At 44.2% G+C, this 62,231-nt stretch overlaps 3 protein-coding genes and 1 long non-coding RNA gene across 6 annotated transcripts in view; 3 read left to right on the plus strand and 1 right to left on the minus strand.

Annotated features, from left to right (window-relative positions):
- LOC123180120 (uncharacterized) overlaps positions 1–797 on the plus strand; it is a 1,665-nt gene extending 868 nt beyond the window's left edge. Inside the window, exon 3 of the mRNA XM_044592084.1 lies at positions 1–797. This exon is cut by the window's left edge and continues 238 nt beyond it. Within this exon, the coding sequence (XP_044448019.1) occupies positions 1–316 (316 nt within the window). The 3' untranslated portion in view covers positions 317–797.
- Positions 798–4,279: 3,482 nt separating this feature from the next.
- On the plus strand, positions 4,280–5,601 carry LOC123164337 (uncharacterized). Of its 2 annotated transcripts, XM_044581765.1 has the most exons (4): positions 4,280–4,570; positions 4,676–4,831; positions 5,007–5,278; positions 5,394–5,601. In XM_044581765.1, the coding sequence occupies exons 2-4, from the start codon at positions 4,759–4,761 to the stop codon at positions 5,490–5,492; spliced, it is 444 nt and encodes a 147-aa protein (XP_044437700.1). In that variant the 5' UTR covers positions 4,280–4,570; positions 4,676–4,758; the 3' UTR covers positions 5,493–5,601. The 2 variants fall into 2 exon arrangements, with proteins under 2 accessions (XP_044437700.1, XP_044437706.1); XM_044581771.1 differs by lacking the exon at positions 4,280–4,570 and having other exon boundaries at positions 4,584–4,831.
- A 131-nt stretch (positions 5,602–5,732) lies between these two features.
- Positions 5,733–15,752, plus strand: LOC123164347 (uncharacterized). The gene is made up of 3 exons (XR_006482329.1): positions 5,733–5,790; positions 14,752–14,856; positions 15,143–15,752. It is a non-coding gene; the product is annotated as an uncharacterized lncRNA (long non-coding RNA).
- A 30,075-nt stretch (positions 15,753–45,827) lies between these two features.
- LOC123164350 (uncharacterized) lies at positions 45,828–49,307 on the minus strand. Of its 2 annotated transcripts, none has more exons than XM_044581786.1 (5): positions 49,035–49,307; positions 48,736–48,854; positions 46,826–47,689; positions 46,533–46,691; positions 45,828–46,416 (listed from the first exon to the last, which is right to left on the minus strand). In XM_044581786.1, exons 1-5 carry the CDS (start codon positions 49,063–49,065, stop codon positions 46,024–46,026), a joined length of 1,566 nt encoding a protein of 521 aa, XP_044437721.1. In that variant the 5' UTR covers positions 49,066–49,307; the 3' UTR covers positions 45,828–46,023. The 2 variants fall into 2 exon arrangements, with proteins under 2 accessions (XP_044437721.1, XP_044437727.1); XM_044581792.1 differs by having other exon boundaries at positions 45,829–46,416; positions 48,736–48,845.
- Between the last annotated feature and the right edge of the window lie 12,924 nt (positions 49,308–62,231).

A 62,231-nucleotide genomic window follows, 5' to 3' on the forward strand; every position in this document is an offset into this window, starting at 1 on the left:
CTACAACTTGGATGACAGGTCAGTTGTTCTGTTTAAATGTGACTGGTTTAAACTTGATGGCAAGAATACTGGGCTACGAAATGATCGTTTTTTTAAAAGCATCAATGTTGGAAGTTTATGGTACAAGGACGATTCTCTCATTCTGGCTACTCGGGCTACAAAGGTCTTTTATTTGCCAGACATGAAGTATGGGAAAAATTGGCAAGTTGTGCAAACGTTTGATCATAGGCATCTCTTCAATATTAGTGAAAATGAGGGTGCACCTTTTGCTGGTCCTGCATATCAAGAGGAGGAGAGCTGTGATGAGGCGAGGTAGGAGAACGTCGGTTTCTGACCTTACATCTGAGAAGCCTTTGCATAGAGACAATGAGCAAGGCATTATTTTTGAAGCTGATGTAGTTGCACGCTTGATGAAAGAAAAAAGCACAGAAGTGTATGAAGGTGGCAATGAAGACGAAGATGATACAGGTCTGGAGTATTGCAGCGAAGACGAAGGAGGTGGCATGATGGATGTCGACAGCGATGACGAGTAGAACTAACTGATTTTGTGTCAGACTTCGGGGAAACTGACTTGCTGAAACATACAGCATGCCATTTTTATCATCATAGTATGTTGTGTTTTTTTGTACTCTCGTGATTATGGAACAATGTTGTTAGAAGAACTCACAGAGAGATTTTCTGTTGGTCCTCGCTGGATGTTGTTATTCAGGGGCAAGTGTGTGCACTTTTGTGTTACTGAAAGATATTGCTATATTTGCCTACTGATATTTACTCTTGCCTAGTGCTGTTTACTGCAAGATATTGTTATCTTTACCTACTGCTATTTACTCTTGCTATTTTATGCACTACATGATGTTGTCCTGGAGTATATGAGAGTGATTTTGTAGTCCTGGATGATGTACACTTGTTATTCAGTACTGTGATTCAGAGATATCATGAAGTTGTACAGTGTATTTTGGTGTGTGCTATTCTGAACTTTTCAGTTCAGTATTGTTGTAATCAGTTCCAAATTCAGAGATGTCATCAAGCAACCCCAAGCAAGAGAGCAGTTCTGGCCGCGTAACTTAGCAGAATTACACACCTTACTACCCTAGCCATGTGCCCAAAACCTCTGGACAAAATACCCTGTGCAAGGCCATTGCATCAACCATCAAAGTTTGCTGCAGGAACTGATTTTCATCAAAGCAGTGCATCTATCCTTAGCCATTGGTCTCTATCTCGTTTGCATACTCTAATTGAGCACAGAGGCATGCTGTGACACGGTCGGTCTATGAAACAAATACATAGAGAGGGAGAGCGCGTGGTGACCACTGACCAAGCATGCCATAACGGTGCTCTGTGCGTCGGCCCACGGCGCCACGAGCGACCCAGGCCCCGACTCGCCCAACCCTCTCGCCTGTAGACTGCTACCGCCCCCGCTATCTTTCCCAACTTTTGGAGCCGACGGGAGATGCTCCGCCGTGCCGGCCGCTGCCGGAAACCCTAGCCCACGGCCGCAGCTCTGCCTCGAGCTTCCCAAGACCGTCAGCTCCGTGCCCGAGCTCTTCGATCGAGCTCTAGAAGTCCTATACCTCCCTCCGCTCACTATACCGTCACCAACGACGACCGCATCGACGCCGGTGAGCCCAGCACCGCCGCCGTCGTGTTCCGGCCGGTGGCGTATTTGTGAAAGCCGCGATCTACGTGGCCCGTTCCTGTTTTTTTTTTTGGTTTAAAAAGAAAACAGTAAATCTGTTGACCATAATTTGACCGGCTGTAATTTTTTAACCACAAATCCAAATGACCTCATTATTTTTGTAACATTTTAAATTTGAACTCCTCTACAAGATAGTGTAGGTAGCATTTGTTGGCTCTATGGTTATAAAGGAAAAATGCAATTATTCAATTTATTGATAGAAGGAATTGCTTTTCGATGAACTGCACGGAGCCTGTTTGCCCTACTACAACCTCCGAGTCCACTCTCGTCTTCTTGTTCGGCTATTCAGGTTCGCAACATCGATATGGGCTGGCGATCCCAAAACTGTACGTGTCTCCTCATGTGTGGCGACGAACATGTTTGTTGATCATCCCTTTATCGCTCGGCGGGTGGCCCAGTGATAATAGCCTCTCCCTACTACAACATCCGAGTGTGGGAAGCCACGGTCTGCTTGCCACCTTCTCATGCTCCTCCCTTGCATGCCAAGTGTCGTCATACCAATCCGAAGGTGCAAAGGGTAATCAAGTTGACTATCGTCTTCTTGTTTGGGTTTTCAGATTCACAACATCGACATGGGCTGGCGATCCCAAAACTATACGTGTCTCCTCATCTGCGGCGACGAACATGTTTGATGATCATCCCTTTATCGCTCGGCGGGTGGCCCAGTGACAATAACCTTCTCATGCTCCTCCCTTGCATGCCAAGTGTCGTCATACCAATCCGAAGGTGCAAGGGGCAATCAAGTTGACTCTCGTCTTCTTGTTCAGGTATTCAGATTCACAAACGCCCGGGCAGGTCCTCCGGTCACTCACCGTTCATAAAAAACCGACCCAGTCGGAGCACTCAAACATGCCTCAAACGCCCGGGCTAACCGTACCCCTCATATCCCATCCCAAATGTAGGGCGGACATGAGGCGGCCTAGGCATGCCCGGGCGCATCTGCCACGTCAGCCCGGCCCACCGCTGGCCCACCTCGACCCCACAAAATCCCTCGTCCGGAAGAAACTCTAGATCGCTCCGCTCCGCTCCCCGACGCTTCAGAGACGAGAAGGGGCTGATGATCCGTATCGTGCTCGAGCGGTCGCGGCTCGATACATGCGGTGGCTCCGGGTACGGTACGACGCCACCTGCCGCCCGGTCTGCTTACTAAGTTCATTCCAGTAGTACACAGTTCAGCTGGTTTACATCATGATTCGGAAAAAAATCAGCACGTATGTCTTACTCATTCTAGTAATTACTTACAAAAAATAGTGTACAATCAAACATATGCCTTACTAATTCTCTGGAATGTTCTAAATATTGTTTGGCGCCAAGAAAACCCGCTCACATGTACAATTTTCATTCCAACAGCGCCAAGCCAAAAGTCCACAGTCATGAATTGACACTATTATCCATCAAGGTTCCTGACAATTAGACACAACCACTTTACCACCAGTAACAAGAAAAGGGCATGCTAGTAATTTACACGCGAGAAATTCCTAATCCCCTCCGCACACCCGCCCCTAGCCGCAAATCGCCAAATCCCCTTCCCCCTTCCCCTTCCGCCTCCACCGCCGGCCACGGCTTCACCTCATCCACCACCGAGCACGACTCCATTACCTCTCCCACCGGCAAGAACGACTCCCTCCCTCCATCTTCCACGCCCACCGCAACCGCGACCCCACCTCCACCGCTCGCCTCCACCCTCCGCCTCCACCGAACCCTAGATCACCCCGTCACCCCCTCCACTGAACCCTAGATTACCCCGTCACCTCCTTCACCGCTGAGCAAGATTCCCCTCCCTCTTCCGCATCCACCGCAGGTCACAGCCCCACCCCACTGCCGGCCAAGAATCCTCCCCCCTCACCCTCTGCTCCATCGAACCCTAGGACATCTCCAGCAGCACACTGATGGGGAAGAAGATTGCAGCAAAGAGATCCCGAGAACGCAAGATAGCAGGTATATTCCTAACCCAACCCAATACTTGGTTGTCTCCTGTTCGTTCGCATGCATGCATATTTGGGTGGTCAAACAGAGTTTTTCCTTGTTTTGATTTCAATTGCTAGTGCTTCTGGTTTATTAGAGTTGGGTCTTGCGCTTTCAAGTGTAGATCTGGGTCCCTAATAGATGCAAACTCAATCACAAAAAAATAGTAATTTGTTACTAGATACTGTTCTACACATGGTAATTTGTTTTCATGTGTGTTAGAATCACCACTACATCCTATGGATGTGTTGCGCCTCCAAAAGTGCATGAGAACAATGCAAGGCTGCAAGAACTTGGACTTCCTACATTATCATCAATGTTTGCAAACAAAGCTATCATTTCACCTGAAAAAGAAAAGGCCAAGCATAATCGCGATGAATCTGAAGATGAGTACCATCCTAACGAGGACGATACTAGTGAAGGAGACTCGTCTGATGATAATTTAGTAGATGAGAGGGAAGCACTGCAAGAATTAAAGTCCATACCATCTCATAGCTCAAAGTCGAAGGTGCTAAAATCCTCCATCTAGTCATTCCTAGATATGTTGCTTGTTTGTAATTGCAGCACAATTTTTGTTACACTTTGTTGATTAAACCATGCTTTCATTTTTATCAAGGATTGAACGACTGTAAGAAGATAAGTCAGGAAGCTAATAAGAAAAGATCTGCCGCCATGCCTCCTGGTGGAATTAAGCCTCGTCCTCCTAAGAGAGTTCATGCGAACATCCCAATGAATGCGCGAGTTACAAGGTCGAACAAAAGATTATTACTTGATGCTGATGCAATTCCTCAAACCGAAGGGCTGTCAGATCCTAAACAAAAAACACCTGCCACCATAAGCCAACTATTTCTATGCCTGAAGCGGAAGAAACTGTTCCCAACTCCGATGACCACACACTTGGTGTTGAAGGCAAGTTGTACCATCATACTCATCTATTGTCTTATGGGTTGATAGCCCTGCTTATTAGCTTTCATTGCATGATTATTATACTCTGACTGGATGTTTTTTTTAAAGATCGCGACCATGCCCATTGTGATGACGACTACTGGATGACCAATGGAGTTGATCTCATTGCCCATCATGGTGATAGCAACTAGATGGATTGTGAAGCTGGTGGTACTGCCCAACCTTGTCAACAAACACAAACTGAACCTGACAATGATCCTGAAGGCATGTTATAAATCCCAAAGTCTTTCTAGTATAGTACTTGAGTTATAGCAGTGGTACCTTTTGTTAAACTGAACTAACAATTGGTAGAGCTTAAACCAGTACTTTAAAATGAGACTGAAGCATATGAGCTTAATTCGTAGAGCTTAAACCAATCTTGATTTTACCTTCTTTGTAGGGCCACAATCCTATGATGAGACAAGGGAAAGGGGGCCCAATATTGGAAAAGGCCTGGAAAGGATCAGACGACGCTTGGGGGCCAAACTGCCACTTGTCATTCCAGAAGGGAGGTTAAGGCCAGAGGCACCTCTTCTTGCTGCAAAGTTTGCAACTGAATGCAATGTTACAGTCAGAGGCCATGTGCCTGTGTTTAAGCACTGGAAGGATTACAAGGACCCAGAGGGAAATGTTCGAGAAGGGATCTTCAAGAACTTTGTAGGCAAAGTTGGTGTAAGTACATAGTTCAAGCCTTTCTCCCTCAAATGGCTAGCAACCTGTCAATTTTGTGCTATTATTTCAATTATTTGCAATCATGAGTCTTACTCAAGTTCTTCCATCTGACTAGAACAAGTTTGAGATGGACGTAAAAGCGGTGCCGGTTAGGAAGGCTTGTACACAAATGTTGAAACGTGCGATTCGCCAACAACGATACAGGCTCAAGTAGAAGTATTTAGATCCTTTCCCACTCAATTTGGTAACGAGAACATCTTCGGTCGACTCGATGAGTGATGACCAGTGGAATGAGCTTGTGGAAAGCTGGAAGGATCCGAAAAAGATGGTATGTTTCTTCCTGGACACAAATCTATTGCATTCTAGGAGTACCTGCTAATCCACAAAGTGTCTTACGTTTATTCAATCTCTTGATGCAGGGGATATCTAAAATTAACAAAAATAACCGTGATCAAGTCAAGTTTCACCAAACTACTGGTTCACGCAGCTACCCTGTGCAATGTGATATTCTGGTGAGTCAAATATGTATCTATGGATGTGCAACCTGTTTATGTGACAGTAACTGGCAACTATTTGTTGGAAATATGCCCTAGAGGCAATAATAAATTGGTTATTATTATATTTCCTTGTTCATGATAATCGTTTATTATCCATGCTAGAATTGTATTGATAGGAAACTCAGATACATGTGTGGATACATAGACAACACCATGTCCCTAGTAAGCCTCTAGTTGACTAGCTCGTTGATCAATAGATGGTTACGGTTTCCTGACCATGGACATTGGATGTCGTTGATAACGGTATCACATCATTAGGAGAATGATGTGATGGACAAGACCCAATCCTAAGCCTAGCACAAGATCGTGTAGTTCGTTTGCTCAGAGCTTTTCTAATGTCAAGTATCATTTCCTTAGACCATGAGATTGTGCAACTCCCGGATACCGTAGGAATGCTTTGGGTGTACCAAACGTCACAACGTAACTGGGTGGCTATAAAGGTGCACTACAGGTATCTCCGAAAGTGTCTGTTGGGTTGGCACGAATCGAGACTGGGATTTGTCACTCCATGTAAACGGAGAGGTATCTCTGGGCCCACTCGGTAGGACATCATCATAATGTGCACAATGTGACCAAGGAGTTGATCACGGGATGATGTGAGTTACGGAACGAGTAAAGAGACTTGCCGGTAACGAGATTGAACAAGGTATCGGGATACCGACGATCGAATCTCGGGCAAGTAACATACCGATAGACAAAGGGAATTGTATACGGGATTGATTGAATCCTCGACATCGTGGTTCATCCGATGAGATCATCGAGGAGCATGTGAGAGCCAACATGGGTATCCAGATCCCGCTGTTGGTTATTGACCGGAGAGTCGTCTCGGTCATGTCTGCGTGTCTCCCGAACCCGTAGGGTCTACACACTTAAGGTTCGGTGACGCTAGGGTTGTAGAGATATTAGTATGCGGTAACCCGAAAGTTGTTCGGAGTCCCGGATGAGATCCCGGACGTCACGAGGAGTTCCGGAATGGTCCGGAGGTAAAGATTTATATATGGGAAGTCTTGTTTTGGTCGCCGGAAAAGTTTCGCACTTTATCGGTATTGTACCGGGAGTGCCGAAAGGGGTCCGGGGGTCCACCAAGGGGGTCCACCAGCCTCGGGGGGCCACATGGGCTGTAGGGGGTGCGCCTTGGCCTATATGGGCCAAGGGCACCAGCCCCAAGTGGCCCATGCGCCAAGAGATAAGAAAAACGGAGAGTCCTAAAGGGGGAAGGCACCTCCGAGGTGCCTTGGGGAGGAAGGACTCCTCCCTGGCCGCACCCTTCCTTGGAGGAAGGGCCAAGGCTGCGCCCCCCCTCTCCCTTGGCCCTATATATAGTGGGGGGGAGGGAGGGCAGCAATATCCTAGCCCCTGGCGCCTCCCTCTCCCTCCCGTGACACCTCTTCCTCCCGTTAGTGCTTGGCGAAGCCCTACCGGGATCCCCGCTACTTCCACCACCACGCCGTCGTGCTGCTGGATCTCCATCAACCTCTCCTCCCCCCTTGCTGGATCAAGAAGGAGGAGATGTCGCTGCTCCGTACGTGTGTTGAACGCGGAGGTGCCGTCCGTTCGGCGCTAGGATCATCGGTGATTTGGATCACGACGAGTACGACTCCATCAACCCCGTTCTCTTGAACGCTTCCGCTCGCGATCTACAAGGGTATGTAGATGCACTCCCCTTCCCCTCGTTGCTAGATTACTCCATAGATTGATCTTGGTGATGCGTAGAAAATTTTGAATTTCTGCTACGTTCCCCAACAGTGGTATTAGAGCTAGGTCTATGCGTAGTTTCTATGCACGAGTAGAACACAAAGTAGTTGTGGGCGTAGATGTTGCCAATTCTTCTTGCCGCTACTAGTCTTATCTTGTTTCGGCGGCATTGTGGGATGAAGCGGCCCGGACCGACCTTACACGTACGCTTACGTGAGACAGGTTCCACCGACTGACATGCACTAGTTGCATAAGGTGGCTAGCGGGTGTCTGTCTCTCCCACTTTAGTCGGAACGGATTCGATGAAAAGGGTCCTTATGAAGGGTAAATAGAAATTGGCATATCACGTTGTGGTTTTACGTAGGTAAGAAACGTTCTTGCTAGAAACCTATACAAGCCACGTAAAAACTTGCAACAACAATTAGAGGACGTCTAACTTGTTTTTGCAGCATGTGTTATGTGATGTGATATGGCCAGAAGATGTGATGAATGATATATGTGATGTATGAGATTGATCATATTCTTGTAATAGGAATCACGACTTGCATGTCGATGAGTATGACAACCGGCAGGAGCCATAGGAGTTGTCTTTATTTTTTGTATGACCTGCGTGTCATTGAATAACGCCATGTAAATTACTTTACTTTATTGCTAAGCGCGTTAGCCATAGAAGTAGAAGTAATTGTTGGCGTGACAACTTCATGAAGACACAATGATGGAGATCATGATGATGGAGATCATGGTGTCATGCCGGTGACAAAGATGATCATGGTGCCCCGAAGATGGAGATCAAAGGAGCAAAATGATATTGGCCATATCATGTCACTATTTGATTGCATGTGATGTTTATCATGTTATGCATCTTATTTGCTTAGAACGACGGTAGCTTAAATAAGATGACCCCTCACTAAAATTTCAAGAGACGTGTTCCCCCTAACTGTGCACCGTTGCGAAGGTTCGTTGTTTCGAAGCACCACGTGATGATCGGGTGTGATAGATTCTAACGTTCGAATACAACGGGTGTTGACGAGCCTAGCATGTACAGACATGTCCTCGGAACACATGCGAAACACTTAGGTTGACTTGACGAGCCTAGCATGTATAGACATGGCCTCGGAACACAAGAGACAGAAAGGTCGAACATGAGTCGTATAGTAGATACGATCAACATGGAGATGTTCACCGATGATGACTAGTCTGTCTCACGTGATGATCGGACACGGCCTAGTTTGACTCGGATCATGTATCACTTAGATGACTAGAGGGATGTCTATCTGAGTGGGAGTTCAATAATCAGATGAACTTCATTATCATGAACATAGTCAAAAGGTCTTTACAAATTATGTCATACGCTTTAGTTCTACTGTTTAAGATATGTTCCTAGAGAAAATTTAGTTGAAAGTTGGTAGTAGCAATTATGCGGACTGGGTCCGTAAACTGAGGATTGTCCTCATTGCTGCACCGCTCGGTGTGCTGAACCTCAGCGTCGTCTGTAGATGTTACGAAACATCTGACATACACGTTTTGATGACTACGTGATAGTTCAGTGCGTAATGCTAACGGTTTAGAATGGTGGCACCAGAGACGTTTTTGAAACGTCGCAGAACATGTGAGATGTTCCGAAGACTGAAATTGGGATTTCAGACTAGTGCCCACGTCAAGAGGTATGAGACCTCTGACAAGTTTCTTAAGCCTGCAAACTAAGGGAGAAAAGCTCAATCGTTGAGCATGTGCTCAGATTGTCTGAGTACTACAATCGCTTGAATCGAGTGGGAGTTAATCTTCCAGATGAGATAGTGATGGTTCTCCATAATCACTGCCACCAAGCTATTAGAGCTTCGTGATGAACTATAAATATCAAGGATAGATGATGATCCTTGAGCAACTCGCGATGTTTGACACCGCGAAAGTAGAAATCAAGAAGGAGCATCAATTGTTGATGGTTAGTAAAACCACTAGTTTCTACAAGGGCAAAAGGGATACTTCATGAAACAGCAAATCATTTGCTGCTCTAGTGAAGAATCCCAAGGTTGAACCCAAACCCGAGACTAAGTGCTTCTGTAATGAGGGGAACGGTCACTGAAGCGGAACTACCCTAGATACTTGGTAGATGAGAAGGCAGGCAAGGTCGACAGAAGTATATAGGATATACATTATATGAATGTGTACTTTACTAGTACTCCAAGCAGCACCAGGGTATTAGATACCGGTTCGATTGCTAAGTGTTAGTAACTCGAAATAAAAGCTGCGGAATAAACGGAGACTAGCTAAAGGTGAGATGGCGATATGTGTTGGAAGTGTTTCCAAGGTTGATGTGATCAAGCATCGCATGCTCCCTCTACCATCGAGATTTGGTGTTTGCGTTGAGCATGATTGGATTATGTTTATCGCAATACGGTTATTCAATTAAGGAGAATAATGGTTACTCTGTTTATTTGAATAATACCTTCAATGGTCTTGCACCTAAAATGAATCTCGATCGTAGTGATACACATGTTCGTGCCAAAAGATATAAAATAGTAATGATAGTTCCACACACTTGTGGCACTGCCATTTGAGTCATATTGGTATAGAACGCATGAAGAAGATCCATGTAGATGGATCTTTGGACTCAGTCGTTTTTGAAAAGATTGAGGCATGCGAACCATGTCTATTGGTATATATGCATGAAGAAACTCCATGCAGATGGATCGTTTGGACTCACTTGATTTTGAATCACTTGAGACATGCAAATCATACCACATGGGCAAGATGACTGAAAGGCCTCGTTTTCAGTAAGATGGAACAAGAGTGCAACTTATTGGAAGTAATAAATTTTGATGTATGCAGTCCAATGAGTGCTGAGGAATGCAGTGGATATCGTTATGTTCTTACTTCACAGATGGTTTGAGTAGATGCTGAGTGTATTTACTTGATGAAACACAAGTCTGAATTATTGAAAGGTTCAAGTAATTTCAGAGTGAAGTTGAAGATCGTCGTGACAAGAGGATAAAATGTCTGTGATATGATCATAGAGATGGGTATCTGAGTTACGAGTTTGGCACACAATTAAGACATTGTGGAAAGTGTTTCACAATTAATACCGCCTGGAACACCATAGTGTGATGGTGTGTCCGAACATCATAGCTGCACCCTATTGGATATGGTGCATACCATGATGTTTCTTATCGAATTACCACTATCGTTTATGGGTTAGGCATTAGAGACAACCGCATTCACTTTAAATAGGGCACCACGCAATTCCGTTGAGACGACACCGTTTAGAGAAACCTAAGTTGTCGTTTCTTAAAAGTTTGGGGCTGCGATGCTTATGTGAAAAAGTTTCAGGCTGATAAGCTCGAACCCAAAGCGGATAAATGCATCTTCATAGAATACCCAAAACAGTTGGGTATACCTCCTATTTCAGATCTGGAAGCAAAAGTAATTGCTTCTAGAAACAAGTCCTTTCTCGAGGAAAAGTTTCTCTCGAAAGAATTGAGTGGGAGGATGGTGGAGACTTGATAAGGTTATTGAACCGTCACTTCAACTAGTGTGTAGCAGTACACAGGAAGTTGTTCCTGTGGCACCTACACCAATTGAAGTGGAAGCTTATGATAGTGATCATGAAACTTCGGATCAAGTCACTACCAAACCTCGTAGGACGACGAGGATGCGTGCTACTTCAGAGTGGTACGTGATCCTGTCTTAGATATCATATTGTTAGACAATACTGAACCTACGAGCTATGGAGAAGCGATGGTGGGCCCATATTCCGACAAATGGTTAGAAGCCATGAAATCCGAGATAAATGGATCTTTAAGAAGAAGACGGACATGGACGGTAATGTTACCGTCTATGAAGCTCGACTTGTGGCAAAGAGTATTTCCACAAGTTCAAGGAGTTGACTACAATGAGATTTTCTCATCCGTAGCAATGCTTAAGTCCGTCGGAATCATGTTAGCATTAGCTGCATTTATGAAATCTGGCAGATGGATGTCAAAAACAAGTTTCCTTATCAGTTTTCGTAAGGAAAGGTTGTATGTGATACAATCAGAAAGGTTTTGTCGATCCTAAGGATGCTAAAAGGTATGCTAGCTCCAGCGATCCTTCCATGGACTAGACCAACCATCTCGGAGTCGGAATATACGCTTTGATGGAGTGATCAAAGTTTTTGGGTTTATACAAAGTTTGTTAGAAACTTGTATTTACAATAAAGTGAGTGGGAGCGCTACAACATTTCTGATAAGTATATGTGAATGACATATTGTTGATCCGAAATGATGTAAAATTTCTGGAAAGCATAAATCGTTGTTTGAAAGGAGTTTTTCAAAGGAAGACCTGGATAAAGCTGCTTACATATTGGGCATCAAGATCTATAGAGATAGATCAAAACGCCCGATGATACTTTCAAAGAACGCACACCTTGACATGATTTTGAAAGAGTTCAAAATAGATCAGCAAAGAAGGAGTTCTTGGCTGTGTTACAAGGTGTGAATATTGAGTAAGACTCAAGACCTGACCACAGCAGAAGAGAGAGAAAGGATGAAGGTCGTCCCCTATGCTTTAGACGTAGGCTCTACAGTATGCTATGCTGTGTACCACACATGGAGTGTGCCTTGCCATGAGTTGGTCAAGGGGTACAATAGTGATCCGGGAATGGATCACATGACAGCGGTCGAACTTATCCTTAGTATCTAGTGGACTAAGGAATTTTCTCGATTATGGAGGTGAAAAGGAGTTCGTTGTAAAGGGTTACGTCGATGCGAACTTTGACACTAATCCGGATGACTCTGAGTAGTAAACCGGATTCGTATAGTAGAGCAATTATTTGAAATGGCTCCAAATAGCGCGTGGTAGCATCCACAAGATGACATAGATATTCGTAAAGCACACACGGATCTGAAAGGTTCAGACCCGTTGATTAATAACCTCTCTCACAAGCATAACATGATCAAACCAGAACTCATTGAGTGTTAATCACATAGTGATGTGAACTAGATTGTTGACTCTAGTAAACTCTTTGGATGTTGGTCACATGGTGATGTGACATGTCAGTGTTAATCACATGGTGATGTGAACTAGATTATTGACTCTAGTGCAAGTGGGAGACTGTTGGAAATATGCCCTAGAGGCAATAATAAATTGGTTATTATTATATTTCCTTGTTCATGATAATCGTTTATTATCCATGCTAGAATTGTATTGATAGGAAACTCAGATACATGTGTGGATACATAGACAACACCATGTCCCTAGTAAGCCTCTAGTTGACTAGTTCGTTGATCAATAGATGGTTACGGTTTCCTGACCATGGACATTGGATGTCGTTGATAACGGGATCACATCATTAGGAGAATGATGTGATGGACAAGACCCAATCCTAAGCCTAGCACAAGATCGTGTAGTTCGTTTGCTCAGAGCTTTTCTAATGTCAAGTATCATTTCCTTAGACCATGAGATTGTGCAACTCCCGGATACCGTAGGAATGCTTTGGGTGTACCAAACGTCACAACGTAACTGGGTGGCTATAAAGGTGCACTACAGGTATCTCCGAAAGTGTCTGTTGGGTTGGCACGAATCGAGACTGGGATTTTTCACTCCGTGTAAACGGAGAGGTATCTCTGGGCCCACTCGGTAGGACATCATCATAATGTGCACAATGTGACCAAGGAGTTGATCACGGGATGATGTGAGTTACGGAACGAGTAAAGAGACTTGCCGGTAACGAGATTGAACAAGGTATCGGGATACCGACGATCGAATCTCGGGCAAGTAACATACCGATAGACAAAGGGAATTGTATACGGGATTGATTGAATCCTCGACATCGTGGTTCATCCGATGAGATCATCGAGGAGCATGTGGGAGCCAACATGGGTATCCAGATCCCGCTGTTGGTTATTGACCGGAGAGTCGTCTCGGTCATGTCTGCGTGTCTCCCGAACCCGTAGGGTCTACACACTTAAGGTTCGGTGACGCTAGGGTTGTAGAGATATTAGTATGCGGTAACCCGAAAGTTGTTCGGAGTCCCGGATGAGATCCCGGACGTCACCAGGAGTTCCGGAATGGTCCGGAGGTAAAGATTTATATATGGGAAGTCTTGTTTTGGTCGCCGAAAAAGTTTCGCACTTTATCGGTATTGTACCGGGAGTGCCGAAAGGGGTCCGGGGGTCCACCAAGGGGGTCCACCAGCCCCGGGGGGGGGCACATGGGCTGTAGGGGGTGCGCCTTGGCCTATATGGGCCAAGGGCACCAGCCCCAAGAGGCCTATGCGCCAAGAGATAAGAAAAACGGAGAGTCCTAAAGGGGGAAGGCACCTCCGAGGTGCCTTGGGGAGGAAGGACTCCTCCCTGGCCGCACCCTTCCTTGGAGGAAGGGCCAAGGCTGCGCCCCCCTCTCCCTTGGCCCTATATATAGTGGGGGGGAGGGAGGGCAGCAATATCCTAGCCCCTGGCGCCTCCCTCTCCCTCCCGTGACACCTCTCCCCCCCGTTAGTGCTTGGCGAAGCCCTACCGGGATCCCCGCTACTTCCACCACCACGCTGTCGTGCTGCTGGATCTCCATCAACCTCTCCTCCCCCCTTGCTGGATCAACAAGGAGGAGACGTCACTGCTCCGTACGTGTGTTGAACGCGTAGGTGCCGTCCGTTCGGCGCTAGGATCATTGATGATTTGGATCACGACGAGTACGACTCCATCAACCCCGTTCTCTTGAACGCTTCCGCTCGCGATCTACAAGGGTATGTAGATGCACTCCCCTTCCCCTCGTTGCTAGATTACTCCATAGATTGATCTTGGTGATGCGTAGAAAATTTTGAATTTCTGCTACGTTCCCCAACACTATTTTCATGAGATTTTTCTGCGTGATCTTGAGAAATGTTATTGACCATAGGTTCATGAAAACATTACCATGGCGGCTATGGTTGTTGTTGTCTATATTAATTTTTCATTCTAGCATGCTAAGGGTCAGCATTTTCGGCTCGAAATATAGCTGACCTATGATGTTCCTGCTATTGTTCTTGTATACATTAATTTCTGATCCTATACTTTATTATGCACGATTGTTTCTTAGTTTGCTAGCAGTAATGAATATAACTCTATATGATGATCCATGCTCCCTTTGCTTCAACCATTACATGTAATGGTGTATCTCATCCTGAATAACTAAATACAAGTTCAATATTGGTACTATACATGCTGTTTCTTCTCAAATGTAAGCTTGCTGCATATCTGTTGTTTTCAGGGAGAAAAATACAAGGATAAAGAACTCACTGCACTGGATTTATTCAATGAGTGCCACTATAGCAGCAAAAAGAAAGGCTACACCGATGCTGTGCAAGCTGCAATTGTAAGTCAGCTTTCAAAGACTACCAACCATCAAAATTTTAACCTTTTGATATAGATCTAGTAGTAGGTAAATAAGTGAAAAATACTTGCTATCTTTTGTCCTAATGCTAAAATACTTGCCATGTTCCGTCCTTGTGCTATAATACTTGCCACGGTATGTCCTTGTGTTAAAGTACTTGCATGATACATGAAGTGACTAGAGCACAACTACATTTCTAAATCTGTACATGGAAATATGGCAGACATAAAGGGAAATAACCTATTTGTCTCCTCTTGTGCTTTGCTAGACTGAAATGGAAAACAAGGCCTCTCAACCTACAGAAGATGGCCAACAATCAAACTCTTCAACCAAGGCTGTTGCTGAAGTGCTTGCTGAGCACACTAAGAAGCCAATGTTTCTTAAGCATGTGGGGATCCAACACGTGCATGAGAGATCCAGTCGTAGCGAAGGTGAAGCAGAAGTGGACTAGAAGAGGGAAAGTGCTGAGCTTCGGATGCTTGTTCAAACCTTGACCAATCACTTAAAGGAATCAGAAGAAGCAAGGACCAAGCAAGAAGAGGAGAACAGGAAAAAGCAAGCTGAGATGGATGCTAAAATAGAGTTTTTGCTAAAGCAGATGCAATCAAGATCAGCTCAAGGGTAAGTTTGTCCAAACAAAATACTGTTGGAAGCTGTGAAAGTGATATAGCGCTGGAACCTGCCTTTCCCTAGAAGTAATTTTGTAGGGAAAACTGCCTCTGATGTTGGTGGATGCAAAACTGGATGCATTTTGCTGTTTGATGGAAGTTGTGGTGGACGTGTTATGCTGGATGGTTAGTGCATCTGCACGTGGAAGTTTAATTATGTTGGATATGTAATGTTGGATCAGTACTTATCTTATTTTTATCATTTATGCTTTGTGGTATTGTGCTTCTTTTCTGTACATTTCAAGTTGTTCTATACCAAATGAACATATTTCATTATCATGGGACAAAATTGGTTGCTGAAACGAATTAACAATTATGGGAAAAAACACTAATGGGATGGATTGGTAAAAAATAAATGGGCCGACAGAAATCAGCATACTGGACCAGCACAAACAATCTAACAGATAAATCTTTTTAAAAATGGGCTGGACATAAATGACCGGGCCAAACCTGGAGAAATATGCGATAATATGCCTTAAAACAAATTGGGCTTACAGCCTGGCTGGACAAAAAAACTTGGCCAAAACCATATTGGGCCAAAGGCAGATCGGGCTTAAATGATGCCACGTCAGATCCACGTGGACGCAACGGCAGATTCCCTTCATGCGTATCTGTGACGGATCTGCCCGTCACCGAATTCAGGGCCCGGGCCGGTCCTAACGGAGCTTGGGGCCTGATCCATGACGGGCTTAGACCGTCACTAATCTGTGACGGATGAGCTGTTCGTCATTGAACGTACGGCTGAAGAATTATGATGCGCGATACATGACAGATTTTCAGACTGTCACAGACGCCAACGTGTGACGGAATTTTGCAGACCTGTGACAGTTTAGTTCTGTCACAGATTAACAGATTTCTTGTAGTGGAGACGGAAAGCCTTGATCGATGAACATACTTGGACCGGGAATGATACCCTAGAAGTGCAGGCCGTCGAATCACTATATCTTCACCATTTGCCGATGAAAGATTTCACCTCCACAAAGAATCAGACCAACAAAAAAGGCTTGACACAACATAAACTCATCATATCTGAATAATCGAATCTGCGAGGACAGAAAACTCTCTAATCTCCTAGCAACGCCAAAAGAACAAGAGGAGATTTATTCTCACAACACTATTATGATCACTGGACGATGGCGAAGGACACAGAGGTCTTGAAGATCCGAGGTCCCCCCACCTCCCAGCGCCAAGATAGCAGCCGGAGGCGAGGGGACCTAAATTTCTCAGATGACGACGGCGGCGGCACGAGAAACCCTAACAATAGATAGGCCAAACGAGTAATAATGGGCTGGCCCAATAGATAGTAGGACAGTAGAAGCAACTAAGATCCAGTTTAGAGGACCTTCCAGCAGATTCCAGTCTAGTCTTCTTTTATGGATTTTTCGGCTTTCATTTTCTCCTTTTTTTTTCAAATGTATGAAAATTTCAAACTTTGTTAGATTTTTTCAAAAAATATTTGTAAATTTAAAATTTTGTTTGGAAATGGAAAATGTTCGGGATTTAGAAAAACAGTTTTTCCAAAAATGCTTGGAAAATTCAAAAAAAAAATGTACGTGCCGAACTTGGTGCTTGGCTGGGTGTACGTGCAGGACTGTGTGCCCAGCTGGGCTTGCACATCCCGCTCCGAGTAATCCACCTGCCCATCCTCGTTGCAGCCTCCGCCTTCGCCTCTACCTTCGTCATGGATCATCTCCAATATATGTCTGTCTGCGTGAACATACACCGGCTCACCCAGTTGAGACGTACCGGCGTATAGAAAGCGGGTACCGAGTTGTTCCACGTCCGACAGAGGTGACGAGTCAGGGAAATGGAGCGTGACGTGTTGACGTCGACGCAAAACAGCACGTACCTGGCGACGGAGGCCCGGCCGGCTAAGCTACTTGGTGGCGTAGAAGTAGGGCGGCAGATATTGTTCCGGCCAGGACGCCGTGTGCATGGTCGGCTGCTGCAGCGGTGCCATTTGCCCCCGTGCATGCCCGACCCCTGCAACCCATCACCAGCTCCGGTCGCCCCCACCGCCCCTATTGTCAGCATGTTGATCCTTTGCCTTCTTTTTTAGGCAACGAGCTTGTCGTGTCCCCGATTTGATCCTGCAGGCCTCTGCTTTCTGTGGATCCTCCACCTCCACCGGTCCGATAACTCGTGAGTGGGTCCAGTTAGGGAAATGGAGCGCGACGCGTTGACGTCGAGCAAAACAATACGCACCCGGCGACGGAGGCCCGGGACTACTGTTGTCGGCTAAGCTGCTTGGTGGCGTAGAAGTAGGGCGGCATATATTGTCTCGGCCAGGACGCCGTGTGCATGGTCGGCTGCTTCGGCGGTGCCACGTGCCCCCGGGTATGCCCGACCCCTGCACCCCATCACCAGCTCCGGTCGCCCCCACCGCCCTTATTGTCGGCATGTTGATCCTTTGCCTTCCTTTTTAGGCAACGAGCTTATCATGTTCCCAATTTGATCCTCTAGGCCTCTGCTTTCTATGGATCCTCCACCTTCGCCGGCCTGACAACTCGTGAGCGGGTCTAATCAGGGAAATGGAGTGCGCCGCGTTGACGTCGATGCTAAACAGCACGACCCGGCGACGGAGTCCTGGGACTACTGTTATCGGCTAAGCTGCTTGGTGGCGTAGAAGTAGGGCGGCAGATATTGTTCCGGCCAGGACGCTGTGTGCATGGTCGGCTGCTGTGGCGGTGCCACGTGCCCCCGGGCATGCCCAACTGTGACGCCCCCGATTCAACCGTACACTAATCATACACGCAAACGTGTACGATCAAGATCAGGGACTCACGGGAAGATATCACAACACAACTCTAAACACAAATTGAAAAGATCCAAGCTTCATATTACAAGCCAGGGGCCTCGAGGGCTCGAATACATAGCTCGATACATAAGCGAGTCAGCGGAATCAACAATATCTGAGTACAGACATAAGTTAAACAAGTTTTGCCTTAAGAAGGCTAGCACAAACATCAACGATCGAAGAGGCAAGGCCTCCTGCTTGGGACCTCCTAACTACTCCTAGTCGTCGGCGGTCTCCACGTAGTAGTGGGCACCCTCAGGGTGGTAGTAGTAGTCGACTGGGGTGGCATCTGGCTCCTGGGATCCACCATCTGGTTGCGACAACCAGAAAGAAGAAAGAAGGTGATACGTCCATTTTGCATCATGCTTTTATATCGATATTTACTGCATTATGGGCTGTTATTACACATTATGTCACAATATTTATGCCTATTCTCTCTTATTTTAAAAGGTTTACATAAGGAGGGAGAATGCCGGCAGCTGGAATTCTGGGCTGGAAAAGGAGAAATATTAGAGACCTATTCTGCACAGCTCCAAAAGTCCTGAAACTCCACGAAAGTTATTTTTGGAAATAATAAAAAATACTGGAAGAAGAATCTACCCCCTGGGGGCCTCCACCTGTCCACGAGGGTGGGAGGTGCGCCCTACCCCCTGGGCGCGCCCCCTGCCTCGTGGGCCCCCTGTTGGCCCTCCGGTGCCCATCTTCTGCTATATGAAGTCTTTCGTCCGAAGAAAAATCAGAAGCAAGCTTTCGGGACGAGACTCCGCCGCCACGAGGCGGAACCTTGGCGGAACCAATCTAGGGCTCCGGCAGAGCTGTTCTGCCGGGGACACTTCCCTCTGGGAGGGGGAAATCATCGCCATCGTCATCACCAACGCTCCTCTCATCGGGAGAGGGCAATCTCCATCAACATCTTCACCAGCACCATCTCCTCTCAAACCCTAGTTCAACTCTTGTATCAAATTCTTGTCTCTAAGTCTGGGATTGGTACCTGTAGGTTGCTAGTAGTGTTGATTACTCCTTGTAGTTGATGCTAGTTGGTTTATTTGGTGGAAGATCATATGTTCAGATCCTTTATGCATATTAATACTCCTCTTATTATGAACATGAATATGCTTTGTGAGTAGTTACGTTTGTTCCTGAGGACATGGGAGAAGTCTTGCTATTAGTAGTCATGTGAATTTGGTATTCGTTCTATATTTTGATGAGATGTATGTTGTCTCTCCTCTAGTGGTGTTATGTGAACGTCGACTACATGACACTTCACCATTATTTGGGCCTAGAGGAAGGCATTGGGAAGTAATAAGTAGATGATGGGTTGCTAGAGTGATAGAAGCTTAAACCCTAGTTTATGCGTTGCTTCGTAAGGGGCTGATTTGGATCCATATGTTTCATGCTATGGTTAGGTTCACCTTAATACTTCTTTTGTAGTTGCGGATGCTTGCAATAGGGGTTAATCATAAGTGGGATGCTTGTCCAAGTAAGGACAGCACCCAAGCACCGGTCCACCCACATATCAAATTATCAAAGTACCAAACGCGAATCATATGAACGTGATGAAAACTAGCTTGACGATAATTCCCATGTGTCCTCGGGAGCGCTTTTCTCCATATAAGAGTTTGTCCAGGCTTGTCCTTTGCTACAAAAAGGATTGGGCCACCTTGCTGCACTTTATTTACTTTTGTTACTTGTTGCTCATTACCAACTATCCTATCACAAAAATATCTGTTACCTATAATTTCAGTGCTTGCAGAGAATACCTTGCTGAAAACCGCTTATCATTTCCTTCTGCTCCTCGTTGGGTTCGACACTCTTACTTATCGAAAGGACTATGATAGATCCCCTATACTTGTGGGTCATCAAGACTCTTTTCTGGCGCCGTTGCCGGGGAGTGAAGCGCCTTTGGTAGGTGGAATTTGGTAAGGAAAAATTTATATAGTGTGCTGAAATTTACTGTCACTTGTTACTATGGAAAGTAATCCTCTGAGGGGCTTGTTCGGGGTATCTTCACCCCGACCAGTAGAACAAAGAGTTGCTCCACAACCTGCCGAACCTACTTAAAATGAAAATGTCTACTTTTAAATTCCTTCAGGTATGTTAGAAAAACTGCTAGCTAATCCTTTTGCAGGAGATGGAACAATGCATCCTGATGAGCACCTAATCTATGTGGATGAAGTTTGTGGATTATTTAAGCTTGCAGGTATACCCGATGATGTTATTAAGAAGAAGGTCTTCCCTTTATCTTTGAAGGGAGATGCATTGACATGTTATAGGCTATGTGATGATACGGGGTCATGGAACTACAAACGATTGAAATTGGAATTTCATCAGAAGTTTTATCATATGCATCTTGTTCATCATGATCGCAATTATATATAATTTTTGGCCTCGCGAAGGAGAAAGCATCGCTCAAGCTTGGGGGAGGCTTAAATCAATGTTATATTCATGCCCCAATCATGAGCTCCCAAGAGAAGTAATTATTCAAAAAAAATTATGCTCGGCTTTCTGATAACAATCGCACCATGCTCGATACTTCTTGTGCTGGCTCTTTTATGATGAAGACTATTGAATTCAAATGGGATTTATTGGAAAGAACTAAACGCAACTCTGAAGATTGGGATCTCGACGAAGGTAAGGAGTCAGGTATGACACCTAAGTTTGATTGTGTTAAATCTTTTATGGATACCGATGTTTTCCGTAAATTTAGCACTAGATATGGACTTGACTCTGAGATAGTAGCTTCTTTCTGTGAATCTTTTGCTGCTTATGTTGATCTCCCTAAGGAGAAGTGGTTTCAATATCATCCTCCCATAGAAGTAAAAGTAGCTGCACCTATTAAAGTTGAAGAAAAGACTATAACTTATAAGGAGAAGTGGTTTCAATATCATCCTCCCATAGAAGTAAAAGTAGCTGCACCTATTAAAGTTGAAGAAAAGACTATCACTTATAATGATCCTATTGTTCCTACTGCTTATGTTGAAAAACCACCTTTCCCTTTTAGGATAAAGGATCATGCTAAAGCTTCAACTGTGGTTCGTAAAAGCAATATTAGAACTTATACACCTCCTGAGCAAGTTAAAGTTGAACCTAATATTGCTATTGTTAAATATCTCTTGTCTGATAATATTGATGGGCATGTTATTTATTTCTGTGATGAAACTGCTAGAATTGCCAAACCTTGTGCTAAAGATAAACATAGACCTGTGGTAGGCATGCCTGTTATTTCTGTTAAAATAGGAGATCATTGTTATCATGGCTTGTGTGATATGGGTGCTAGTGCTAGTGCAATACCTTTTGACTTATACAAAGAAATTATGCATGATATTGCACCTGCCGAGATAGAAGATATTGATGTTACCATTAAGCTTGCCAATAGAGATACTATTTCACCCATGGGAATTGTTAGAGATGTTGAAGTCTTGTGTGGGAAAACTAAATATCCTGCTGATTTTCTTGTTCTTGGTTCCCCACAAGATAGCTTTTGTCCCATTATATTTGGTAGACCCTTCTTGAACACTGTTAATGCTAAGATAGACTGCGAAAAGGATGTTGTTACTATTGTTTTGGGTGATATGTCTCATGAGTTTAATTTCTCTAAATTTCGTAGACAACACCGTGAAGAGGAATTGCCTAGTAAGGATGAAATTATTGGTCTTGCTTCTATTGCCGTGCCTCCTAGTGATCCTTTAGAACAATATTTGCTAGACCATGAAAATGATATGTTTATGAATGAAAGAAGGGAAATAGATGAAGTATTCTTTAAACAGGAACCCATCCTGAAACACAATTTGCCTGTTGAAATCATAGGGGATCCTCCTCCACCCAAGGGTGATCCCGTGTTTGAGCTTAAACCATTGCCTGATACCCTTAAATATGCTTATCTTGATGAGAAAAAGATATATCCTGTTATTATTAGTGCTAACCTTTCAGAGCATGAAGAAGAGACATTATTGAAAACTCTGAAGAAGCACCGTGCTACTATTGGATATACTCTTGATGATCTTAAGGGCATTACTCCCACTCTATGTCAACATAAAATAAATTTGGAGAAAGATGCCAAACCAGTTCGTGATCACCAACGACGGCTGAACCCTAAGATGAAAGAAGTGGTAAGAAAGGAAATACTAAAGCTCCTTGAGGCAGGTATAATTTATCTCGTTGCTGATAGTGAGTGGGTAAGTCCTGTCCATTGTGTCCCTAAGAAGGGAGGTATTACTGTCGTTCCTAATGATAAAGATGAATTGATTCCGCAAATAATTATTACAGGTTATAGGATGGTAATTGATTTCCGCAAACTAAATAAAGCTACTAAAAAAGATCATTACCCCTTACCTTTTATCGATCAAATGCTAGAAAGATTATCCAAACATACACATTTTTGCTTTCTAGATGGTTATTCTGGTTTCTCTCAAATACCTGTGTCAGTCGATGATCAATCAAAGACCACTTTTACTTGCCCTTTCGGTACTTTTGCTTATAGACGTATGCCTTTTGGTTTATGTAATGCACCTGCTACCTTTCAAAGATGCATCATGGCTATATTCTCTGACTTTTGTGAAAAGATTTGTGAGGTTTTCATGGACGATTTCTCCGTTTATGGATCCTCTTTTGATGATTGCTTGAGCAACCTTGATCGAGTTTTGCAGATATGTGAAGAAACTAATCTTGTCTTGAATTGGGAAAAGTGCCACTTTATGGTTAATGAAGGTATTGTCTTGGGGCATAAAGTTTCTGAAAGAGGTATTGAGGTTGATAAAGCCAAGGTTGATGCTATTGAAAAGATGCCATGTCCCAAGGACATCAAAGGTATAAGAAGTTTCCTTGGTCATGCCGGTTTTTATAGGAGGTTCATTAAGGACTTCTCGAAAATCTCTCGGCCTCTGACTAATTTATTACAAAAAGATATACCATTTGTCTTTGATGATGATTGTGTAGAAGCATTTGAAATACTTAAGAAAGCATTAATTTCTGCACCTATTGTTGAGCCACCTGATTGGAATTTACCTTTTGAAATCATGTGTAATGCTAGTGATTATGCTGTAGGTGCTGTGCTAGGGCAAAGAGTTGATAAGAAATTAAATGTTATTCAATATGCTAGTAAGACTCTAGACAATGCCCAGAGAAATTATGCTACTACTGAAAAAGAATTCTTAGCAGTCGTATTTGCTTGTGATAAGTTTAGACCTTATATTGTTGATTCTAAAGTAACTATTCACACGGATCATGCTGCTATTAAATATCTTATGGAAAAGAAAGATGCTAAACCTAGACTTATTAGATGGGTTCTCTTGCTACAAGAATTTGATTTGCATATTATTGATAGAAAGGGAGCTGAGAACCCCGTTGCAGACAACTTGTCTAGGCTAGAGAATGTTCTTGATGACCCACTACCTATTGATGATAGCTTTCCTGATGAACAATTAAATGTCATAAATGCTTCTCGTACTGCTCCATGGTATGCTGATTATGCTAATTATATTGTTGCTAAATTTATACCACCTAGTTTCACATACCAGCAAAAGAAAAAGTTTTTCTATGATTTGAGACATTACTTTTGGGATGACCCACATCTTTATAAAGAAGGAGTAGATGGTGTTATTAGATGTTGTGTACGTGAGCATGAACAGGAACAGATCCTACGCAAGTGTCACTCCGAGGCTTATGGAGGACACCACGCTGGAGATAGAACTGCACATAAGGTATTGCAATCCGGTTTTTATTGGCCTACTCCAAGGATGCCTGTAAGTTTGTCCTATCTTGTGATGAATGTCAAAGAATTGGTAATATTAGTAGACGTCAAGAAATGCCTATGAACTATTCACTTGTTATTGAACCATTTGATGTTTGGGGCTTTGATTATATGGGACCTTTTCCTGCCTCTAATGGATAGACACATATTTTAGTTACTGTTGATTACATTACTAAGTGGGTAGAAGCTATTCCAACTAGTAGTGCTGATCATAACACATCTATTAAAATTCTTAAAGAAGTTATTTTTCCGAGGTTTGGAGTCCCTAGATATTTAATGACTGATGGTGGTTCACATTTTATTCATGGTGTTTTCTGTAAAATGCTTGCTAAGTATGATGTTAATCATAGAATTGCATCTCCTTATCACCCGCAGTCTAGTGGTCAAGTAGAATTGAGTAATAGAGAGCTCAAATTAATTTTGCAAAAGACTGTTAATAGATCTAGAAAGAATTGGTCCAAGAAACTTGATGACGCATTATGGGCCTATAGAACTGCATATAAAAATCCTATGGGTATGTCTCCGTATAAAATGGTTTATGGAAAAGCATGTCACTTACCTCTAGAACTAGAACATAAGGCATACTGGGCTATTAAATAGCTCAACTATGTTTTCAAACTTGCTGGTGAGAAGAGGTTATTTGACATTAGCTCACTTGATGAATGGAGAACCCAAGCCTATGAAAATGCCAAGTTGTTTAAAGAAAAAGTTAAAAGATGGCATGACAAAAGGATACAAAAGCATGAGTTTAATGTAGGTGATTATGTATTGCTATACAACTCTCGTTCAAGATTTTTTGCAGGAAAACTTCTCTCTAAATGGGAAGGCCCTTACGTTATCGAGGAGGTCTATCGTTCCGGTGCCATAAAAATCAACAACTTCGAAGGCACAAATCTGAAGGTGGTGAACGGTCAAAGAATTAAACATTATATCTCAGGTAATCCTATTAATGTTGAAACTAATGTTATTGAAACCGTAACCCCGGAGGAATACATAAGGGACACTTTCCGGAACGTTTCGGACTCTGAAAAGGAATAGGTATGTGGTACGGTAAGTAAACCGACTCCAAAACAGTTCTAATGGCAATATTTCTCCATTTTGGAATATTTAGAAAAATAGAAAAATAAGAAGCAGTCCGGGAAGGACACGAGGCCTCCACGAGGGTGGAGGGCGCGCCCTACCCCCCTGGGCGCGCCCCCTGGCTCGTGGGCACCTCGTGTGCTCTCCGGACTCCGTTTTCTTGCACGATACGTATTTTGGTCGGTAAAAATTCATTATATATTACCCCGAAGGTTTTGACTCCCGTATCACGCAATTATCCTCTGTTCTTGTTTCGAGCTGTTTTGCTGACAGATCTAGATCATCATGACGTCTCCAAGCGCCCCCAAGGACAAGTTTTTCGAGAAGGTCATCAACCCCTACCTCGCGGAGGTGCTGCAACACCCTCAAACCATTGAGATGCATGATGGGTTGCTGCACATCCGCGATGTTGAGGGACCAAGGAGGACCGAAAGCGTGGAGACAAGGCTTGAAGCAATGGAGCAACAAGGTTTCAAGTGCCAGGAGATGGTGGAGCGTGGACTTGACTCCAATCACATAATGATCACGGAGTTCACCAACAACCACAAGCTGGATGCCAAGGACATTGGGGAGGCCATTGTGACGCCCGGATAATTAAGCTACAGTAATCCCCTGTTAATGGTGCCATATCATCGCAATTAGTTTGCTAAACCTCACTTAATCCAAACCGAGTTCAAATTCAAAAATTTAAAATAAAGTCAAAACAGAATTTCTTCAAATTGCAAAAAACTAAAATGTTGGAGATGTTGAAAATATTCACTAGGGAATTGTCATGTAGAAACCAACAGTCTTAGACTCACAGATAAAATCTTAGGAAAATAATAAATGGTCTAACAACAATTATTTTAGCCTTTTCAAATAAACCAATAATTAAGCCTTTCAAAATAATCTGAAGATTTGTGGGTGGTCCCTAAACGTTGTGCTTGAATTAGGTGCTAAATTCCATTTATTACAAAAGTCATTTGGTACTAAACTAAAATACTAAACAGTGGCAAAATAGAAAACAGAAGATATAAAAGAGAATTAAAGAAAGAAAAGAGAGGTGGACCTAAACTATTGCTCTCTTTGACCCACCTAACTAATGGCCGGCCCAACCGGCCAAGCCCACCCCCACTCCATATCCCCCACTACCCAAACCGAACCCTAGCCACCACTCCCACGTTCCCCACTCCCCCCTTCTCTCCCGATCCCATCTGGATCGGGGCTGCAGAGCCGAACGACGCCACCGCGCCCCGACGCTCGACCCCGCCGCCGGAACCACGTCACCGTCGCCGGAGGCCACCTCGTCGGCCTGCCTCCCCTACGTCGCCTGATCGTCCCCGTCGTCCTCCCCACACCCCGCGCCTCCCTGAGCGTGCTTCCCTTCAACGCTGTGAGCGAGCATCGAAACCCCTCCTCTCTCTATCTCCCTCCATGTCCAGCGTTGTAGATTGTCGTCCCCCGCCGCCACCGCATCGACCTCCTCCCCCACCGTGCGCTCCCCGCCCCGTCCCCTGCTTCGCTTGCCGCACACCGCACGTCGCCGCGCTACCCGCCTCTGCTCCTCATGCCGTCGTGCACACGCGCACCCGTCGCGGGCCCCGACCACGCGCCACCGTGGCCCTGCTACTGCTCCACCGTGCCCTCCCTCACATGCCACCCGCTTCCCCGTTGCTGCCTGCCTCGCACGCCCGCTGCACGCGCCGCGCGCCATCGACCTCCCCTGGCCGCCCGTCCGGTCGTACCCATCGGCCGCGCCCACCACGGCCCCAGTCGCCCCCGCCTCTGCGCGCAGTCCATGACCGCGTCGCCGGCGTCCACGCTCGCCGCGCGCTTCCGTGACCGTGGCCCTCGCGCGCTGGCTGCCGCTTGGGCTACGGCCTTGACCCCGCGCCCGCGCCCGTAAACCCGTCGCCCGCGCGCCCGCTAAGGCCTTCGGCCTATGACATATGGGGCCGCCCCATGAGAACGTTAAAAAAATATAATAGAAAATAAATAAATAAATAAATAAATTAAAGAGTTAATTAACTTAATTAACTTGTGTTAGTTAATCTAATAACCTAATTAGTCTATTTAATCTGTTAGGTTAGTAAAACAGTGTATGACAAGGGGGCCCCACCCCCTGTTGACCAGTCAAAGTTTGACTGGTCAACTGGGACCCCTTGGACCCACATGTCAGCTCCTCTGGCACACTTATGTGTACCCAGAGCTGGGTGCACCTAGCAATTCACATTTATTTCGAATTAAATTAAATTCAGAAAATGAATAAAACTTTGAAAAATAATATAAAATAATCTGTAGCTCGGATGAAAATACTTTGTACATGAAAGTTGCTTAGAACGACGAGACGAATCCGAATACGTAGCCCGTTCGTCCACCACACATCCCTAGCATAGCAAACATGCAACTTTCCCCCTCCGATTCATCTGTCCGAAAACACGAAACACTGGGATACTTTCCCGGATGTTTTCCCCCTTCGCCAGTATCACCTCCTACTGCGTTAGGTCACCCCTAGCACTGCGTATTGCCATGTTATGCTTTGTGTTGCTTTGATTGCTCTGTTATTTATTGTGTTCCCCCTCCCTTACTTCTTTCCGATAGACCCCGAGACCGCTGCCGATACCCCGTGATCGACTACATCGACGACGACCCCTACTTGCCAGAGCAACCAGGCAAGCCCCCCCTTGATCACCAGATATCGCCTATTCTTCTCTATACTGCTTGCATTAGAGTAGTGTAGCATGTTATGCTTTCCGTTAATCCTATTCTGCTGCATAGCCTGTCCTTGCTACTACTGTTGTTACCTTTACCTGCAATCCTACATGCTTAGTATAGGATGCTAGTATTCCATCTGTGGCCCTACATTCTTGTCCGTCTGCCTTGCTATACTATCGGGCCGTGATCACTCGGGAGGTAATCACGGGTATATACTATATACTTTATACATGATACATGTGGTGACTAAAGTCGGGTCGACTCGTTGAGTACCCGCGGTTGATTCACGGATTGGGGGCTGGAAGGACATACTTTCCCGACGGCCCTCCGTGTGGATCTTTGTGGCGGAGCGACAGGGCAGGTTGAGACCGCCTAGGTGAGAGGTGGGCCTGGCCCTGGTCGGTGTCCGCGGTTACATCAATTAACACGCTTAACGAGATCTTGGTATTTGATCTGAGTCTGGCCATTTGGTCTATACGCACTAACCAACCACGTGGGAAAGATATGGGCACTCGACGTCGTGGTATCAGCCGAAGCCTTCGTGACGTCAGCGACTGAGCGGCGCGCGCCGGGTTGGACCGCGTAACGCAACTTCCTTTGAAATGGAGGTTGCTAGGTCTGCTCTCCGGCCGCGTACGCAACGTGCAGGTGTGCAATGGGCGATGGGCCCAGACCCCTGCGCGCATAGGATTTAGACCGGCGTGCTGACCTCTCTGTTGTGCCTAGGTGGGGCTGCGACGTGTTGATCTTTCGAGGCTGGGCATGACCTAGGAAAGTGTGTCCGGCCAAATGGGATCGAGCGTGTTGGGTTATGTGGTGCACCCCTGCCCTAGGTCTTCGTGAGCAAGCAAGTTGGACGCACACCCACTTAGTTTCTTTTGTTCAGCTTTCATATATTTATAGCTCTAGTGCATCCGTTGCATGGCAATCCCTACTCCTTGCATTAACATCAATCGATGGGCATCTCCATAGCTCATTGATTAGCCTCGTTGATGTGAGACTTTCTCCTTTTTTGTCTTCTCCACATAACCCCAATCATCATATTCTATTCCACCCATAGTGCTATATCCATGGCTCACACTCATGTATTGCGTGAAGGATGAAAAAGTTTGAGATTACTAAAGTATGAAACAATTGCTTGGCTTGTCATCAGGGTTGTGCATGATGAGAGCATTCTTGTGTGACGAAAATGGAGCATGACTAAACTATATGATTTTGTAGGGATGAACTTTCTTTGGCCATGTTATTTTGAGAGGACATATTGCTTAGTTAGTATGCTTGAAGTATTATTATTTTTATGAAAATATTGAACTTTTATCTTGAATCTTTCGGATCTGAATATTCATACCACAATTAAGAAGAATTACATTGAAATTATGCCAAGTAGCATTCCACATTAAAAATTCTGTTTTTATCATTTACCTACTCGAGGACGAGCAGGAATTAAGCTTGGGGATGCTTGATATGTCTCCAATGTATCTATATTTTTTGATTGCTCCATGCTATATTATATTCTGTTTTGGACATTATTGGGCTTTATTATTCACTTTGATATTATTTTTGGGACTAACCTATTAACCAGAGGCCCAGCCCAGAATTGCTGTTTTTTTTGCCTATTTCAGAGTTTCGCAGAAAAAGAATATCAAACGGAGTCCAAACAGAATGAAACCTTCGGGAACGTGATTTTCGGAACGAACATGATCCAAAGGACATGGACCCTACGTCAAGAAAGCCACCAGGAAGCCACGAGGTAGGGGGGCGCGCCTACCCCCCCCCCAGGCGCGCCCTCCACCCTCGTGGGCCCCACGTTGCTCCACCGACGTACTCCTTCCTCCTATATATACCTACGTACCCCCAAATGATCAGAGACGGAGCCAAAAACCTAATTCCACCGGCGCAACCTTTTGTACCCGTGAGATCCCATCTTGGGGCCTGTTCCGGAGCTCCGCCGGAGGGGGCATTGATCACGGAGGGCTTCTACATCAACACCATAGCCTCTCCGATGAAGTGTGAGTAGTTTACCTCAGACCTTCGGGTCCATACTTATTAGCTAGATGGCTTCCTCTCTCTTTTTGGATCTCAATACAATGTTCTCCCCCTCTCTTGTGGAGATCTATTCGATGTAATCTTCTTTTGCGGTGTGTTTGTTGAGACCGATGAATTGTAGGTTTATGATCAAGTTTATCTATGAACAATATTTGAATCTTCTTAATTCTTTTATGTATGATTGGTTATCTTTGCAAGTCTCTTCGAATTATCAGTTTGGTTTGGCCTACTAGATTGATCTTTCTTGCAATGGGAGAAGTGCTTAGCTTTGGGTTCAATCTTGCGGTGTCCTTTCCCAGTGATAGTAGGGGCAACAAGGCACGTATTGTATTGTTGCCATCGAAGATAACAAGATGGGGTTTTTATCATATTGCATGAATTTATCCCTCTACATCATGTCATCTTGCTTAAAGCGTTACTCTGTTCTTATGAACTTAATACTCTAGATGCATGCTGGATAGCGGTCGATGTGTGGAGTAATAGTAGTAGATGCAAGCAGGAGTCGGTCTACTTGTCTCGGACGTGATGCCTATATACATGATCATACCTAGATATTCTCATAACTATGCTCAATTCTGTCAATTGCTCAACAGTAATTTTTTCACCCACCGTAAAATACTTATGCTCTTGAGAGAAGCCACTAGTGAAACCTATGGCCCCCGGGTCTATTTTCCATCATATTAATCTTCCAACACTTAGTTATTTCCGTTGCTTTTTATTTTGCTTTTATTTTGCTTTGCATCTTTATCATAAAAATACCAAAAATATTATCTTATCATATCTATCAGATCTCACTCTTGTAAGTGACCATGTAGGGATTGACAACCCCTTATCGCGTTGGTTGCGAGGATTTATTTGTTTGTGTAGGTGCGAGGGACTCGCGCGTAGCCTCCTACTGGATTGATACCTTGGTTCTCAAAAACTGAGGGAAATACTTACGCTACTTTGCTGCATCACCCTTTCCTCTTCAAGGGAAAACCAACGCAGTGCTCAAGAGGTAGCAAGAAGGATTTCTGGCGCCGTTGCCGGGGAGGTCTACGCAAAAGTCAACATACCAAGTACCCATCACAAACCCATATCTCCCGCATTACATTATTTGCCATTTGCCTCTCGTTTTCCTCTCCCCCACTTCACAGTTGCCGTTTTATTCGCTCTCTCTTTTTCGTTCGCCTCTTTTTCGCTCGCTTCTTGTATGCTCGTGTGTTGGATTGCTTGTTTGTCATGATGGCTCAAGATAATACCAAATTATGTGACTTCACCAATACCAACAATAATGATTTCCTTAGCACTCCGATTGCTCCTGTTACCGATACTGAATCTTGTGAAATCAATGCTGCTTTGTTGAATCTTGTCATGAAAGATCAATTCGCCGGCCTTCCTAGTGAAGATGCCGCTACTCATCTAAATAGCTTCGTTGATTTGTGTGATATGCAAAAGAAGAAAGATGTTGACAATGATATTGTTAAATTGAAGCTATTTCCTTTTTCGCTTAGAGATCGTGCTAAAGCTTGGTTTTCGTCTTTGCCTAAAAATAGTATTGTTTCTTGGAATAAGTGCAGAGATGCTTTTATCTTTAAGTATTTTCCTCCCGCTAAGATCATCTCTCTTAGAAACGATATTATGAATTTTAAGCAACTTGATCATGAACATGTTGCACAAGCTTGGGAGAGGATGAAATTAATGATACGTAATTGCCCTACACATGGCTTGAATTTGTGGATGATTATACAAATTTTTTATGCCGGATTGAATTTTGCTTCTAGAAATCTTTTAGATTCGGCCGCGGGAGGCACTTTTATGCAAATCACTTTAGGAGAAGCTACTAAACTCCTAGATAATATTATGGTTAATTATTCTCAATGGCACACTGAAAGATCTACTAATAAAAAAGTGCATGCGATAGAAGAAATTAATGTTTTGAGTGGAAAGATAGATGAACTTATGAAATTATTTGCTACTAAGAGTGTTTCTTCTGATCCTAATGATATGCCTTTGTCTACTTTGATTGAGAATAATAATGAATCTATGGATGTGAATTTCGTTGGTAGGAATAATTTTGGTAACAACGCGTATAGGGGAAACTTTAATCCTAGGCCTTATCCTAGCAATTCCTCTAATAATTATGGTAATTCCTACAACAATTCTTATGGAAGTTTTAATAAGATGCCATCTGAATTTGAGACTAGTGTTAAAGAATTTATGAATTCGCAAAAGAATTTCAATGCTTTGCTTGAAGAGAAATTGCTTAAAGTTGATGAATTGGCTAGGAACGTTGATAGAATTTCTCTTGATGTTGATTCTTTAAAACTGAGATCTATTCCTCCTAAGCATGATATCAATGAGTCTCTCAAAGCCATGAGAATTTCCATTGATGAGTGCAAAGAAAGAACCGCTAGGATGCGTGCTAAGAAAGATTGCTTTATGAAAGCGTGTTCTTCAAATTTCTATGAAAATAAAGATGAAGATCTAAAAGTTATTGATGTGTCCCATATTAAATCTTTGTTTTGCAATATGAATCTTGATAATGATGGGACTGAATATGATCCACCTTTACCTAGAAGGCGTTCCAAAAATTCAGAGTTTTTAGATCTTGATGCTAAAATTGATAAAAGTGGGATTGAAGAGATCAAAACTCTAGATGTTAATAAACCCACTATTTTGGATTTCAAGGAATTTAATTATGATAATTGCTCTTTGATAGATTGTATTCCCTTGTTGCAATCCGTGCTAAATTCTCCTCATGCTTATATTCAAAATAAAGCCTTTACCAAACATATCGTTGATGCTTTGATGCAATCTTATGAAGAAAAGCTTGAGTTGGAAGTTTCTATCCCTAGAAAACTTTATGATGAGTGGGAACCTACTATTAAAATTAAGATTAAAGATCATGAATGTTATGCTTTGTGTGATTTGGGTGCTAGTGTTTCCACGATTCCAAAAACTTTGTGTGATTTGCTAGGTTTCCGTGATTTTGATGATTGCTCTTTAAACTTGCACCTTGCGGACTCCACTATTAAGAAACCTATGGGAAAAATTAATGATGTTCTTATTGTTGCAAATAGGAACTATGTGCCCGTAGATTTTACCGTTCTTGACATAGATTGCAATCCTTCATGTCCTATTATTCTTGGTAGACCTTTCCTTAGAACGATTGGTGCAATTATCGATATGAAGGAAGGGAGTATTAGATTCCAATTTCCATTATAGAAAGGCATGGAACGCTTCTCCAGGAAGAAAATAAAATTACCATATGAATCTATCATGAGAGCCACTTATGGATTGCCTACCAAAGATGGCAATACCTAGATCTATCCTTGCTTTTATGCCTAGCTAGGGGCGTTAAACGATAGCGCTTTGGGAGGCAACCCAATTTTATTTTTAGTTTTTTTTTTGCTTTTTGCTTCTGTTTAGGAATAAATTTTTGTTCTAGACTCTGATTAGATGTGTTTTTATGTTTTAATTAGTGTTTGTGCCAAGTTAAACCTATAGGATCTTCTTGGATGATAGTTATTTGATCTTGCAGAAATTTCCAGAAACTTTCTGTTCACGAAAATAATTGTTAAAAATCACCAGAACGTGATAAAATATTGATTCCAATTTCTGCTGATCAATAAACAAATTGTGTAGGTCATCCTATTTTGGCTGATGTTTTGGAGTTCCAGAAGTTTGCGTTAGTTACAGATTACTACAGACTGTTCTGTTTTTGACAGATTCTGTTTTTCACATGTTGTTTGCTTATTTTGATGAATCTGTGACTAGTAAAATAGTTTATAAACCATAGATAAGTTGGAATACAGTAGGTTTAACACCAATATAAATAAAGAATGAGTTCATTACAGTACCTTGAAGTGGTCTTTTGTTTTCTTTCGCTAACGGAGCTCACGAGATTTTCTGCTGAGTTTTGTGTTGTGAAGTTTTCAAGTTTTGGGTGAAAGATTTGATGGATTATGGAACAAGGAGTGGCAAGAGCCTAAGCTTGGGGATGCCCATGGCACCCCCAAGATAATCTAAGGAGACCTAAAAGCCAAAGCATGGGGATGCCCCGGAAGGCATCCCCTCTTTCGTCTACTTCCATCGGTAACTTTACTTGGAGCTATATGTTTATTCACCACATGATATGTGTTTTGCTTGGAGCGTCTTGTATGATTTGAGTATTTGCTTTTTAGTTTACCACATTCATACTTGCTGTACACACCTTTTTAGAGAGACACACATGATTCGTAAATTATTAGAATACTCTATGTGCTTCACTTATATCTTTTGAGTTATATAGTTTTTGCTCTAGTACTTCACTTATATCTTTTGGAGCACGGTGGTGGATTTGTTTTATAGAAACTATTGATGTCTCATGCTTCACTTAGATTATTTTGAGAGTCTTAAATAACATGGTAATTTGCTTAAATAATCCTAATATGCTAGGTATTCAAGATTAGTAAAAACTTTCTTATGAGTGTTTTGAATACTAAGAGAAGTTCGATGCTTGATGATTGTTTTGAGACATGGAGGTAGTGATATTAAAGTCGTGCTAGTTGAGTAGTTGTGAATTTGAAAAATACTTGTGTTGAAGTTTGCAAGTCCCGTAGCATGCACGTATGGTAAACGTTATGTAACAAATTTGAAACATGAGGTGTTATTTGATTGTCCTCCTTATGAGTGGCGGTCGGGGACGAGCGATGGTCTTTTCCTACCAATCTACCCCCCTAGGAGCATGCGCGTAGTGCTTGGTTTTTGATGACTTGTAGATTTTTGCAATAAGTATGTGAGTTCTTTATGACTAATGTTGAGTCCATGGATTATACGCACTCTCACCTTTCCATCATTGCTAGCCTCTTCGGTACCGTGCATTGCCCTTTCTCACATTGAGAGTTGGTGAAAACTTCGCCGGTGCATCCAAACCCCGTGATATGATACGCTCTTTCACACATAAACCTCCTTATATCTTCCTCAAAACAGCCACCATACCTACCTATTATGGCATTTCCATAGCCATTACGAGATATATTGCCATGCAACTTTCCACCATTCCGTTTATCATGACACGTTCATCATTGTCATATTGCTTTGCATGATCATGTAGTTGACATAGTATTTGTGGCAAAGCCACCGTTCATAATTCTTTCATACATGTCACTCTTGGTTCATTGCATATCCCGGTACACCGCCGGAGGCATTCATATAGAGTCATACTTTGTTCTAGTATCGAGTTGTAATCATTGAGTTGTAAATAAATAGAAGTGTGATGATCATCATTTTCTAGAGCATTGTCCCAAGTGAGGAATTAAAAAAAAGAGAAAAGCCATAAAAAAGAGAAGGCCCAAAAAAATGAGAGAAAAAGAGAGAAGGGACAATGTTACTATCCTTTTACCACACTCGTGTTTCAAAGTAGCACCATAATCTTCATGATAGAGAGTCTCTTGTTTTGTCACTTTCATATACTAGTGGGAATTTTTCATTATAAAACTTGGCTTGTATATTCCAACAATGGGCCTCCTCAAGTGCCCTAGGTCTTCGTGAGCAAGCAAGTTGGATGCACAACCACTTAGTTTCTTTTGTTGAGCTTTCATATATTTATAGCTCTAGTGCATCCGTTGCATGGCAATCCCTACTCCTTGCATTAACATCAATCGATGGGAATCTCCATAGCTCATTGATTAGCCTCGTTGATGTGAGACTTTCTCCTTTTTTGTCTTCTCCACATAACCCCAATCATCATATTCTATTCCACCCATAGTGCTATATCCATGGCTCACGCTCATGTATTGCGTGAAGGTTGAAAAAGTTTGAGATTACTAAAGTATGAAACAATTGTTTGGCTTGTCATCGGGGTTGTGCATGATGAGAGCATTCTTGTGTGACGAAAATGGAGCATGACAAAACTATATGATTTTGTAGGGATGAAATTTCTTTGGCCATGTTATTTTGAGAGGACATTGCTTAGTTAGTATGCTTGAAGTATTATTATTTTTATGTCAATATTGAACTTTTATCTTGAATCTTTCGGATCTGAATATTCATACCACAATTAAGAAGAATTACATTGAAATTATGCCAAGTAGCATTCCACATCAAAAATTCTGTTTTTATCATTTACCTACTCGAGGACGAGCAGGAATTAAGCTTGGGGATGCTTGATACGTCTCCAACGTATCTATAATTTTTGATTGCTCCATGCTATATTATATTCTGTTTTGGACATCTTTATTATTCACTTTGATATTATTTTTGGGACTAACCTATTAACCAGAGGCCCAGCCCAGAATTGCTGTTTTTTTGCCTGTTTCAGAGTTTCGCAGAAAAAGAATATCAAACGGAGTCCAAACGGAATGAAACCTTCGGGAACGTGATTTTTGGAACGAACATGATCCAGAGGACTTGGACCCTACGTCAAGAAAGCCACCAGGAAGCCACGAGGTAGGGGGCGCGCCTACCCTCCCCAGGCGCGCCCCCCAGGCGCGCCCTCCACCCTCGTGGGCCCCACGTTGCTCCACCGACGTACTCCTTCCTCCTATATATACCTACGTACCCCCAAACGATCAGAGACGGAGCCAAAAACCTAATTCCACTGCCGCAACCTTCTGTACCCGTGAGATCCCATCTTGGGGCCTGTTCCGGAGCTCCGCCGGAGGGGGCATCGATCACGGAGAGCTTCTACATCAACACCATAGCCTCTCCGATGAAGTGTGAGTAGTTTACCTCAGACCTTCGGGTCCATAGTTATTAGCTAGATGGCTTCCTCTCTCTTTTTGGATCTCAATACAATGTTCTCCCCATCTCTTGTGGAGATCTATTCGATGTAATCTTCTTTTGCGGTGTGTTTGTTGAGACCGATGAATTGTGGGTTTATGATCAAGTTTATCTATGAACAATATTTGAATCTTCTGAATTCTTTTATGTATGATTGGTTATCTTTGCAAGTCTCTTCGAATTATCAGTTTGGTTTGGCCTACTAGATTGATCTTTCTTGCAATGGGAGAAGTGCTTAGCTTTGGGTTCAATCTTGCGGTGTCCTTTCCCAGTGACAGTAGGGGCAACAAGGCACGTATTGTATTGTTGCCATCGAGGATAACAAGATGGGGTTTTTATCATATTGCATGAATTTATCCCTCTACATCATGTCATCTTGCTTAAAGCGTCACTCTGTTCTTATGAACTTAATACTCTAGATGCATGCTGGATAGCGGTCGATGTGTGGAGTAATAGTAGTAGATGCAGGCAGGAGTCGGTCTACTTGTCTCGGACGTGATGCCTATATACATGATCATACCTAGATATTCTCATAACTATGCTCAATTCTGTCAATTGCTCAACAGTAATTTTTTCACCCACCGTAAAATACTTATGCTCTTGAGAGAAGCCACTAGTGAAACCTATGGCCCCCGGGTCTATCTTCCATCATATTAATCTTCCAACACTTAGTTATTTCCGTTGCTTTTTATTTTGCTTTTATTTTACTTTGCATCTTTATCATAAAAATACCAAAAATATTATCTTATCATATCTATCAGATCTCACTCTCGTAAGTGACCGTGTAGGGATTGACAACCCCTTATCGCGTTGGTTGCGAGGATTTATTTGTTTGTGTAGGTGCGAGGGACTCGTGCGTAGCCTCCTACTGGATTGATACCTTAGTTCTCAAAAACTGAGGGAAATACTTACGCTACTTTGCTGCATCACCCTTTCCTCTTCAAGGGAAAACCAACACAGTGCTCAAGAGGTAGCATGAATATAGATTCAAGAGGATGAGTTTGGCTGCAGATTTAAGGATCCCGGAGACTCGATCATCCTTCTATGATGGTGAGCCTATGCCTTGGAAGATGGACGACAAGCCTACATCATCAACAATCCCTTCACCAGCAAAGGAGACATAATCACCTGGGTATGGGCACTCCCCTTGGCAACTGCCAAGCTTGGGGGAGGTGCCCCGGTATCGTATCACCATCACACTCCTATCTTTACCGTTTTTCTTAGTTCGATCCTATTAGTAGTATCTTGATTTAGTAGAATAAAGTTTTAGTGTGATCTAGTTTTGAGTTTTGCTTTATGATCTCTCTATGTAATCGAGTCTGTGAGCTATATAATAAAGATTAGTGTTTAGTCAAGGGCTTGATTATCTTGCTATGATCTTGAGTGAATAAAAGAAAAGAGAAAATAATAAAAAGAAACAAAGAGATCATATTGATCTTATTGAGAGTAATGACTTCACATAGAAAGAGTATGATGATTAAATATTGTTGAGAGTTGACAAACATAGCTTTGGTCATCGTTGCAATTAATAGGAAGTAATAAAGAAAGAGAGGTTTCACATATAGATATACTATCTTGGACATCTTTTATGATTGGGAGCACTCATTAAAATATGACATGCTAAAGAGTTGATGTTGGATAAGGAAGACAATGTAATGGGTTATGTTTTCTTATATCTGAGATAAAGTATATTGTCATGGATCATCCAACATGTTGAGCTTGCCTTTCCCCCTCATGCTAGCGAAATTCTTTGCACCAAGTAGAGATACTACTTGTGCTTCCAAATACCCTTAAGCCCAGTTTTGCCATGAGAGACCACCATATCTACCTATGGATTGAGTAAGATCCTTCAAATAAGTTGTCATCGATGCAAGCAATAAAAATTTCTCTCTAAATTGTATGATTGATTGGTGTGGAGGAAATAAGCTTTATGCGATCTTGTGACGTGTAAGAAATAAAAGCGACGGACTGCATAATAAAGGTTCATATCACAAGTGGCAATATAAAGTGACATTCTTTCGCATTAAGATTTTGTGCATCCAACCCTGAAAGCGCATGGCAACCTCTGCTTCCCTCTGCGAAGGGCCTATCTTTTATTATTACCTTCTACCTCATGCAAGAGTCATGGTGATCTTCACCTTTCCTTTTTACATTTTATCCTTTGGCAAGCACAGTATGTTGGAAAGATCCTGATATATATATATATCTAATTGGATGTAAGTTAGCATGAGTTATTATTGTTGACATTACCCTTGAGGTAAAAGGTTGGGAGGCGAAACTATAAGCCCCTATCTTTCTCTGTGTCCGATTAAAACTCCGTAACCACAAGTATTGCGTGAGTGTTAGCAATTATGAAAGACTAAATGATAGTTGAGTATGTGGGCTTGCTAGAAAGCTCTGACATAGACTCTTTCTGATGTTATGATAAATTGCAATTGCCTCAATGACTGAGATTATAGTTTGTTAGTTCTCAATAAAGTTTCTGATTCATACTTTGCATTGTGAATAGATTATTACTTGAGCATAAGAAATCATATGACAATATCCATATATGTTGCTGTTATAAGAATGATCATGATGCCCTCATGTCCATATTTTATTTTATCGACACCTCTACCTCTAAACATGTGGACATATTTATCGTTATCGGCTTCCGCTTGAGGACAAGCGAGGTCTAAGCTTGGGGGAGTTGATACGTCCATTTTGCATCATGCTTTTATATCGATATTTATTGCATTATGGGCTGTTATTACACATTATGTCACAATACTTATGCCTATTCTCTCTTATTTTACAAGGTTACATAAGGAGGGAGAATGCCGGCAGCTGGAATTCTGGGCTGGAAAAGGAGCAAATATTAGAGACCTATTCTGCACAACTCCAAAAGTCCTGAAAATCCACGAAAGTTATTTTTGGAAATAATAAAAAAATACTGGAAGAAGAATCTACGTCAGGGGGGCCTCCACCTGTCCACGAGGGTGGGGGCGCGCCCTACCCCCCTGGCGCGTCTCCCTACCTCGTGGGCCCCCTGTTGGCCCTCCGGTGCCCATCTTCTGCTATATGAAGTCTTTCGTCCGAAGAAAAATCAGAAGCAAGCTTTTGGGACGAGACTCTGCCATCACGAGGTGGAACCTTGGCGGAACCAATCTAGGGCTCCGGCAGAGCTGTTCTGCCGGGGACACTTCCCTCCGGGAGGGGGAAATCATCGCCATCGTCATCACCAACGCTCCTCTCATCGGGAGAGGGCAATCTCCATCAACATCTTCACCAGCACCATCTCCTCTCAAACCCTAGTTCATCTCTTGTATCCAATTCTTGTCTCTAAGTCTAGGATTGGTACCTGTAGGTTGCTAGTAGTGTTGATTACTCCTTGTAGTTGATGCTAGTTGGTTTATTTGGTGGAAGATCATATGTTCAGATCCTTTATGGATATTAATACTCCTCTGATTATGAACATGAATATGCTTTGTGAGTATTATGTTTGTTCCTCAGGACATGGGAGAAGTCTTGCTATTAGTAGTCATGTGAATTTGGTATTCGTTCGATATTTTGATGAGATGTATGTTGTCTCTCCTCTAGTGGTGTTATTGAACGTCGACTACATGACACTTCAGCATTATTTGGGCCTAGAGGAAGGCATTGGGAAGTAATAAGTAGATGATGGGTTGCTAGAGTGACAGAAGCTTAAACCCTAGTTTATGCATTGCTTCGTAAGGGGCTGATTTGGATCCATATGTTTCATGCTATGGTTAGGTTTACCTTAATACTTCTTTTGTAGTTGCGGATGCTTGCAATAGGGGTTAATCATAAGTGGGATGCTTGTCCAAGTAAGGACAGCACCCAAGCACTGGTCCACCCACATATCAAATTATCAAAATACCGAACGTGAATCATATGAACGTGATGAAAACTGCTTGACGATAATTCCCATGTGTCCTCGGGAGTGCTTTTCTCCATATAAGAGTTTGTCCAGGCTTGTCCTTTGCTACAGAAAGGATTGGGCCACCTTGCTGCAGTTTATTTACTTTTTTTACTTGTTGCTCGTTACCAACTATCCTATCACAAAACTATCTGTTACCTATAATTTCAGTGCTTGCAGAGAATACCTTGCTGAAAACCGCTTATCATTTCCTTCTGCTCCTCGTTGGGTTTGACACTCTTACTTATCGAAAGGACTACGATAGATCCCCGATACTTGTGGGTCATCAGAAGGGGGGAAAGGGGGAGCAAAGCAACCATGAGTACTCATCCAAAGTACTCGCAAGCATCAGATCTATACTAAGTATGCATTGGTATCAAATGGAAGGGCTCAGTGGACTGAACTACAGAATGCCAGAATAGAGGGGAAGGTCTAGCCTATCGAAGACTAGCATCTTCAAGCAGCTCCAAGCATCTTGCAGCATGTAGAAGAGTAAAGAATAGCAGTTTATATTTAACAAGCATGTTGTAGTATTAACGCCCAGAGATCCTTCCTCGACTCCCTACAAGAAAGCAATCCCGGAGCCACATATCCATCACATATCTCAAGTATCAATTTCTAGTTATGTAAGATCCGGATACAAGTCTGAACGTCCATTACCGTCGACACGGTATTCGAATATATGTCTTCCCTGCAGGGGTGCACCACGTTACCCAACACGCTCGATCACTCTGGCCGGACACACCTTTCTGGGGTCAATGCCCGGCCTCGGAAGATCAACACGTCGCAGCCCTACCTAGGCTCAGCAGAGAGGTCCCCGCCGGTCTACATCCTAAGCGCCCCGGGGTCTTGGGCCCATCGCCCGTTGCACTCCGGGTCGTTGCGCGCAGGGTGGGTACCAGCACCGCCTCGGGTGGCCAGCACGATCCGACCGTGCCGCCATGCTGAACTGGACGTCTGACAAGCTTCGGCTGATACTGCGATGTCGAGGCCCATAACTATTCCCGCGTGGTGGTTAGTGCGTAAAGGCCAGAGGCCAACTCAGAACAAATACCCAAACCTGTTAGTGCATTAACAATTAAAGTAGTGACGGCTGTCGGGACAAGTCTGGAGCTATCACCCCTCGTAACTCCTCGCGGGGTGGATACCGCTAAACAGCCAGCCGCCACCGTAACTCCTCGGGTGCTCTCCGGGCCCGCCCGGCTTTCACAACGGTCTCAAGTAAAGTCAAGGTAACTGTGTGTCCAGACATTAAGGGGAAAACCCGAGGAATCACCCCCGGTGGATTCCACTCGATGTAATCATCAAGGTGAACGTAAGAGGAACCACCCTTGAGGTTCACATTTGAGGTGTTGCACGACACAGCCGTATCAGAAGTGGTTAAGGAGGAAATCACCCTCGATGACCACGACCGAATAGCTACACTACAAAGATCTCATCAGGAGTGATGTATAAGGTTCCACCCTCGGCACTCGATGGTAACCCTGCAGAGTCGAGCAACAAAAAGGGGCGTGATGTGTGTGAGGTGTCAGGCTCTGGTCGTCGATCACGTTGATCGAGTCGTCGATGATGAAGCAGGGGCAACAAGGACAAGGTGGAGGTCACTGATGGATCACTACCCAACCTATACTAAGCAGTTTAGGATAAGCAGGTAGGTAACGATAGCAGGTACAAAAGCAAGCTATGCATCAGAATAGGAGCAATCAATTACAGTAGCAAAATCTAATGCAAGCATGAGATAATGGAATGGGCGATATCGGGATGATCAAAGGGGGGGCTTGCCTGGAAGCTCCGCTGAAAGGGAAGAAGGTTCGTCGTCGACTTAGTCGATCACAGGGGCATCAGCAGCGGTCTCGGGGTCTATCGGAGAGAATAAGAGGGGGAAGAAACAGTAAATATAATGCAAACAGATGCAACACAGATGCATGACGGCGATAACACGCAGGGCTAGGGGTGTTCTAACGCGGTGCTACACGATATCGGCGAAGGGGAAAAACATCCGGGAGTGTTTTTCCGAAGTTTGGCATTTTTCGGACAGATGAAAGAGAGGGGACGGTTGCATATTCGCTATGCTAGGGATGTGTGGCGGATGAATGGACAGTGTATTCCGATTCGTCTCGTCGTTCTAAGCAACTTTCATGTATAAAACTTTTTCAACCGAGTTACGGATTATTTTCTATGATTTTTCAAAGTTTTAGCAATATTTAAGAATTATTTTAATTCGAAAATAAATTAATATTTAATTGCCAAGTGTACACAGAGAAGTGCACACAGCAGTGGCTTTAGTGGCTGACAGGTGGGATCTAGTTGACTGCCTAGTCAGCAGTCAACTGAGACCGTTGACTAGTCAAAGGGCCCAGGGGACCCGCATGTCATTGACTAGGTTATCCTAGTCAGCAGTTTGACTAGTCAATGGGACCAGTGGGACCCAAGTGTCATTCACACATATTTTAGCATTTATCCTTTTAAGTGGATATACAGAGGAGAGGGGTCCACCTGCCATAGGCTTAGATATTTTAAAACTTCTTTATCTTTCAACTACAAGTGGAGGCCACATGTCATTTGCACTATATGTAACCACTAATTAGTCTAACTAGTATAGGAGTGCTAATTATAGCTAACTAAAGGGCCCCGGCCTCATTCAGAGAGAGCCGGCCGGCCGGCCACCACACACACAACACACTCACACGCTGCGCACACACACACCATGGCCATGGCCTTTGCCATGGCCAGCTGCAAGCAGCAGCGCAGCGGCAAGGCAGAGCAGCAGCAGTTGGCAGCGGAGCAGCAGCTAAGCAGCAAGCAGAGCAACGGCGGGACGAGCAGCGACAGCGGCAGAAAAGTAGCAGAGGCAAGCAGCAAGCAAGGAGCCGCAGCTAGCGAGCGGCGACCGAAGCTGCGGCGAGCGCCGGCGTGCGCGGACGGCGGCAAAGTGGCAGCAGGCGCGGGCGGGCACGCAGCCACGCGGACGGGGCGCGGCCAAGGCGGGTACAGACGCGCGGGCGCGACGTAGCGCGCGCGAACGAGCGCAGCTGGGCGGCCAGAGGCGAGCAGCGGGGCACAAGAGCGGGCAGCAGCGCATCAGCAACGGCGCAGAGTAGTAGTGGCACCAGTAGCAACATCGCAGCAACAGGAGTAGCTAGCAGGATGCACGCGCGTACGCGTACGCGTAAGCGGGAACTCGGACGAGCTCGGGGTCGGCGGCCTACGGCGCAAGAACGGGAGGGGAGAGGAGGTGTTCACCGAGCAGGCACAAGGAGGCCCTTCGAGTGGCTTAGGAGCAGCAGAGGTGGCCGGCGTCGAAGAAGGCGGCGACGATCCGGGGCGGACGGAGGTTGAGGACGGGGAGGCAGCGGGCACACGGGTGGCTTTCGGCCCGAGCTCGCCCACGTAGTCGAAGTAGGCGACGAAGTCGGTTCCCCTGGCGCGGTCTCCGGCAGCGGGGAGGTCAGCGGTGATGGCTACGCCGGCGACGCGTCCATGGCGGAGCTCGGGAAGGAGGGGATCTGAGGAGGGGAGGTAGAGAGGGAGAGGGAGGGGCGCGCTAGGAAGAAGGGCTAGGGTTGGGTTCGGGCGCCGGGGTAGATAAAGGAAGGGGGGCGCGGTGGATGGGCGCCACGGCATCGCCCTGTGCCGTGGCGGCCATCGCCGGCGTCCAGGTTTACGTGAACAGGGGAGAGGGGAGAGTTTGATGGGGGGTGGGCCGGCCTGCTAGGTAGATGGGCCGGGTGGACCAAAGGAGAGGGGTTTCTTGCTTTTTATTTTTCTTTTAACTTTTCTGTTTTTCTTTTGCATTTTCTTTTTGTACCAAATGAGTTTTGTTTTGAACAAAACTTGGCACATAAATCAAACGCAATAAATTGAGATGTAACAAAAAGTATGGGGTCAAAAGGAGTTGTCTAACCATTTTTAAAAATTGGAACGGCCAATTTTAAATGTTGCTGGAGAACTAAATAAATTTCCAGGGACACATGGGAATCCAAAAGAGGTTGGTTCCAACATGGCAAATAACTAGAGATTATTTTACACACTTTAAACATTTTATTTTTGACATTTTTAAAACTTTAAAATTTGACTTTATTTTAAATTCGAATTGGGACTGGATTCGAACCAACGCGAGTTTAACAACAGTAATCATGATGACGTGGCATCATTAGTAGAGGATTACTGTAGCTTAATTATCCGGGCGTCACACCAACCCCTGCACCCCGTCACCAGCTCCGGTCGCCCCCACCGCCCTTATTGTCGGGATGTTGATCCTTTGCCTTCTTTTTTAGGCAACGGGCTTGTCGTGTCCCCGATTTGATCCTCCAGGCCTCTGCTTTCTGTGGATCCTCCACCTCCGCCGGTCCGACAACTCGTGAGCGGGTTCAGTCAGGGAAACGGAGCGCGCCACGTTGACGTCGACGCAAAACAGCACGTACCCGACGACGGAGGCCCGGGACTACTGTTGTCGGCTAAGCTGCTTGGTGGCGTAGAAGTAGGGCGGCAGATATTGTTCCGGCCAGGACGCCGTGTGCATGGTCGGCTGCTGCGGCGGTGCCACGTGCCCTCAGGCATGCCCGACCCCTGCACCCCGTCACGAGCTCCGGTCGCCCCCACCGCTCTTATTGTCAGCATGTTGATCCTTTGCCTTCTTTTTTAGGCAACGAGCTTGTCGCGTCCCCGATTTGATCCTCCAGGCCTCTGCTTTCTGTGGATCCTCCACCTCCGCCGGTCCGACAACTCGTGAGCGGGTCCATGCAGCGGCGGAAAGCGAAAAAGGGGGGAATTTGGGTGGAGAGTGGCAACGATCAGAGCGGAGAGGGTGGAGAAAGGAGGGTTGGTGCAGAAACAGTCGGCCACTCCACATGCGCGGGCTCCGCCTTGTTTTTGAGTGTGCAGGGGGTATCGGAATTCGATGTGCCGGATGTCCGGACTCCCGCAAAGCATCCCTTGTTTGCGGGATTTCAGACAACCGGACCGGTCCGTGGACCGACGGGTAATTTCTTATGTTGCTGGGATAATTTTATCAAAGCTCTTTGGTTCGATTTGGTTTGATTGACCAAACCACAGTTAGACAGTCACGGACTGTACTGAATGAATATGTGGTGCGGTGTACTTCGCATTACCTCTGTTTTTAAATATAAGATGTTTTTGTAGTTTACATAGAAAAATAGAAAAATCCTTGGCAATCATAGTTAGGAGGTCGAGAAGAAAGAGCCATTTATACAACTGTTGTATTTTGACCATGCGCCTCCGCAAGATGCACCATTCACACCTGTCAGTTGTGATATTACGGTTTCTCAAAAAAAATGTTGTCATATTACACCCGCCAACTCTAATAGTTGAAAAAATACAGCAAAGTTCATGATTACAAGGCTTGAGAATTAACAGTTGATATAACTAATGAGGGGGGAAAGGCGCAACCCATACAACAATATATAATATAAAAACACTGGATAGTCACAAATCATTTGACAGAATGACACTGACTGCATGGCTTCTTGATATTTAGCTTAACATTAGAGGGGACCTTCCCCACGATGTATTTTTCGATAGCCAGAACTGCCTTGTGGGCATCTCTGATCATACGTTTTCCTATAGGAGAGCTGCAACCACCAATTTCGTGGACAGCCAACCTATCAACATGCTCATAATCAGCACCATATATGGTGTCTAGTGTAAGATTCTCGAGTGATGTTGCACTGTCAAGAATATGGCATGTTAGCTCAATCATGCTTTTTGCAGAGCAAAAGCCATCGATCTTCACGTTCTTGATACTGACGTGGTGGTGTTCTGGCATCTTTCTCAGAAGCGAGTAATCTCCAGATACAGAATCATGCTTCATGCGAGTCTGGCATACCTGCAGGTAAACAGACATGAATTACCGGTTTCTCATATACTCCCTGCGCCCCAAAATATAATATTTTGGGACGGAGGAGGTATAAGATACCTTCACAAGACAGAAGAGCGACTTACAGACAATTCGAAAGTTTCCAACACAGGGCAATCATCCAGGAAAAAAGCTAGAGACAAGTAATCATAAGCTGGGGAAAAGGCCCCTTCTGCAACAGAAAGACAAATCTCCAACAGCTTGAGGTGCAGGAATTTGGCAGGTACGATTGGTGTATTAAGAACCTGCATAAAAGCATGTAGATTAATTATATTCTAAGACATGCTTATTACTACAACAGCAACATCAACATCAACAATGGCTAATCAAATAATAGTGCTAGTTACCCTTCAAATAATAAATATAGAGTTTAATGTACCTCAGCAGCTGAAGAAATGCCAAGAGTTTCAAGATTTGGCATAATCTGTGGAAGCTCGGCACGGGCATAATAAACGAGGTTATACTCAAAGGGCCACAACATCTCTAGGTTCTTCACTCGCAATGAATCTCCAAATGGAAGTCGTACGAGAGTAGTATCAATACGAACCGTGCAAAGATTCGGAGCTTTGTTCTCTATCACTTCCAGTGTTTTGCATCTAGACACTGTCAGGTGGTTGAACTGGTTTAGCAGGGACGGTATCTTCAGGCAAGTGATATTATTGCATTTGCTAAGATCCAGCTCCTCCAAAACAAAAGAATTGGAAAGAAGGCACCCCAAATCCTCCCCTGTAATATGTACCTCAGACAGATGCATCTTTCTCAAGCAACCAAGTCCAGCCATGGGCTGGAAGGCACATCCTTTGAGTTTTAGATAGCTAATTGACTTTCCACTTCCATTGAATAAAAGTGGGCAGGGGAAGTTGTAGTGCTTTGCATCGTATACTACAGGCAGCGAAACTACAAGTTCTTCAAGCTGTGGATTAACAGCAATCTTAAGCCAACTCTTGAGACGACTGGCGTAGATACGAGAACCACAGCATTCAAGCTTGAATGTCTTCACACCACTGCCTGTGTGTTTTTTCATAATTTGGTCAACTATTTCGGTGAACTTCAAAGCTAGTTTATCCTGTTCACATGCAAGTCTCAGTAGTCTCTCAAAGAAGGTGAGATTCATGCCCAGTGTTTCCTGACTGAAGGTGAGATTGGGACGGCATCTCCAGCAACGTAAAAATTCACGAGACACGCAGCCAGCTCGGGCAGCATCCGGCAGTGGTAGTAGGGCATGTATATGACACCAAATGTCCTTAGAAAGTATGTAATAAAAAGTTAATTGATGAAATAAATTACACACCAGGCATTCAGTGCAAAGTGTGACAGATTATAAAGTAAAATAGCCACAGAGTCGAATGCGGTTGTGGTGGGAATATTACTTATTAACATTAGTTGTTTCTTAAAAAGGTCACCTGATTCCCAAACAAATTATTACTTATTCCTAAAATGCACAACAGTGAAATCAATATTCTAGTGTGAACTTTGAATCTAGCAGAAAAGTACAGAGGAAGCAGAGTCTCTTCTTTTTACCTTTGCAGAAACTTGGTTAAAGTACAATGCTTCAAGAATGTACTGAAGTATCGGACTTATGCTCAAATTTATCGAAGCTAACCAATTGCTAGTTTGAATGAGCATACTTATTGCAGTTCTAAGCTGATTTCTTCTTTCTGAAGTAGCTTCAAATAGGTTACATGACATGTTTATTTTTTATTCATCGACCAAGATTTTGTCAGAATTGCTGAACTGGGAGGCTTTCATTTTGTGATTTAGAAAAGGGCAAAGTACTATAGAACACATACTGTAGAACATTGTCGAACATAGAGAAGTTTGATTGCACACACTGTAGACCGTTATCTATTTCAGAGCGGATAAGATCGAATGCCAATGAAAAAAAAATACGCGTCTAACAAAAGTCTGTAGAGGATGTTGTAAAACAGAAGAGAAGAAGTTTGTATGGGATGGGTGAAAAGCACGAAAAGTTGTGATCCTGAAGTGTGTGAATTACCTAAACAAATTGTTTATTTAAGAGGGGAGTTTAAATATTGGATTGGTAAAAGCTTTGGCATAAACGATCTTGGAGAAGAAATTTGGCTAAACCTGTCCTGAGAATTAGTGAATTAAAATTGGTGTCTGAATTTGTCTGACGAAACCAATCCCATCTGTAAGGTGTGCTAGAAGGTAGAAATGCCTAAGTGAATTTTCTATGGCAAGAACCGAATACAAGGTTTCAGTAACGAAACATATACTATATCTAGCAGTACAAGTATTGCGTTTTCTGAATTTTATTCTATGTCGTACCTCCGGAAGGTCTGGCCCTGAATATCGCATTATTTTGGTGCGTTCAGAAAAGCCATCTTGTTCACAGGATGGCCTCGTCGTCTTAGCCACTGATGAAACCATCGGTATACCTGAAATTACTACATATCATGAGTTAATTATGCAGACACTAGAAGAAAGCAATCCAGTAAAAAAAACAGAGATTGTATTCGTTTCCACTATCTAATTTATATATGATGCACATCAACACAAGGTCGCTATAAAAATTTCTTTTGTTCCAGTAATGAGCCCCATGGAGGGATGAAACGGCGATAGAGTACCTGGTAATGGGATGGGCATGGTAAGGTCCATTGTGCGTCGACGACGATATTCCTGGGTCTCCTGCAGGCCCAGCTGCCTCCTCTCTCGCTCGCTCTACGTATTAATTTGGGGAACCCCCGCAAACCGGCGCTCGCTCAAATTCCAGTTTGGATTTCGAACCAACCAACACGGCGACGGCGAGGCGAGGTGCCGGGCGGGGATACCTAGCTAGGGCTAGCGAGAGCCAGAGAGGAGTCCACCGAGCAGACGACAGAGTGCTTTTTCTTTTTAGGGAAGGGCGTAGCGCAGGTGCAGTTGCTCTTGCTCGTTCGGCCCATACGTTTAGGGAAGTGGCTCGCGGGCGCACGGGCGCCCGATCGCAGCCCCGAGCGTTCTTCCAAAAAAGGAAGGAGCCGCCCCCGCGCGTGACCAGACAGCCAGAAACGGAAAGCAGACCCCCGCGCGCGAAACCGACCAACCCAAGCCCGCGCGAATCACGCGCGCGCCCCGATCACACCTGGTCCCCCTGGCCCCCGCTTCCTCGCACCCGTCGTCGCCAGGCTTCGGTCCCCACCCTCTCCCTGCACCCCCGCCCACGCTCCCCCTTGCGGACACCTCACGCAACCCCCTCCTCCATTTCCTTGAAGGACAAGCCCACGCACGGGTCCCCTTCTTCCTCCTTGCTCCTGCCTTTCCTCCTCTAAACAAGATCTGCCCCATCTATGGCGTCTTGAAGAACAAAGCCAACGCAGGAACACCTCCTTCCTCCTCCTTGCTCCAAAAATCAGATCTGAAGAGAAAAAAACCAGACCTACCTGCCCCTAAAAAGGTAAGCACCACCTCCACCCGACTCCTCTCTCTTCCCTACTCAACCACCCTTGCCCTTCCCTGCTTGAACATCAACTAGTCCAGTTTTTAGTTCGTTCTTTTGATCTGGGGAAAAAAGCAACTATAGTGGGAACACCAATACGCATCTTGAGCAACTATTATGATACAAAAAAGCAACACCAGTACAAAAATAGAGCAACTCTAGTGGGAAAGAAAATGCAGGACCATTGCGTTTGTGCAGGTGCATTGCAACACGAAACCTGCTTGGCTTTCTTTCCTATCCTATTATAAGGTGCTTGGGGTTCATGAGCAACCCTGATCAGGAAAAGTAACCTGACAACTCGAACAATTAACTGAAGCAACTATGTTCATTTTTGAAGCAACTCTGATAAAAAGAAGAGCTGAGCAACCGTAGCTGTTCAGAAATTCTAGAGTTGCCTCTACCAGATGTGAGAACATGTCAACTCTAGTAGTAAAACACATGCAACTTCCCTGTGCATTAAAGCATGAACTATCAAGAACATAAAAACTCAAGTTAGAGACAGAGGTAGAAAGTATTAACTTGCATGTGTTAACGCACAGCTTTTGCTATATCAGTATGGTTCTCGCTAAAAAGAAGACACAAACGACAAACGCACAAAACAAAGGCCGCGTCATAAAAACAGATTCGAACAATCCCACACTAAGATACTTTGCTACATTCCATATGGTCTCACTAAAAAAATAAAAAAGACATAAACTACACCAAATGATAGGCCTCCTGCTCCTGGTAAGCTCTCCGTCAGATATGCACATTGGTTGTTTCTTTCCCATCATCAAAAGTTGTAATCTACTGCTGAAAAAAAGGCACAAATGAATCAGCGCATGTCGTGTAAAAACAAATCTTTGCTGATGTATATGTGTGTCATACTGGTAGAAACATAACACATATAAGAAAACAAGAAGAAACAGGAAACTTTTGAGGAAAAAGAAGATATGAATTGCCTCTGTTTAACTTTATAGTTGCCCAAACAAGTGTTTATAGTTGCCCCTTTATATTCTACAACTAGATTGTTCATAAAAGGTCATGCATGCTTTTGTGGTGGGCTAACACACAATTTGTTGTAGGTTGATTGTTCATGATGATTGATCTAAATGAACCACCGCTTGACGTAGAGTCCATCAACATTTCAGTCGAGTTGGGTGCACCCTTCTTGCATGCAGGGGGTGAACAGGAACATCAACAATTGGAGGAGGAGGTTGGTGAGTCTCGTGACCCCAATGTTGGCTCTAACACTACTCATGTCCCAGACAATCGTGTTGCCGCTCCCCCACCTATGGTTGCTCTTGCTAATGCTTTAGTTCATGAGGCACATGAGTTGGAAGATGAAGAAGCTGGATCACAGCCACAACAACCTTATGTTGGCATGCGCTTCGACACATTAGAGGATGCGAGGGAACACTACAATCGCTATGCTTTGATGGAGGGCTTTTCAATCAAGTCAAATACGTATTACAGGTCAGCCTACACAGGTGTGGTGGAAAAACAACAATTCTGCTGTAACAAGTTCCGCAAACCAGTAGAGAGGGTTGGGATCCCGGATGTTCCCTCGTCGAGCAAAAACACTACATGTCCAAGCTCACCTGAACAAGATGTTGAAGATGATGTCGAGGAACACACTTTCAAGAAGAAGAGGAAACGGGAAACTGTGAAGCAAACAAAATGCCATGCTAAGATGGTGGTGAAGCTTAAAGATGACAGATGGGAGGTTATCACTTTTATTGCAGATCATAACCATCCACTGATTGAGAAGCCATCGCTTTCGAAATACCTCCGTGCTCACCAAGGAATCCCGCCGGAACAAAAAAAACTACCGACTCACCTAAATGACTGCAACTTGACAGCAGGTACAAAACTCACATTGCGTTAAGTCTTTTTACCACAGAACTGTTACTTATTCCCGCATCAAGTACCTTGACCTGAGCCAACTATGTTCATTTTTATGCAACTATGTTCATTTTTTGTGCAACTCTGGTAATTAAAAAAATCATGACCCAAAACAGAAACACCTTGGTGTTGCCTATTCCTACCTCAACTACTTGGGTTTGTTTCCTATCCTAGTATAAGCTGCTTAGGATTCATGGGCAACCCTGATCAGGCGGAAAAACTGGCAACTTGAATAGTAAACTGAGGCAACTATGTTCATTTTCCGTGCAACTCTGAAAATAAAATAAAAGACATCACCCATCAAAAAACAAAACTTGGTTGGATACAGGTTTGGTTCTTGTTCTGCTTATGCATAATTGTTACTTTATGTTATCTATAAAAAACATGTTGCTCGCTGCATTGTGGTTAGTTAGTCCTGAAAAAAACAAGTTTCTATTTTTTTATGGCAGGAAAAATGATGATGTTAATGTCATCATACTACGGCTCGGAGTTGATTGTTCCGTACACAGCTAAAGCCATCCATAACCACTGTTCGAAGCTCAAAGCCCCAACTAAAGACATTGACATTGAAGAAACACTAAACTACTTTTGCAAGGTGATGGAAAATGACCCAGGATTTTTCTTTAAATGCAAGACAGATGCGGAAGGCAGGACAGAAAACTTGTTTTGGGTGGATGGTGCGGCACGGAAAGCATACGCGGAGGCTTATCATGATTGCGTGTCATTTGATGCAACTTACCTCATGAACATGCACAATATGCCATTTGCCCCCTTCATTGGAATCAACAGACATGGGCAGTCAATAATGCTCGGGTGTGGATTTGTCCGGCAGGAACTAGCCTCAAGTTATGACTGGTTGTTTGATGCTTTCCTAGAAGCAATGGATCGTTTGGCTCCGGACAACATCATCACGGACCAAGATGTTGCTATGGCACAATCTATCAAGAGGAAGTTCCCGAGAACGATTCACCGTTGCTGCCGTTGGCATATAATGAAGAAAGCACAAGAGAAGCTTGGCCCTGTGTTGGCTAGGAACCCGGATTTGGTAAAAGACTTCAATGAATGCATTGACTTCAGTTTCACCCCGGCTGAGTTTGAAAGGAAATGGGCTGCACTTCAATTGAAATATGAAGGTCTTATGCATGGTCACTTTGAGAAACTCTATGAAGATCGGGCTACATGGGTGCCGTGTTACTTCAAATTCAGGTTCTTCCCTTTCCTTCAGTCAACGCAACGCAGCGAAGGGTTCAATGCTGTGTTCAAGCGCTATGTGAACCCACACAAGTCAATTCTCAACTTCGTCAAGCAATATGAGAAGATTCAAGTACACATACTCGTGAGGGAGGGCGGGAATGACTACCGGACAGAGCATCTAGAGGCACAAAGATGGTTGCGTTTCCCCATTGAGAGGCATGCCTACAAAGCATACACTAGGGACATCTATGTGAAGTTTACAACTGAGTTTCAGATGATTGGCCAGTACGATGTGCGTCCCACTGGAATCAACTTCTATTACCTTGAGCCCAATACAGAAGAAGTTCTAGGGTATGGCTCAAGGAAGTACCTAGTCACAGTGAGACCAGAGCCAGCTATCTACGATTGCGAATGTTGCAAGTGGCATAGGGATGACATGCTTTGTTGCCATGTCTTGAAAATCTTCACACACCTTGGCGTTAATGAGATACCTGAACACTACATCAAGCGCCGCTGGACGCAAGATGCAGTGCCAAGTGCACCACCGCCACCTAACGAGGGCCCTCCGCATGACTTGCCCGCTGAGTCAGAGAACCAAGTTCGGCAAGTGACTCTGACAATGGATTTTGCAAAGCTAGCGAAGAAGGTAATGACTAGTGATGAGGCAGCCGCTGCAGTTAGGAGGCACATGAAAGCAGTAGATACTGAGGTTACTAAGCTGAATAAACTGAGGAAGAAGAGGCTAAAGGCAGCCCGGGAAGCGGCTCGTGCTAGGGAAGCATCAAACCCTAATGCCCCAAGTACTTCAAACCAACCTCCTGCCCCCCTGCTCCTATGGATCCACCTCGTTCAGTCACGAAAGGGCGCAGCCGCAGCAAGCGCTTCAAATCAGCCCTGGAACTACACCCTAAGAAAAAGAACAAGTGCAGCATTTGTGAATCAATCGATCACACTGCTGCGACGTGCCTAGGGAAGCTGATGTGATCATTACCACATGAAGATAATGGCCCCCCGGGCTTGCAAAACTAGCGGAAAGTAAGGGAAAAAAGAGCAAACAGTGTCCTGGTAGATGAAGCAATTCAGGTCTGGTTTCTGAGCAAATGTAGAAGGGAAATCAAGCAATTGCCAGCTTCAAGAAAAAAGCAACGATGAAATCATTTGCATGGACTTGTTTTAATTTATGTGTTTTCCTAGCTTTAAATTCACAAATTGGAGACTGTGTGGAGGTAGATGCTTGACATTTGTGCTTATATTCCTTACTCGTAAAACATGCAAAATCCTATGGACGCTTGTGATTTATGCAAACATGTTATAGATGGTTTGGGGCAAAAAATTTGTGAGTTTTGTAATGGAACACATTAGTATTCGCATTTGATATTCTCTAATGGAACACATTGATCAGGAAAAAAAATGTACCTAGATATTTGTTCACTTGTTGGCCGGTTTGAGGATCTCCTGCCATGGAATCTTGTTCAGGTCACACTTCAGCATGGAGATGGTCATCTTCTTCCTGATGTTTGGTATGTCGCTTTGTCCGTAGTTCGGGAGCCATGTCCCGTTCCACAATAACGCGTTCATCAATGCGAATATGCTACAGTCACCGCTGCAAAAAACCAAATGTCAAGAAAGCACTTGCAAAAAAAAGCAAACACTACGTCTTATAACAACGATATGTATGTATGTGGGTTGGTCCTTACGATACAGTCTGCTTTGGTGCATCGATATCCACAAGCGGGAACTTGTCCATTGTCTTTGCTTGTTTTGGATAGTACTTGTCCCACAACACACGGACTGCAGCTACAATAGCCCTTGCAACATCATCCAGCCTCTTGCTTTTCTTTAACATCCTCCCACTAGTAGACAAAGGCCCATTTGTCCCGGTTCATAAGGCCCATCTGTCCCGGTTGGGGAACAGGGACTAAAGGTTCGTTACTAATGCCTAGGCCTTTAGTCCCGGTTCTTATACTAACCGGGACAGATGGTCCTCCACGTGGCCGGTGCTGCGAGCCCAGGCAGGAGGCCCTTTAGTCCCGGTTGGTGGCACCAACCGGGACCAATAGGCATCCATGCGTCAACTGTTCAGGGGCTAGGGTTTTTATTTTTTCTGAAAGGGGGGGTGGATTTGGGGGTTTTGTATGGTTAATTAAGGTGTTTCATATATTGTGTTAGGTAGCTAATTAATTAATAGGGAGAAGTGTCCTCTCTTATCTCCGTGCTTGGTCGACGCTACGTACTATACATAGAGAGGCCCTCGACACGCTAGCTAGTAAGAAAATGAAGGAAACCATTAAGTACAGAAGTTTGTCATGCATACCGAGAGAAGTGATCGACCTCTCCTTCTCCGAGAGATTGGTCGAACAACAAGTTTTCGTATTATCTATCCGACGCTACTGGCTACATACATATACAATATGTAAGATCTCTTACAATCCCCTAGCATTTGAACTCAACTTCCACATGGTATTCTCCGGCTTTATTGATGACGTGGTCAAGAAAGAATCCCGCCAATCACTAGTAGAAAATTGGGCTTTGGTCACAGGGCAATATTCACATTAGTCCCGGTTCAGTCACGAACCGGGACTAATGTGAGCATTGGTCCCGGTTCGTGCGGCCAGGGGCCTGCCGGGCCTCGTGGGGGCATTGGTCCCGGTTCGTCCGGACCCTTTGGTCCCGGTTGGTGGGACAAACCGGGACCAATGGGCCACGCTCCTGGCCCACCACCCTTTAGTCCCGGTTCATACCACAAACCGGGACTAAAGAGCTGGTCCTAGTTGCGGCCAGTGTTTAGTCCCACCTCGCCAACCGAAGGGCGCTCACACCAGTTTATAAGCCCGTCCCTCTCTGCCTTGTTGAGCTCCTATTAAAGTGAAAATAGATGCCCTTATACAGGGAATTTGACCTAAATTCATAGTAAATTTCATAGAAATTTATTATGAATTTAGGTTGAATTTCCTCTATAAGCGCATCTATGTTCATTTTTTATAGTAAATAAAATAAATAAACCTTAATAAAATAAATAAAAATAAATAAACCTTAATAAAATAAAATAAAATAAACTATAGTAACTAAAATAAATAAACCTTAATAAATTAAATACAAAAAGCAGCAGTAAAATAAATAAAAATAGCAGCAGTAAAATAAATAAAAATAAAATAATTAAAGTAAAATACATAAGTAATTAGAAATAAAATAAATAAGTTTTTTGTTGTAAGTAGAGACAAAACAAAACAAATAAAGCAAAAGAGAAAACAAAAAACAGAGAAAAAAATTATGCCACCTACTGGGCCACCACGGCCTGAATACGACTTGAAACCCGTCCGTGGGCCAGGATTCGGGCCAGCAGAAGGCCCAGTAGGCCGCACAGGCAAAGAGAACAGTTAGGCCCGAAAGCCTGCAGTTGAGAGGAGCTCGAGAGGGTGGGCGCAGCAGCGCTTATAAACCACTCTCGAGCCCTCTCAACTAGCGAGGTGGGACTAAACTTTTGACGCGGGGCAGCACAAGGCCTTTGGTCCCGGTTGGTGCCACCAACCGGGACTAAAGGGGGCATTGGTCCCGGTTCGTGGCACCAACCGGGACCAAAGGCCTTTAGTCTCGGTTGGTGCCACGAACCGGGACCAAAGAGTTCCCTATATATACCCCATCGCCACAGCAGAGCACTCCACAGTGCTCTGTTTTTTCTGGCCGGCGAGGGGAGGGCATTTGGGTGCTCTAGCTCACCTCCTATGCACATGAGGTGTTCGATGAAATGTCTGAGCCACACTAGTTAATCTTTCTCCTCTCAAAACTCGACCTCCGAGCTCCATTTTCCCCGAGATTTGTCTAGGTTTAGCGGTCCGTCACGTCCCGTCCCCGTCTTCACCGCCGTCGATCGCCCGCGCCGATCTCGTCGCCAGCACCACCGTGGTGAGCCTCTTGTTCTTATCTTCTTTCTGAAAGGAAAAAAAATTCTTACTTTAGATAGTTACTTGTCTAATTTTGTTACTTTTATTATTCCTTCTTATTACATAGTGCGATGGTTTTGGTATCCGCCCCCGTCGGCCCTCGTCCTGTCTATGATTCGGATGTGGTATATATTATCTTTTTATAACTATTTGGTTCATTTATTGTTTATGACAAATATACCGACCAACGTGACATAGATTTTATTTATCTAGGAGGTGGTTGAACCGGAAATTCTAACCGACCCTATTGTCGAGAGGTTAAATTTAGTTGAAGAAGAAAACAATTACTTGAAGGAAAAAATAAAAAAAATTGAGGAGGAGAAGATGATATTGGAGTTGCATGTTGCGGATGTCGTCGATGATCACAAGATCAAGATGGATGCAATGCGCTTGAAGATTAGAACGATTAGAAAATATGCCATTCATACCGAGGCTTGGTATGATTATGCCGTTGGATCAATTGTTACCTTGGTTGCGATTATGATCGCATTTGTTTTCGCATTGAAATGTTTTACATAGTTTCAATGTATGGTTTAATTAATTAGATGCTTTGGAGAGCTATATATATGTTGTTAGATGAGAACTATGTATGTACTTTGGTTTTAATGTGATGATGAACTTCTATTAATTTGGTCACTTAATTATCTATTCATGATGTTCTGTAATGGTTTTTGACACACTTAATTATATATAATGCACGCAGATGAACCGACAATGGATGTACGGTGACAGACACACCTCCGAGTACATTAAGGGCGTGCATGATTTTCTCGAAGTGGCTGAGGCAAACAAGAAGAATGGTTTTATGTGTTGTCCATGCCCTATATGTGGGAATACGAAGTCTTACTCTGACCGAAAAATCCTTCACACCCACCTGCTTTACAAGGGTTTCATGCCACCCTATAATGTTTGGACGAGGCACGGAGAAATAGGGGTTATGATGGAAGACGGCGAAGAAGAAGAGGACGATGACAACTATGTGCCCCTGAATACGGTGATGCTGCAACGGGGGAAACTGCTGAAGATCAAGAGGAACTAGACGATGTGCCCAATGATGCTGCAAGGGGGGAAGCTGCTGAAGATCAAGAGGAACCAGTGCCCGATGATGATGATCTCCGCTGGGTCATTGTCGATGCAAGGACGCAATGCGAAAGTCAAAAGGAGAAGCTAAAGTTCGATCGCATGTTAGAGGATCACAAAAAAGGGTTGTACCCCAATTGCGAAGATGGCAACACAAAGCTCGGTACCGTACTGGAATTCCTGCAGTGGAAGGCAGAGAATGCTGTGCCTGACAAAGGATTTGAGAAGCTATTGAAAATATTGAAGAAGAAGCTTCCAAAGGATAACGAATTGCCCGACAGTACATACGCAGCAAAGAAGGTCGTATGCCCTCTAGGATTGGAGGTGGAGAAGATACATGCATGCCCTAATGGCTGCATCCTCTACCGCGGTGCATACAAGGATCTGAACGCATGCCCGGTATGCGGTGCATTGCGGTATAAGATCAGACGAGATGACCCTGGTGATGTTGACGGCGAGCCCCCCAGGAAGAGGGTTCCTGCGAAGGTGATGTGGTATGCTCCTATAATACCACGGTTGAAACGTCTGTTCAGAAATGAAGAGCATGCCAAGTTGATGCGATGGCACAGTGAGGACCGTAGGAAAGACGGGAAGTTGAGAGCACCCGCTGACGGGTCGCAGTGGAGAAAAATCGAGAGAAAGTGCTGGGCTGAGTTTGCAGCTGACCCAAGGAACGTATGGTTTGGTTTAAGCGCGGATGGCATTAATCCTTTCGGGGAGCAGAGCAGCAATCACAGCACCTGGCCCGTGACTCTATGTATGTATAACCTTCCTCCTTGGATGTGCATGAAGCGGAAGTTCATTATGATGCCAGTTCTCATCCAAGGCCCTAAGCAACCCGGCAACGACATTGATGTGTACCTAAGGCCATTAGTTGAAGAACTTTTACAGCTGTGGAATGGAAACGGTGTACGTACGTGGGATGAGCACAAACAGGAGGAATTTAACCTACACGCGTTGCTGTTTGTAACCATCAACGATTGGCCCGCTCTCAGTAACCTTTTAGGACAGACAAACAAGGGATACCATGCATGCACGCACTGTTTAGATGACACTGAAAGTATATACCTGGACAAATGCAGGAAGAATGTGTACCTGGGCCATCGTCGATTTCTTCGACCAACCATCAATGTCGAAAGAAAGGCAAGCATTTCAAAGGCGAGGCAGATCACCGGAAGAAGCCCGCCATGCGTACCGGTGATCACGTACTTGTTATGGTCAATGATTTACACGTAATCTTTGGAAAGTGTCCCGGCGGACTAGCTGTTCTGAATGACGCTGAGGGACACGCACCCATGTGGAAGAAGAAATCTATATTTTGGGACCTACCCTACTGGAAAGAGATAGAGGTCCGCTCTTCAATCGACGTGATGCACGTGACGAAGAACCTTTGCGTGAACCTGCTAGGCTTCTTGGGCGTGTATGGGAAGACAAAAGATACACCTGAGGCACAGGAGGACCTGCAACGTTTGCACGAAAAAGACGGCATGCCTCCGAAGCAGTATGAAGGTCGTGCCAGCTACGCTCTTACGAAAGAAGAGAAAGAAATCTTCTTTGAATGCCTGCTCAGTATGAAGGTCCCGACTAGCTTCTCGTCGAATATAAAGGGAATAATAAATATGCCAGAGAAAAAGTTCCAGAACCTAAAGTCTCATGACTGCCACATGATTATGACGCAACTGCTTCCGGTTGCAGTGAGGGGGCTTCTACCGGAAAACGTCCGATTAGCCATTGTGAAGCTATGTGCATTCCTCAATGCAATCTCTCAGAAGGTGATCGATCCAGAAATCATACCAAGGCTAAGGAGTGATGTGGCGCAATGTCTTGTCAGTTTCGAGCTGGTGTTCCCACCATCCTTCTTCAATATCATGACGCACGTCCTAGTTCATCTAGTCGACGAGATTGTCATTCTGGGGCCCATATTTCTACACAATATGTTCCCCTTTGAGAGGTTCATGGGAGTCCTAAAGAAATATGTCCATAACCGCGCTAGGCCAGAAGGAAGCATCTCCATGGGCCATCAAACAGAGGATGTCATTGGGTTTTGTGTTGACTTCATTCCTGGCCTTAAGAAGATAGGTCTCCCTAAATCGCGGTATGAGGGGAGACTGACTGGAAAAGGCACGCTTGGAGGGGACTCAATAATATGCAGGGACGGATATTCTCGGTCTCAAGCACACTACACAGTTCTACAGAACTCTACCTTGGTGACCCCGTATGTCGATGAACACAAGAACAGTCTGCGCTCCAAACACCCAGAGCAGTGTGACGACTGGATTACATGTGAACACATCAGGACTTTCAGCAGTTGGTTGGAAACACGTCTCAGAGGTGACACCACTATTTGTGATGAGTTGTACTCGTTGTCTAGGGGACCATCTTTGACTGTATTGACTTACAAAGGATACGAGATAAATGGGAATACATTTTACACGATCGCCCAAGATCAAAAGAGCACCAACCAAAACAGCGGTGTCCGCTTTGATGCAGCAACCGAGAGGGGAAAGGACACATATTATGGTTACATAATGGACATATGGGAACTTGACTACAGACACGATTTTAAGGTCCCTTTGTTTAAGTGCAAATGGGTCAATCTGTCAGGAGGCGGGGTACAGGTAGACCCACAGTACGGAATGACAACAGTGGATCTGAACAATCTTGGGTACACTGACGAACCGTTCGTCCTAGCCAATGATGTGGCACAGGTTATCTATGTGAAGGACATGTCTACCAGACCGAGGAAAAGAAAAGATAAGGAAGCGAATACATCATACGATGAGCCAAAGCGCCACATAGTTCTTTCAGGAAAAAGGGACATTGTGGGAGTGGAGGGCAAGACAGACATGTCCGAAGATTATGAAAAGTTTCATGAAATTCCTCCCTTCAAAGTCAAGGCTGACCCAAGCATCCTGATAAACGATGAAGATTATCCATGGTTACGGCGCAATAAGCAAATGACACAAGCGAAGAAAAAGCGAAGACTTTCTCCCGCAACTATTATGATGATACCATGCCAACTTTGTAACAGACGAGTATGATACCATTGTCCGTTTTGTACACGAAGTGCATCTAGTTTTTGCCGTAACCCTCTCAACTTTCTTGCACATGCTATGTGGATGAAATGATGATACCATGCCAACTTTCAACCTTTTCAGAGTTCATTTGAAATGCTTTTCAATTTTAGGGTCTTATAGCTCAAAATAATTAGTAAATGCATGAAAAATAACAGGCCAAAAATTAAAAATTATGCCACCTACTGGGCCACCACGGCCTGAATACGATTAGAAACCCATCCATGGGCCAGGATTCAGGCCCGCAGAAGGCCCAGTAGGCCCATAGGCATGTACAGAGAGGTCAGGCCCGTAAGCCTGCTTTAGAGAGGAGCTCGATAGCTCAGGCACACCGCACCTTATAAATAGGTGCGGCTCTCTCTCAGCTAGCGAGGTGGGACTAAACTCACCACCACGCCGCTGTGCAAGGCCATTGGTCCCGGTTGGTGGCACGAACCGGGACCAATTCCACCCTTTGGTCCCGGTTGGTGCCACGAACCGGTACTAATGAGGCTGTGGCCCCACGAGCACCTTTAGTACCGGTTCGTGGCACGAACCGGTACTAGAGTTTCTTACTAAGCAGTTTTTTAGTCCCACCTCGCTAGCTGAGAGGCACTAGGAGCGGTTTATAAGCCCTGAGTGCAGAGACGATGAAGAAGAGGCGCAATGCTCACGTTGCTTAGCTTCAAGCCTTGAGGAATAAGGTAGACTGCATGGAGCTATGTGCAGTGCAGTCTACACTATTCCGAAAGGCTTGAAGCAAATCAACGAGCATTGCGCCTGTTTTTTATTTTTAATAACTTATTACAACTCCGGACTTCTTGTGTTCCGACAAAATAAAATAAACTTTAATAAAATTTATGAAACTAAAATTAACAAAGTATTTTCTGTTCAAAACATTATAAGAAACCTCTATTATTATTGAAACTAAAATCATATAAAATTGATGCAACTAAAATTATCGAAGTATTTTCTGTTCAAAATCATTAAAAGCAAAAAGAATTTTCATAAAGAACTTTTTTTGATAGAAAATTTAATAGCAAAAAGAATTATCATAAAGTAAAATAAATAAGTAATTAGAAACAAAATAAAATAAAATAAATAAGTTTTTTGTTGTAAGTAGAAACAAAACAAAATAAATAAAGCAAAAAAGAAAACAAAAAACTAAATACAGCAAAAAGAATTTTCATAAAG

This window comes from Triticum aestivum, chromosome 1D (assembly GCF_018294505.1).
Source record: "Triticum aestivum cultivar Chinese Spring chromosome 1D, IWGSC CS RefSeq v2.1, whole genome shotgun sequence".
Lineage (NCBI taxonomy): Eukaryota > Viridiplantae > Streptophyta > Magnoliopsida > Poales > Poaceae > Triticum > Triticum aestivum.

Bases quoted from the DNA above. Each gene is read 5' to 3' on its own strand.
- LOC123164337 (XM_044581765.1), top strand. From the start codon at position 4,759: ATGGATTGTGAAGCTGGTGGTACTGCCCAACCTTGTCAACAAACACAA. The intron at 4,832-5,006 runs GCATGTTATAAA...CCTTCTTTGTAG, and splicing joins ACCTGACAATGATCCTGAAG to GGCCACAATCCTATGATGAG. The intron at 5,279-5,393 runs GTAAGTACATAG...CCATCTGACTAG, and splicing joins ACTTTGTAGGCAAAGTTGGT to AACAAGTTTGAGATGGACGT.
- LOC123164350 (XM_044581786.1), bottom strand. From the start codon at position 49,065: ATGGACCTTACCATGCCCATCCCATTACCAG. The intron at 48,855-49,034 runs GTACTCTATCGC...CATGATATGTAG, and splicing joins CATGCCCATCCCATTACCAG to TAATTTCAGGTATACCGATG. The intron at 46,417-46,532 runs GTAAGTCGCTCT...GTTTACCTGCAG, and splicing joins TGGAAACTTTCGAATTGTCT to GTATGCCAGACTCGCATGAA.